Source organism: Stegodyphus dumicola, chromosome 3 (assembly GCF_044657685.1).
Source record: "Stegodyphus dumicola isolate Sdum_Otavi_A_Nest chromosome 3, ASM4465768v1".
Taxonomy (NCBI): Eukaryota; Metazoa; Arthropoda; class Arachnida; order Araneae; family Eresidae; genus Stegodyphus; species Stegodyphus dumicola.
Window position 1 is genome coordinate 58,280,759 of NC_140770.1, and position 72,089 is coordinate 58,352,847.

Sequence of the window (72,089 nt, forward strand, 5' to 3'; positions counted from 1 at the left end):
AAAAACGTTTTCTGCTTGTTTTGTTATCTTTTCAGATCAGCTGTCTACTTTAACTAGCCGCGAACGTCTTGTGCTGTAGCATAGCCGTGTGGCGATATACTGCTTTTTAGCTATAAGAATGGCAACGCGATTACCATCGAGAAAAATTCAAGATCACGTGACTACTCGCAGAGACGTGAGACATAAGACACGATGAAGTCTGATAAAGAAAATCACACGGAAGGATTATGATTGATATTCCGTTTTTCATGATGCCATGCGCAAAGTCGCTCTTTTTATTCCATTTTAGTTCTTTGTAATGCTCAAACAAACACGGTTTTTCAATTGACATACGATTAGCAAGTGGAGAGTTTTGGAGGTCTTTTCAGAAACTAAATTTAGGCTAGATATAAAACCCTGTTAACGTTTCATTGACGAATTCATTTAAAGCTGAACACTAAACGCAATGATTTAATCAAGCCTGTTTAATAACGGTAGAGATTATTATTTATTTTTTCAGTTATAAATTGGGGTTTCTAATGGAAATGGGTTCTATATTCACAGACAAATTTCGGCATTTCACCTGAAAATGCCAATCGTTATTTCTATACCGATTGGCATTATTTAAAGGAATAATAGCATAATATAAATAGATACAAGAAAGAATAATAGCATAATACAAAGAACCTTCGATAGTATTCAAATTCTTGAGACTAACTTGCAAATAATGTTAGAAGCTTCCATAAATAATTACGCAAAATTTATCTTTATACATTAAGTATTATCCAAACCTTTATCCAATGGAGGTAGTGGCCAAAAATAATATATAGATCTATGCATAATTAAAACTGATCTTTATTTGGGCATGCAAGAATGTTAAATATTTGGTGTCGAAGCTTTAGAGCTTGTTCACTGTAGAGAAATAAGTAGTTTTATATCGCGGTGGCAGACAATTCCAAACTGCGCAAATTTATATTATCAAATCAAGTATTAGTTTAGATTATAGCCCCTCATATTGCAGGTTAGTCTGATCATGGACCAAATCAGCAGAGTTTCCTTTATAATTGTAACGACAAAAAATCGATTATTACTTCTAGGAAAAGAGACTCCTGACGATTTATCTCCTAATTTACACTCTCTGAACAAACACTGAGTAAATGCAGAAGACAATATTCGATGTACTCTTTCTATAAATCTTTAGAATCTCTCATTTTACAAACATTCTATTTTTAAAAATTCTTGAATTTAGGCAAAAACTAAATTTCCACGTTTTTTGTTTTGAAAAGAGATTAAAAGGTCAAATTATTGCTCCATCAGCTCTTATTTCTAAGCCCAACTTATAACTAAGAGAAATTAAAATTAGCATAATTATGCGGCTTATAAATTAACAAAATTATGTCAAGCGCCGCCTCTTGTCTTCTAAAGTTTTGAGGTCTTATAACACCCAGAGTCTTCTAGATTTTTGAGGTCTTCGTCAAAGGAACTCGTGCTTGTGGCCAGCGCCACCTAAAGAGAATTTTGAGAGTGTTCTGGCGACACTGTTATTCATTACTGGGAATAAACAGCATTATCTGGCGACATCAGCAAAAACGGTCTAATTAAATAGAATTTAAGAAATGTTGAAAAGTGATAATAAGTTAAGAGTTTTCTTGTTAAGTTAAGAGTTGTCACTGCATACATCCGGCGTATGCAGTGACAAAATCCCAGTCATTATTCTGATATTGTTTTATATTTATTAATCTTCATTCATTAGCCATTAGATGGTAAGGTCACAGATGGACCACATCCATCTGTCCAAGAATTGTCAATATTTCTGTCCCAGCTCGCGCCCGTTCAGACACGAGGCGGGTTCTTTTCGTGCATTCACCATAACAGAAAAATAATCTTCATCAGCTTTAAAACTTTATCCACTAATTTATTACACATAACGGTACACAATATTCCACAAAACGAAATCACTGTTATCCATAAGAAAAAAATACTATATAAAGAGCGCAAAAACATGTTTTATTTATCTCCTTTCAAACGGCATGCTTGCCGGTAGATTCCAAAAGTTCTCAAGTGTCCTCGTCACCCCAGCAGTCTGAATCGACCGGTTTTTCCAGTTAGCTACGTCACTTCCTTTAATTGTCTTTCAGCCTTGAGGAGAAAAAGTTTCGGAAAAGTCTTCCGCTAGGGGAAAGAACTTCACACCTTCCCTCTGGTTTATAAATATTTCCGACTTAGTCGAAAAATTTAAAACCGTCATTACTTGGAACCTTACCAGGTAATCCCTCTTTCCCTAGGCACAGCACAAGTAAACACAGTAGAACCAGAGAGAAAAAACAGTCATGCTACAGTTATAAACACCAACCAAAAAAAAAAAAAAAAAAAAAAAAAAAAAAAAACATAACACATATAAACATAAAAACTGCACATGTCCAAATTTCTATAGCAATACAAACAAAACACTGCAATATCAATATAACTCTCTGACACTTCTGTAATGAATAATTCTTTTACTAGAGCTACCATAATAACACAATAAAACAATAATGACATATTAGTAGTGATATTACCTGTTCTAGAGTAACCACAATAATACCAAAAAAAAAAAAAAAAAAAAAAAAAAAAATAAATGAACGGTACAATATCCATTTACTCTTTGACATATTAGCATTGAACATTATCTTTTCTGGTGTTACAATAACAAACACACACACAAAAAAAACTATATGATACCAAACATTAGCTTCCGTTTTTTTTTTCCAATTTTAGTTCCCCTTTTTTGGTCACTTATACATTCATGAGGGATCCTAGACAATGCGTCTGCATCGGAGTTTTTAGCTCCTGGTTTATGCAATACAGTAACTTATAATCTAGATAAAGCTATTGCCCATCTCTGTAATCTAGCATTCCGGGGTATCCCTTTAGTCAAATACATTAATGGGTTATGGTCTGTATGCAATAAAATTTTGTTTCCATATCTCCGAGTTTCGAATTTGTTTAATGCCGAAATAATTACATACGCTTCTCTTTCTATAGTACTCCATTTGGACTGAGCACTAGTTAATTTTTGGCTAGCAAACGCTATAGGTCTAGCTTTCCCATATCCATCTCGTTGCAGTAAACACGCTTCAATACCTATTAGTGAGGCGTCTGTACTAATTTCAAAAGGTTTCCTTATATCCGGCGTATATAAAGACGATGCCGCACACAATGCATCCTTTAGTTCTTTGAATGCCTTCTCGGCTTCAGACCCCCAAGGTATCAAAAGGTTTCCTTATATCTGGCGTATATAAAGACGATGCCGCACACAATGCAACCTTTAATTCTTTGAATGCCTTCTCGGCTTCAGACCCCCGATGTATATCATTAGGTATAGATTTTTTCGTAAGATCACTTAATGGCCTAGCTATTTCTGCATAATTCGGAATATACTCCCTATAGTAATTATATAATCCCAACACTGATCTTAATGCCTTTTTGGTTCTAGGTGGCTTCAAATTTTAATGACCTGCAATTTTTCCGGATCTGGGCCATGTCTGTCCGACCCTACATGTGACCTAGATAACCTTACCTCCGACTTGCCGAAAGAGCATATCTCTAAATTCGCCGTAACGTTCAATGTCTGTAAAGTACTGAGTACACCTTTTAATTGTTTAAGAAATGGGATTATCTGACTTTCCGCATTAAGACCTCGATAATCACAACATAAACGTACGCTTCCATCCCGTTTCGCTACACACAGTAGGGTAAGCGATCTCTGCTGTGGAAGTTTCAATTAAACCTCTTTGTAACATATCAGCAATTTGTTTTTCCATCTGTGGTTTCAACGCCTCTGGTACCTTATAAACATGAGGTTGCTTTCTTTCAACTCCCGCTTTTAACCTGATACTGTGGGATCCTAGCTTAGCACATTTAATCTCCTCGTCAAATACTACATGGAAATATTTGATCAATTTGCTCAACTGACCCCTTTGTGACCTATCTAAATGTTTCCATTCATCTGTAACACAAATCCTATTTAAAGTTTTTCTACTTCCGGGTTTCTTTGAATAGGGCCCACCAGCGGCAGAGCGGTAAAGTCGCTGAACACTGGTAGTTCGGTCCGAGGTTCGAATCCCGCGAACGGGCTGGCTGCATGGGCGTTTTCGTGGTTTTCCCCATGTGTAACGTGTATACGAGCCAGTTTCCCTTAGAAAGTCCTCCACGAAAGGCATCCCTCCCCTTAGGCAGATAGCCCTAGTGTGCTTTGCCATAATTAAATACACCACACCACTACACCACACCTTTGAATAGGCGCATGCTGCACCTCTCCAAATTCTGTGTCAGTCTCATAGATCATCCCGACTCCATTTATGGGTTGTATGTATTTCCGCAACTTATTTTGGGTGTGTGTTTTAAATTTTGACAATTGATTCTTATGTTTTTTAACCATGAGCTCGAAAATTACTTTCATTCTTTATCATCACATCCAGAATTTTTGCAAAACGTAAATTTTGAAATTATTAAAATGTCGAGAACCTGCGAAAATACAACATTAAATTTTTATAAAAAATAAAAATATATGAACGACGCAAATATTATTTCAATTTAACGCAACTTTCATTTAGTAAATTTCTTCGTCGTCACTGGGCAGTATAAACAAGAGAGAACCATTTTTCGGTGGAATGCTATCGATTTTACTTCCACATCGATTTACTTACTTCTTCATTTAAATTTCTTGCATCTTATTCCCTGTTCAAAAAATTTGTAATTTTACTTTGCTTTCTGTCTCTTACTAGATCATTAAATTTCTCGGTATGAAGTTAGACAGTTTTGTGTTCCCTTTTGGAATTTTCGGCTTTTTTAGTGGATGCGCCTGCATTTAAAAAAAAAATGAGTCGAGATTTTCAGCTAAGCTTCGACCTTTCTTTATTTTTTTAATAGTGAATTATTAACTGCGAAATTTTTATCAGTCCTCAGAATCGATCTGATTTAAAGCTTCGGATGTCACTTCCGTCCAATCCGCTTACTCAAACTCTTCTTCCACTAATAAATCTTGAACGTACTCAATAGCCATATTCACAAAACCTTCGCCTCTGTATGATTTAGCAAATGCCACTAAGTTCTTTTTCTGACGAAAAGCTAAAATTTTTCTGCGTTAAATAGCGTTCAACGTTTGGCGAATAACAATTTAAAAACTAACCTTTAAACAAATTTCCAGTTAACCAAGCTCTTGGATTTTTTTTCCAATATACCGGTAAGGCGATTTTTTATTTGCGAATATAAGTGCAAGAAAGCTTAAAGATTTATAAATAGGAATGCACTTCGGTAGAAGCAAGTTACTTCTTTATACGCTTCGTTTTCCATTGTCGCATTATTACATTACATAGCGTGAAAAATTGTTTAGATTACACTTTGCTGTTTTTCTCTTCCATTTGAAGCTGAGCTACGTTTCTAAGGAAACAATTTAAAAATTACTGTTACAAATTATAAGAAAGATGTCATATTTCCAAGTGAAATGACAAAATGAATGGAATTAATTTAGTAATTACAGTAACAGCAGATGATAAGAAAATGCTTATGATTTTAATTGTTTTCATCCGCGTAATTTGATCATGCGCGCGATACATAATCATACGTAACCTGCTGTATTTAAATGTTGTTTTCTCATCCATTAAAAAATTCCAAAATCCCGAAAATATCCTAAGACTATTAAATCCTGTTGCTCGTTGACTGCTTTCGAAATCCTAGGAAAATATAAAGAAGTTTTTATTCTTTTTGCTTTAATATGTGTTTTTCTATTTATTGCTGATATTGTTGACCTATTATTGATTGTTTTTATATTTATTGCTGATTTAGATTACAGAAACAAATAAACTTACACTCGAAGCAAAAATGATAAAAATAATGTGGGAATTTGCTAATTATTTTCTGTTAATTATAATATAGGTTACTCATCTATCCTGTACACATTATTAAAAAGCTGTCCAATTAATTCACATTTTGGTTTAACGGTAGATGCCTTCTTCGAAATTTCGGGAACCTATTTCATATGAATTTTAGTAATTTTAGATTTCCTGAGCAGTCCTTAAATCAATAATGTGGAATTTTGTCATATATGCATACGCAGCTTTCATCCGCGACATAAAAAGCAAAAGCTGAATTTGCAGAAGTATTTTCGTCATAAACGCTTCATAAGTTTCAAAGCGTTCAGGGAAATAATGCTGTTGTAGTCCATAATACATCTAACATACAACATCACGGTCTTGTACTTTGAATAATTGATATCAAAATTATTCTTACTTGCGAGATGTAAGATGTTTATAAGGACACCGATGTAGTAGGTTGTATTAATAGCAGAATGCCTGAAGTGATAAGGATATTTGCAACAGTCAGTAAGAAAAAATACCTAAGGGAAGATTTTAAAAGCAAATGTGTGAGAATCGAAGAAAAAATTTGAAAATTCTTTCCTCAAAAGTCCGAACGGTCGGGAAAAGAATAAATGGTCTGTTCTTGTCACACATATAATAATTCAAAATTACGATTAAACTGCGAAAACATTTTGCGGTGGATAACATGTTAAAACACGGAGCTATAACACTAGAACATACAAATGGGTGAATTGCAATATACAGTAAAGCGACCTCTTTGCCTAAATTTAGCAAAGCAGTTTCTTTAAAAAAGAGACGTGCACACAGAAAAAGTCATGTGTTTGGGAATATGTAATTGAAATTTTTATATGAGTTTTATGCAAGAAGAACCTGGTAGACAAGAATTAGATACTAGTTTTTTTCATAATAAGTAGAAAATTGAATCATTTTGTTTTAACATACATTCCGTCTTCGAATCGATGTCCGTTATGCAAAATCCTATAAACAGCACAACCGAAAGCACAATACTTGATGTAAAGCTGAAAATATACATTCAAAGAATATGTATTGTTAAGAAGGGAATCTCCGCAACAACAGAACTGGCTCCCTCCGAACGAAAAGGAAAACAGTTACGCATGCGTAAAATATCTGTCGCCAAAAAAGCGTCGAAGTTCGACGGTCACTTTTATCAAGAGTTTAAAGCTGTGTGACTCAATGGAGTCACACTTTTCCCCCTCCATATTGACAGAATGTATATGTATGATATAAAATCAGACATCAAACTGAGATATGGATAATGCAAGTTCAACAGCTAGTGAAAGTGAAACTTCCTAATTTTCTTATTCATTTTGACCTGTGCTTCTCAATTTCCTGTACACGTAGCGGAGGAGGAAAATGTCGGCCAGGTCGGGTACATCAAGAAGGGGAAATTCTCGTCAACAGGTTCCGTCGCCAAATCCCTTGGCGAATTTTCCCTCTTTTTTTCTAGCGGCGTAAAAGACAAACTGGTTTACAGTACGACTATGGAGCCTTTCCTTCTTTACATAGACGTTCTTTTATACATGTCCTAGTTGTTGCTGTGTGCAGTACTTGTCAGTTCCCTTCTGATTCTTTTCAAGATTGCTAAAGGTTTTCATAGAGGTATTCGAGAGTTATCAAATCTAAATAATTACTTTAGTAAATGTTAATTATTGTAATATATCTCTCTTCAGATAGAGAAATAAAACGTTTGTTAGATTTCCTATTAAGCAGGCGGATATATTCAGTTTTAATATTTATCATTAATCTTTAAGGATCTCACGTAATTCATACGTCCTGCATGGTACGGGTAACTACTTCTAGTGTGATAAATTGTTCAATATTTTTTTCATTCATTCATGAGAAGCACTGACTTGATTTATGATGTCATTTTGTTATATAATGCAAAATGATATTAAAATTAAATGTAATTTAATGTTTTATTTCCGAAGGTTGAGTAATGTTTTTAATTAACATCAGGGCTTCTATTGCTGTGTCATTTCACGTAGATCTGGGTTTATTAATTGACAAATGTGTTATAAAACTATCTCACTTTCTTTGTCTTTTTATATAAAAAATATCAGATTTTTTATGTCTTATTGGAATGTTTTAATATAAAACTAATTTATTTTCTTGCACATACAGCAAAGTTTAATGCATTCAATAATAGTTTCCATTTTCTTAATTTATGTTCTAGCAATATTCATCATAACATGTAATTTCTTAAGTGCTTGTTCTACAAATATAAATTGACATGCTGATTTCGTAGGTTTATAATATAAAATTTCGTTCAAGTTAGTTACTAACAGTAGGATACGAACTGCGCGACATTTAATTGAAGACCTTCTTATCTAATCCACGAATTGAGTAGAGTTTTCCTGTCCCTTCTTTCTAAACTGAATTCTCAAGAATATGGTTGCTACAAAAAGTCATTTATCGCCATTGGTGGAGCATTTTATAGAGACTACGAGCCTCTACTTTTTTTATCACATACTGTAAAACTGAGCATACAAAACAAATATTAATTTAAAATCTGGCGTGCGTTAAGGTAAAAATGAATATCTTTTACACTCATTTAAAAGTCTTATTTGGCTTAAAATAATAAGGAGCCAGGTATTTTTTATTCTCTATAAGAATTAAAAACTTTCCATGTTGTAGATTTTAGATACTGATATATATATATATATATATATATATATGACATAATAAGAGCCAAGGAAAAGACGGAACACTGTAGATGCGTGATTAGACCCATATTGAAGAAGATTTTGATTGCGTAGTATGCTAGTAATGCTAACTTGGTAATATCTAAAGAACTTGGCAGTCGAGGCAGTTTCAATTCCATTTTTATTGCAACTGATATTTGTGGCCACAGTCACTTGGCACTCTAGTCGTGCCTTTCCACAGAAGATTTACATTTTTGATATTGTTGAGATAGAAAGCAAGCCAGCGAAATTACATCTTAGCACAGTAGAGAGCAAAAGCTGAAGTGCGTAGTTATGAAGGATGGAAGCACGGCGAAGAGAAAAGTTTTGGTTTGCTATTCGGCAGTTCCAGTTTCCACTTATTACGTCATCAGAGCTGCGCAGGCCATAGAGTGATCTAGAAATGACGCAATGCAGAAAAGTTATTACGAGTTTAGAATAGAGAGGAAGAATTAATGTTTTACCGTTAGTTTAAACTATAATTTTGATTCATATATTTTTATCTTACATATATATATATATATATATATATATATATATATATATAGGTATCAGTTTTGAATAATAATATTAATAGATTAATGACATACATAAAACTGATACATAATCAACCTATCAAATGTCGCATTTGTAGCGCACCTTAAATATTTTTTCTTGTCTAGATAAATATTAAGAAATCTTCTTAGATAGTAGAATGGTTTTAACTTTCAAATTTACTAATTTAGGTAAACAGTTCTAATTTAATTTTAAAAAATTCGGCTTATCTTTGGAATATGGTAACAGGTAGTTTGGCAACATTTTGGTAAGGCGATAAAGGTTACTAGCTAGGACTTTAGCAGTGTACATGAATAAAGTCAAGAGTGTGCGCAATGCCATTTTTGTGCAATTCTGGAATTTTTTTTAAAGTGAAAATAGGTCGACGTGTACATGGATACCGTGTATGTGCAGTTCTTGAAAACGCGGCAAGGAGTTTGCGATTCTGCACTTTCTTCCAATTTCGCACCTAATCTTCTTCATGATTCAGCACTTAGCATAAGCGTAATTCGGCTAGCAGATTGTTGGTAAAAAAATGTTGAGTTAAAAAAAAAAAAAAAAATGCCTTTACTTCGTGAAAACAAAATGGCGTCAAAACAAAAATTAGTAGGTTGTTGTAGAGGGTTGGTCGCCAAATTTCTGCCAAAAAATCGCCAAGTTACCATAATACAAATATTAACCAAAAATTCTCTTTATTAAATCTAAAAATTGGATTTCTTAAGTGGTTCTAAATTCACACTAATATTATTGCAATATATGCTTATTAAGCTTTCCATTTTTAATCACTGAAGTTATTTTAAAGTTATTTAAGCTTCTTACAAATTCCATACTTTAATATTAGAAACCTTTAAACATTTATTTTGTTTTCCAGTTCAACCCTTTCATGTACTTTGGCATATATTTAATTTCTAATACAGGTTTAATTAATAAATTAAAAATTATGAGCATCTGCAGAATTTTCTTAATTAACAGAAAAAATTGGAACTCACTTATATCTTGGGATTTTTCAGTTCCATTTTAAATCCATTCGTTTTTCACATAATGTTGCATTGCATCCAAATTTTCATGTATGAAGAATTTATATATTTTTTATTGTATTTTTGCCAATTTATATTTAAATGATAATTTTTATAAGCTCTTGCATCATAACTCTAGTTAACAGAAGATGTTAGAAACATCTTGGTAAAAATTAATCCTCAACATGCAGTTTATTTTCCAGTATAGTTTCAAGCTGCATTATTTGTAAAATTAATTATTTGAAAGTTCATGTGATATATAATAGAATTCATTTATAATTTTTTCAGCAGTATTGAAATTAATAGAAGATATTGAAAATGTGATACGTTTAGATTACAATGATTTAGATTGCTATTGCAATCTTCACTGATGCTTTTATGCTACATTCCTAATGTTTCATAATGGCATACAGATATGTTTAACTCATTAATCAAACATGTAAATATCTATTTCAGCCCACTTTTGTTCTTACGTGTGCTGTATCTTCTATTTTCTTTAGTATATTGTTCAGCCTAATTTCAAAAGGTCGTATGATAAAGCGGAAAAGTCACTAAACATCGGTAGTTCGACCCGAGTTTCTAATCCCAGAGATTAACCAGCTCTTTCTTTTTTTGTACTTATTTACTGTGGTAAAATGTATTGTAAAATTTCAATGCATGAAGTAAAAATACTTTTTAAAATTTATTCTTTAAAAATGCTGCAAAATGTTTCACCTTAACATATCTCTTTACAAATCCCTTTAATAAGGAAAAATAAGTAAAGAAATTAACTCTGTTAATGTGATTGATACCTCGGTGCAAATTATATGCAACTTTCTCTAAACGCATAGAGTTTATATGGATATCAATAAATTGAAGATCATTTCTCCAACTTATTTAATATGCTTATTCCAGAATTTTCTTTTCAAGCTGTAGCACTTAACTTTATAAGTTTACTATAATTATTCAATTTCTCTAGCTATAGCAACTATGCATACCTTCTGACAAGTAGCCATTTTAACCACTGTATTTTAATTCTTGTTGACTATCAGTACATAATTCAATTGTTTCACAAGTGCAACTTTTATTTTTTATACTCCAATCTACCTAAAATAGCAATAAAACTTCAGTTATGCGGAACTCCTGATCGACTATTTATTTTAAATTGAATGAAATTAAGCTTAATGTTGCTGTTAATTAGTTTGTTATTAATTTAAATATACGCTTCTAGTTATTTATATATTCACATATTCTCAAGTATATTACACAAACTTTTGCATCTCAATTTTTAATTTTTGGTTAAAAAAATAAGTTTTTATTTATCGAGAGGCCTCATTGATTATATTTGCAGTACTGTTTATCTAATTCTTTTCTTCTAGATAAATTTTAGAAACATCTTCATTTTACAAACATAATAATTTAAATTTATTTAAAATTTATATGTCAGTGTTTCAAATGCATAGTAATGTTGTTATAATAGATTTCATGCTGTTTTATCTTTTAATTTAACTATTAAATTCTGAAAACATTTGGATGATTACTTTAATTAACAAAAAATATTTCTAGCACATTTTAACACGCTTTGATACGGAATAATCTTTTGCTCGTCAGCGAACTGTATTAAATTTTCCAGTTTTGTTTAGATATCATGATTATTACTGATGTAATTTATAAAAAATATAATTGGTATGCTTTATAATTATTTAATTTATGATGTTATTATAATACTCTTTGCTGTAATATTGTAATTAATATTTGTAATGCTAATATGTATGTTTACTAACACCTTTTATTTTCCTTGTTAGCTCTTGCATTTATTACTGTTGTTCAAGTAATTAGCCTGCTTGTTAGATATTCTTTACTTGTTCTTGTGATTGTGATATGTAATTCTATTTCTTTATTTTCCTCCTATTTTATTTTATTTAATTGGCTTCGAAAAGTAAAATTGTAATCCTGTTGGCAACCATGGGAAGAAATTTTGATTCGCGCATTTGGGAGTATACCCATATATTTTACACTTTATTTGAGGGGAGGGGCATGATTTTCTTAGGAACGTATCTATCGTGTTGAAAAATAAGAGTTGTGTTTATTTTAATTGGCGGACTAAATGAAAGAATAGAAACATGTTTGCCGTCTTTTTTCATTTTTGTTTGCAATTCCATTTTTTGAAAAATATAAATATTGCGTATGCAGCCTTATATGTTCCAATCAATATGTTTTTTTATATAGTTAGATTTAAACAAAAATGGATTTTATTGTTGAATTATTATGATAACAAGTAGGAAGGATTTCAAAATTATTTTAATATTCCTATACATGTATGAGGATGTATATGTCAGAAATGAAAGTAAAATAAAACAAAGTACATTTACTAATATTATTAGTCCAAAGGGGTTTTTGTTCCTGAAAGACTACTGTTTTCGTTTTGCGATTTTGCGTCGATTCGATACAAACGACGAATTACTTTTCAACCTGTTGCCACAATAATTACCGCAATGTGTTACATTTAAAAAAATTAAATAATGAAAAATGTGCATAAATATATGTATGTTTCTCGCATTGTGATAAAACAAAGATACACTGCTCAAAACAAAAAATGGGACAGTTCCATCTCTCCCGTTCTACTGTGCCGATTCACGAAATTCAAATTGCGTTCTTCATGTCTCGAAAGCGCGACTTAGAATATATATTAGATTCATATATAGCATAATATATATTATATATTATATAGATCATATATAGCATATCTAACATAGGTATTTTGATACAAAATAGGACTTTTTCTGAAATAATATACGAATTCTTTTACATATTTCGATTCTACGAACCGAATTATGCTAAATATTAAATTTTGTAAAATTCGGACGAAATTTACGTAGAAATTCAAGAATTTATGTTGGCGCCCAAAAAGTGTTTATTACTATGTTGTATTACTGTGTATCACTATGTATGTAATAAAAATATGTATTATGAAATATAATTGAAATAAAATTCCTTTATAGAAATTGTGCTCTAATACTCATCTATAATTTTAAAAAAGCAGCACAATTTTAAAGAAAATTTTCAAAAATTCGTTTCTAAATATTTTAGTATTTTTTACTTATTTACACCAATAAAAATTGCAAGAGAAAATTGCTTGTTTGAAATTTTCTATTAGTTCAGATTTAAAATATTATTTTCCACAAGAAGTAGTTACAAATTTCTTTACAGCATCGGAAAATCAAAAAAAATATCCAGCCCTGAAAGCATGCAAGACCTTTATAATTATTTGGAATGTTAATTATGCTTGATAAATATAATAAATTTTTAGAAATCAGTCTCAATTTCAAAAATAAAAATATGTAGAAATTCTAATTTGTGAAATGAGGCGCTACAACCAGCTTTTTCTTGACAATCATACACATGCCGCAATGGGCAACCAATGTGAAATTTCTGCAAGTCGTCCCTACTCCTCCGGATGTGATGAAGGTGACAGCCGGCACCGCCTCAGACGAGGGTTTGGTGTATTTAATTATGGCAAAGCATACGAGGGCTATCTGCCTAAGGGGAGGGATGCCTTTCGTGGAGGACTTTCTAAGGGAAACTGGCTCGTATACACGTTACACATGGGGAAAACCACGAAAACGCCCATGCAACCAGCCCGTTCGCGGGATTCGAACCTCGGACCGAACTACCAGTGTTCAGCGACTTTACCGCTCGGCCGCTGGTGGGCCCCTCAGACGAGGGAGAAAACCCGTTTGGGTTAGTCTATTTCTTATAAGGTCCATGATAGCAGTATTCTAAGATAGGGATTTTAACACAAAATCGGACTTTTTCTGAAATAACATACCACTTTTTTTACATATTTCGATTCTACGACTCAGATTATGCCTAAATATTAAAATTTTAGTTGAATTAATTTAATAATTACTAGTCTCTTCCTTGTATGACTTGCCACCTCTACAATTTCGCCTGCGGACGCGGTGCTACGGCACCCCAACTGAACTGTAAACAAAAAGTGAGCGGCCTTCGGCCTTACCTGATTTATACGCAAAAACTCTTTGTAGTTATTACCTAGTGTGTGAAAGGAAGATTTTCATTTTCATTATTAAGTTTTGTAAAATTTGGTGCTAAATTTACGGAGAAATTTAACAATTTACGTTGGCGCTTTTTATTCAGTTTGCGCCAAATTTAGTTCACTTGGCGAACTTCTTAATATGTGGCAACCTATTTTCATTTCCATTTTTACATAGCGCGTGAAAGGAAAAAAGACTCAATTGTTGCTTCTTTCAAATAATGTTCTTTATCTTATATTTTAATAATAATTGTTATTAATTTTAAGCAATTTTTTTTTTCGAATTTCATTTTTATTGTTTACGTTGAATAGTTTCTTTCGAATAACTGTTATAAAAAATTCTATTTACTCATTCGAACTGCGTAGTTTAAATTAAAGGTGTATCGTTTATTTTTTTAAAGAGTTTTCTTTATACTATATTTTTAGTCATAGTTACTATTTTAGGTAATTTTTCAATTTTTAGACTTTTATTTGAATTATTAGTGTTGCATTGTATCTTCAGATAATTATTTTAAAATTTTCTATTTATTCATTCAAACTGAGCATTTTAAATATATTTGTAAATATAAATTTTCCAGAATTTGATTTTATTTTTTTGAATTACGTTTCTTTCGGAAGAATACTTTGTAACTCAGACTACGATGCATTTGAAAACTGCATATATTAAAAGAGAAAATGCAGTAAAGCACACTTAACACTCCTTTCAATGTTCCGTTCAGAAAAGATATATAGGTACTTTTCCGTTTTGCCGGAGCAAGCGATAAAGTCGCCAGTAATGGTCCAACCGATGCCAAACGGAATATTCTTGCTGGTAACCTTTTACGTCTCATTTTCAAAACAAGTCGCAGCTTTTTTTTATCAGATTGATTTTTTCTTTCAATATTGGCATATAATTACATAAAGTTTTTATCAGATAGTTCAGTTTTATGTCTAAGGCCATTTTCGGTAATTAAGTAAATTAGGATGCAATTCCGATAATTGAGAGGGAAAAATTAGGCGAATAATTTAATTTCCGAAGGATACAGTCACAGTAAGAATATAACAAATGAAAAGTAATCATGGATAAACTACTACTATCACAATATTATTTCTTTAAAAGAAACCTATATTTCAAAAATAATACACATAATTGCAACATCTAATAAGTTATCACATTTCTACTTCTCTATAATTTGAATTTCTCTCATTCTCATTGTTGTTCTTGCAACTCCTTAGGCCTCAGATCATAATTTCTGAGTAAGCTATTCGTACGCATTGAAATATTGCTTGCATTTAAACTTGTGTTCCAAATTAAGATTTAACTTGGAATTAATGTAGATAATTACTGAGAGCATTAAATTTTTGTAGAGTAGTTTACGCGAGATGAAATCGCTTGGGGTCACGTGATATGAACCGGCGAATCAGGATGTTGAACCAGGAAAGCAAATTAAATTCTTAAATTAATGTCTTTTTACAAATTTATTGTCTTTATTTATTGGCTTTTTATAAAATTTTAAGCGATACTAAAATGTTTATCCCTTCAAAAAAAGAATTCTTAGAACTAACATTTTTTTAATATTTTTTATTTGTACACTGTATGTTGTCGCTAATAAAGTCTGCTTGGCGAGATTTGCGCCGGCGAAACGGAAAAATACCGATATATATATAAATAAGAGAGATGTATAACCGACATTTTAACTTAGGATGGCTTGCATACACTGCTTTAAACAGTTTTATCATTGTGCCCATTGCTTTACACAATTTTATCCTACATTTGGTTTCTTAAAATGTTATTCATATTTTAGTCAAATATTTTATTTTTGAAATCGCAAGAATCAAATATCATAAGATTAAAAAGTTTTTAATTAAAAAAAAGTACAAATACTAAATTTTACGCAAAAATTTATTTTTTCTTCTCTTTTTCTTCAGGCATTCTGCTTCATTCTTGCTCTTTTTCTTTAGGCATTCTGCAAATATATTTAAAAAGAATCCAGCATAGTACAGCACTGTTTTATGAAAACTGCCAGCTGTAAACACATATTGTTCCTGTTGGAAGAACCTATAACTCATGAAGCCTTAATGGGAAATCAATGATATTGTCAGCTGCTTACAAAGCCATTTATCAATACTTAGTTTTGAAAAGACATGCATAAAGTTGAGGGAACGCTAGATGCATGGATATTTATCGGCTCATAAGTAAGATAGCTTTTAGAAATATTACTGTCAAGTATCATTCATGTGTTATAAACTATGATATAATAAGCACTGTTTAAGTCTATTATTTAAGAATGAAGGAAAGACAAAATTTTTTGTAATTTTTATACTCACTTTGATATAAACAAATCTTGCTTTTTTTCGGGGAGGCTTCGTTCATTTCTCATAGCTTTAGTTGCATTATTTCATTCAAACTGAATATCTTTCAACAACCCTGGAATTTATTCTTGCAGCTTGGAAGCGACTATACTTGAGAATGAGAGGATAGGCCTTATCAATATATTATCGATAAAGAAAGGTTTAAAATGTAGCAGTCAATGCAACCCAGATATCAGATTCAGGTTCTATTGCATCTTAACTGCTGTGTCAAAGTTTGCCTGCGGAAAAATAAATGATAAAAGATATAAAGCCCATGTGCTCTAATTTTTCTTTTAATGGCAAAATGGTGGGAGAATGATGTAATAGCTGCGGTAGGTGGTGTTGTAGCACTATTTTCGATATATTTCAGTGTTTATTTTGCAATATATAAGCAAAGAAGGAAATTTAATCGCTGGAAAGCCGCAGGATTTCTTCGAGATGCAAACTCAATTTCGGCTGAATGTGTAATTCAATTCTCGAAATAATAAATATTAATAATATAACCTCATTCCTAATATGTATACTTCTTTGATTCTCAGACATCTTGAGAATTGGCTGGATTGTCTTCTTTAAGGCGAAAGCGGATAAATGCTGTTAGCCTGTCTGTACTGTCTGTATGTCAGAACTAGACAGCAAAAATATCGAGAAATGAAATTTAACGGAAGCACAAAATGATTTTGTTCGGTGAAATTTCATGTAATGAATGGCATTAAAATTAAACAAATACTGTTACCATAATAATAAAAATGATTTTCGATAACTATAAGCCTCACTTTCAAAATCAGAATGGAAATAATTAAGAAGAAAAAATTAGTATATATTTGCATTTCGGAAAAGAAGTTTCAAATTGTCACCCCAGAGTTTCGAGATGCGAACGCACGCCATTGCATAATTCTTCTCCAATAATAATATAAGTTTCTTCTAAGGTATTCTAAAGTTGAAAAATGGTGAAATATGTCTTTATTTCACAAAACTAATACACAAACAAAAGTTCCTTTCAAAATCTCTTAATTTCTCATGAACGTTGAGTCTAACTAAACTAAATATCTGTTTACAAGAAATTCCTTGTAGACAGATATTTAGTTTAGTTTTGAGAAGAGATCATGAAAACATACCGCTGGACTCAGTCAAATATTATCAGCAAGAAATGAAGTAAAATTGTATTAATTGCCTTTATAAATAACAGGGCATTATTGAAAAATCTAGGACAGAAAGATCATGATAATTGCTACTATTTGTTTACTTCTATTCTGTACTTCTGGTCTTTATTTTATCTGTTAAGCAGCGTCTTATGATACAATTACCTTCGGGTTAGTTTAGAAATTTTCTCATTTCTCATTTTTTTTTTTATTACATGATAACACATTTATTACATGAAGTAAATATTTGCTGCAAACCTCATGTAAAAGCCGGCGCACTAAATAAAAGTATAACTATGTCATCTTGAACAATCGAACTTTTACTAATTAATATATTTTTTAATTATGTATTGTTAATTTAATTTATTTGAGATCTCGAAGTATATCATTGCTTTTAGTACCCTTAACTTACTCTTAAAATTTAGCAAATGATAGAAATTTTAACCAACTTTTAATTTATGAAAAGCTTCATTCATTTTGATAAATGCCAGTTTATCATATTTCGTTTAGTATCAAATCAAATAAGGACAGAAAGGAGCCGCCGGAAAACCCACGCCAAATTCCGTTTCTGCTGTCAACCCAAACCAAAATAACCGAACTCAAAATCAACAGAAAACCACCAGAACAAGAATATAGAGAGACTAATAGTAACTCCTCTTTCTGAAATTAGAAATTATATTGCAGGGTTGCCAAACTTCATCTCAGAAAGAGCCTCACGTCTGAATTCAGGAATGTTCGAGAGCCGCATCTACATTTTTTAAAAGCCACAAGTTCCTATTTCCAGCATTACAATAGTGGAGGAGTTTTTAAATAGAACGAAATCCCTAATAACTTTGTAAAAAGAATTTAACTAATTAATTACTTCTTGTTGGACACTGAATAGTTTCAGTTACCATTTTCATATATATATTTTATACGCATGAGCCGCACAAATTGCCTATGAGAGCCGTATCAGGCTCGCAAGCCGCACTTTGGCCACCCCTGTTATATTACTAAACACAATCCTAGACATGCGCCTTGACCGGACTCTACCTCCAATGTATGATCAAAAACATTCCCTCTAAATTTGTCTTTTTCAATAAGAATGATAACTGCTAAAAAACTTTAGGAACACATTATCAATTAGGATTATTATTTCCATAATAATGTTCATTGCTAATTAACTACATCATTATTTTTCAGAAAAATCAGAAACGTGAATTAATATTGCATAATTGAAACCAGGTGAATGGCATTAAAACCCTCAAAATTACAGGCCTAGCAGACCTGTCTTCGTTACCAAATTATACGAACTTATATTGCTTGAACAATAGGTCATTTAGCTGGAGCACTCATATCAGAATTACCCCATTCAAAGCATATGGACTTATACGAAACCTTTACTTTCTTCTCTCGGACTACTCAGGCCTGGATCTGGCAAGAAAGAAAAGACTCTATACAGCGATTATAACACCTATCCTTATCTATGTTTCACTCGTGGGGGCAAACGATGTCAAGAAACCAAGAACGATGTCAAGAAACTCCAAGTCTTACACATGGACCTTATAAGAAATAGACTAACCCAAATGGGTTTTCCCTCTCGTCTGAGGCGTTGCCGGCTGTCACATTGATCACATCCGGAGGAGTATGGACGACATGCAGAAATTTAACAGTGATTGCCTATTGCAGCCTGTAGAAAAACCTGGTTGTAGCGCCTCATTTTACAAATTAGAATTTCTCCATATTTTTATTTTTGAAACTGAGTTTGATTTTTAAAAAATTAGCATATTTATCAAGCATAATTAGCGTTCCAAATAATTATAAAGCTATTGCATGCTTTCAGGGCTGGATATTTTTTTACTTTCCCTATGCTGTAAATAAATTTGTAACTACTTCTTTTAGAAAATAACATTTTAAATCTGAACTAATAGAAAATTTCAAACAAACAATTTTCTCTTGCAATTTTTATTGGTGTAAATAAGTAAAAAATACTAAAATATTTAAAAACGAATTTTTGAAAGTTTTGTTTAAAATTCTAAATTGTGCTGCTTTTTTAAAATTATAGATGAATATTATAGCACAATTTCTATAAGGGAATTTTATTTCAATTATATTTCATAATACATCATAATGATATACACTTTTGACTCCTTAATAATTTTTATACATTTAATTCTAATATTAACATGGTATTTAACCGTAATAATTAATTTTGCTTGTATTTTATAGTGATTATTTTTTTAATTTATTTTTAGTTTTGCATAATATTTTTTTATTTACTGTTAATTTAATTTATTAGCTCGAAGCAGCATTTTGCGCTGTTTCACTATAAATGTCCGTGTCTGCTTGCAAATTGTTGTTACCAAATATTATCGCCCTGTATTATATTAAAAAAATTAAATAATGAAGAATCTGCATGAATACATGTATGTTTCTCGCACTGTGACAAAAACGATGGTATCTAGAGCTATCAAATTTTGAATAATGTAATCCTCCACCCGAACATGGGCATCTGGACGGCCGAATTTCGAATTTGTTTTGATCTATTTAATATTTTGTAAAACTTTAACGAGTGTTTGATTAACAAACTCAACGAGTTCAAAGCGAGCACTGTACGGAAAATAACAGTTTTATCCTCAGTGCAGAAATTCTAAAGATATGCTGTTTTCAAATGTATGTGGCTTATGGGCGAAGAACATGATATTCAATAAATAAAATTAACCCACAAAACTTTAAAAAAAATGTTTCTTTTGGGCGTAATATTAAATTTGAGTACTTCTAGATTTTATTTTATCTTTTTTCTTTCCCTTCGTTACGCTCAGAAAATTTTATGCTCCGAAATTTATGAATTATTAAAATAACTAATCCACTTTAATGTTAATAATTTAATGATCATATAATGAAATAAATATGATCGTTTTGTAATGTTATTATAGTTTGGAAAATCACTGGCTGGAAATGTTCATTAAATATTTTAAAAAAATTATCAGATCTTGTTTAATTTTACCTTCTTTATCTCAAAGCATCACGTACAATCAATCTTATTTAATTTTAGTTTATTTTTACGCAAAATAAAGTTCATAAATTTTGTGCTTAAAGTTTTACCGTTTTACCAAAGTAAAGATGTTTTTACAAGAATTACGCGTGATAAAAATGCGCGAAATACAGTAAAAAGTGCTTTAATGAGACATATTAATCCTGTTTGGAAAAAACTGTGGCTTTCATAATCTCATCAGTAGATAGAAAATGGGCGTTCTGCGGCAGGAGGAGCTGAGGAGCTGAGGGCGTGGTCAATGACATCACAGAGGGCGGGGCCAAAGGCAACGTCATCACACTAGGAGGCGTGGTTTCGAGTAGAGTTGAGGTGTTGGTAGACTGCTGGTTGAGTTGTAGACTTCCTGCTTTTCATTTAAAGTTAGTTTTTTTATATTGGCAACGGGAAATATTTTCTGCATCTTAATTTTGATGATATAGTGATGCTGCCCTCTCTTGACTAAAAAGTGAATTATATGTTTTAGAAATATATTTTTTAAGTCTGGTGTTAAAATTATTCAATGCGCGACTCTGAAAACAATGTAAAAGAAACAAATATAAAAAAGACTTTCCTTTAATGATAGTTCATCATGTCATGAAAATGAAATTACAAGATAATTTGTTTTTATTACTCAATTTTATTCTGATACTTTTATCCTTTCTAGTTTTAAATGAAACTTTAACTTATTTCTTAGGTTTTCTGTTCATAATAACATATTCATTTACTGTCATATTTTTTAATACTTAACACGTTTCTAATTTGTAATATTTATTTAATTTCCACATACTATTTTTTTTTCATACCTTTCATAAATTTCAGCATACCCTGATTTTTAACTTATATGTTATATTTCACAAACGTTCCCGCACATGCTGTTTATTTGTTACATTACTTAATTTTAGATGCAATTTAACACTTTTTTTAACGTTATAATGTTCAATATATTCTGAATTTTAACTTCATTTACTTTTTTTAAACCACTCTAGTATTCTATACACACTTTAACTTAGTGGTATGAAATTGTATTTAAAAAGAAACGTTTATTTTTCGTCATCTTAGTTCTTTTACTAAATTTTCTACAGAATTTCTAATTTCTTTCACGTGTTTAACAATATCTTCCTTACATTACCGAATATTTTTTAAAAAAACTTAAGTCTATAACTGCTAATTGCTTTTCTTACGTTCATGATTTCCCTTCTGTGTTTATATTTCTTAATTATAGCTTAACTTATTTATTATAATGTTTTTATTTCTGTCTCATCACTCGTAATTCCAACATTTTATCCCTTTTTATTCATTTTAACGATATGGATTGTTTTCATTTACTCCATATTCAAATATTTCCTTACAATTTTTATAATACTTGTTTTATTCCTCGATCATAATAGATCATCTACAGGTTTTACTCAGAAATTTCCATTCACAACTTTACAGTTTAATACCATTTATATCTAAATGTATTTCTTTCTCATATAGTTTTATGGTCTTCAAAGTTTCTAACATCATATTTAGTTTTAAATCCCGATTACCTTTAAGTGTGTTGATAATTTTCATTTCCAATTTTACAACCACGTTCAGTGTTTCATCCACACATACCAAAATATTTCTTACATTTTCTGATATTTAGTCTATGTCATATTTCAGTACTTCAAATGAATTTACACTGCTCACATTATTATTTTTTCATGTTTTAGAGACACTAACTATACTAATTTTACTATTTTTCCTGCACTAATTGCATCTATGTCAGCACTCATGCTAAACTAGCAATTGTTTTGCATCACATGCATAAAGAAATTCTTAAAACCAACTTTTTCAATATCGTACTCAAATTACTGTTTTCCAGATGGGAATTACCAGTATTCTTTGGTTTTACTCTGTTACATCTTTTTAAATTTTAACATCTTACTTTTAATTCTAACATACATCTTTTAAACAGTTTTTTCTTTTAATGATAGCCTTACCTTATTTGTTCAAATTAATTCTTTCATTCACCTTCTTTACTACCTTTCAGTACCTTCATAATTCACTATGCAAACGCGATGTCTTTCACTGACATTCTGTTTAATAATACCACAAGTTTCCTTAATTGACAAAAAGCGAATTATTTCTCATTTCAAAATAGAACTACTATATTTTTGCACAAACATTACCTTTATCCATTCAAGCCACCCCTTAACCTGTAACTGACGTAGCGATAGGAAAGGAGATTCTTATCATATGCTCTTTCGACATTTGAGGTTTCTAGAACTTCTTTGACAAGTATATCAATACCATCAGAAAATATACTTAACACTTTTACCCAGTTTAAAGGCAACATACTGTTATAAGAATGGTTTTAGTTAAATTTATAACTCAAATAAACGCATTTTGTGCTAAATAGGCATAAACATTTAGATTCAGAATATTTCTTTTTAATCCGATGTAAGACTTGAATTTCATTCATGATACGGATTGTCTCTTGATTTTCTTTTTGTTTACCTTACACTAATAGAAAATTTTTATTTTACAAGTTCAGCTTTTAATGAAATAGAAATAAAAACTACGATACACCTGCTGTTTTTAAGAAAAGGAACTTTGATATATTTCTGGAAATGTAAATGCTTTTAGAGTTTTCTTTCAATAACGTTGATTTTCATTACTTTACTAACTTCAATAATTCTCTTATTAGCTAATATGAATGAAAGAAGATTGTCAAAAATGTGACACAGTATAATTCTTACGAACATATGTACCTTTACCAGCATAGGCTGTAGACTTCACGTTATCATGATAACGTGCAGCGCTAATCAAGCGTCTTCCTTCACTTCTGTATGTATTGTCAAACTTGGAATAGCAACAACAACCTTAAGATAATACATTCTTTCGCGTATGATTATCAGAGTTTTAGAAATTTTCCATTACTCTATCATGATAAGTGGATGATGCTTTTAAGATTTTCCTTATGCATATATGTAATATCGAGGTTCAGAATAACAACATTAGGACACTATAACTCTTTCCCACTATCCTATCATGATTATTTTTACACATATGACGCCGGAAAGACTGGCTTCACAAACAAGACATGACAAGAATGTATTACGATAAGTGTTGATGAAATCATTTCGTTAATGTATGTTTTAGATAATTTTTGCTATTTAAGAATGCTACGTATTTCTATATCATTCAGAATTGTCGTTAGATTCAAAAGCGAATATGAGGAATATATGTGATACAGAGTTAAATATGGAATTATACGAAGAATTTTATTCACGAAATGAAGCTGATATTTTGCTAGATGAACTATCAAATTATGATTTTAAAAATATTAGTTTTGAAATTAATGGGACTCAGTATGTTCCACGAAGAAAAGTACTCGGTTTTGGTGATGAAGGACTTAGTTACGAATTCTCTGGAACGAGCATTTGTGCAGAACCATGGACTCAAACTCTTCTAAATGTAAAAGATTATGTTGAAACGATAACTGGCAAAAAATATAATTTTGCTTTATTGAACTATTATCCTGACGGAGTGGCGAAACTTTCAACGCATAAAGACAATGAAACTTGTCTCGAACCTGAAAGTGATATACCTATCATCAGTTTAGGTGCGAAACGTCAAATGGTATTTACCAGGCGAAATTTCACATCTCGAAGCGTGGACTTAACTCATGGAACTCTCCTTGTAATGAAACACCCAACGAATCAATTTTGGATGCACGGAATACCCTCTCAACCTGACGTTAAAGATCCTGGAATTAGTATCACATTCCGAAACATAAAAATTTCGAAAATTAAGAAACGACGCTTGGAAGATAATGAGGATGAACTTCCAGAGGATGACTGGTTTGCCCACTATATGAAGTCTGTTCCTGAAAATATCTTCATGCCGAATAATCGAGAACAGAAAAAAGAAAGTTCGAAGTTGATTGCACAGTGGACTCTTGGTTGGGGATATTTTGTGTCCATAAATCAGTTTGAAAACAGAATGAACATTCATCTACGTGAATGTGTGGAACAAAATAAAATATTATACCCTACTACACGCGGTGTTGTTATAACTCCTGCAACATGGCAAGAATTTTCCTCAAAAATATATAAATTTAATCTTATCTATATGAGTGCCAGCATCACTTGCAATAATGAGTTGGTAGTTTTCAACAAAGAAGGTGAGTGTATTTTTCAATAAGTTTTTAAACAAGATGAAAATTCTTTTAAACTAAAACCTACATACCTAAAAGTAAACTGTGATATTTTAAAAAAATTGAAAGAAATTATTCCTGATGTATCTAATACTTTATATAAAAGTATTTTTGAAATTATTTTACCGTTGCAAATCAAATGTAAAAACAATTGTTCGGATATGGTAAGTGATGATGATGAACTTTTTAAAGAACTCATAAACTCTATCAAAACTGAATTAAGTTCAGTGATAAAAAAGCTATATAAATGCGAAGGTTGCATTGTAAATCATCCTTCACAAACAAGACATGATTGCATTATAATAAGTGTTGAGGACAGAATTAAATATATTGGTGAAGATATATTTTTATGTATTAATTTTAAAAATATAAGAGATTCTTTAAGGCAGAAAAAAATGTTTCATTTATTTTGTAATAGGTTTTTTGAATCGAAATGTTATGAAGATTATAAAAATGCACTAATATAAGTACAGCTATTCTATTTAAATTTCTGTCTTTGGTTGATGTTATGAGTATTTTTTTTTTCATTATGTTTTTTTTAATAGAAATATATTGAAATTTTAGTTTTAATTTTAAAGCAAACATGTATATCAAATATCAGTAAATGGATATTGTTGTTAATTTGATATTAACTAATGAAAGAAAATTCTAAGTATATTTTATGTATAATACAGAAACTTGTTCTTTGGAAATAAATAAATGTATTTAAATAGAAAAGCTTCTTGGTGAAATGAATGTATTTTTATTTTTTATAACAATTTTTTTAAGTATTGTATGTTTACAGTGCAGTATATGCTTCAAGTGATTCACTCGTGTTGAAAATTTAAGAGTTTATGAAGCGATTATTCGCTGAACTTATGTGATATATTTGTAAGGTTTCTTGAATACGAGTAATCTGAAGAGATATTTGAAATCTCATGAAAGAAACATCAGATGTAGTGTATGTCCTAAGAAATTTAAGTTTGTAGTTTGAAAAGTCGCGAAGCTTCTCGTCTTAGAATTTTGTAGTGAATAATCACAAGTTCTTTTCATGTAAAAAGGATATGAAAAGTTATAAAGTTACTTTTAAGAGTAAATCGTGATAAAAAATATTTAGTGAGCATAAGAATTTAAAACAATATGAAACTTTACATCGTATTGAAAGTTCGGACATTTTTTCAAGTAAAACAGAATTTGAAGAATATCTCACGAAACTTTTTTTTTAAATGTTGCCGGTGTCAAAAGAAACAGAAATATGCTGATGATGATGTTTTGAAACAGCATGATACTTCTCTTCTTATAAATTGCATCCATTGTTTACAAGTGTTTAAAAGAAAAAGTGATCTCTTACACCACATTCGAATGCGACATGATTTGATGCGAATCTTACAAAAACGAAGAAACGTTGACATCGTTAATACATGCAAGTCTTCTAAAATCGCAAGTCTTAATAGTATGTTCGCAATTGAATCGATTTGCTAGAACATAGAAAATGATCATGTCTTAGATGTACTTCTTGAACATATAAAATTGTAGTTAGTAGGGAAAAAATGAGTTATGATTTAGTTTTACACTGAGTTATGATATCGGTGTTTGAAATGGTAATCAATAGTTTCATTTAAAATGTGTCGTGAGTGTGAAAATGCAGAAATAAAAGAGCTTTGGCGAATTTAATAAACGCGGTTCAATGTGGTTGATGGGAAAATTTGTTCCATGTGAATTAAATAGTGCAAGAAAGGAACCTCTTTTTCTCAATATTTAATTATTCAGTTGTAAGACAATTAAACTTTAAATACATATGTATATATTACATGTAATGATTAATATTACATTGAAGTATGTAAATAATTTATGATATGTGTATTAACATAGTGAATGTTCGCTTTTATGAAGTTCTAAGCATTACTTTAGATACCATTCATAAAACTTTTATCTCATATATACAAACATAACAATATCTATTGAGTTTTCGTTTATTCTTTGGAATGTATGAAAGTTTAAATATTTTTTTTTTAATTTAATGTAGATTGGAGTAAAATATCTGTATCTTTCTTCATTTCAATCGGTAATATCTGTATGCTGGTAAAGGTACATATGTTCGTAAGAATTATACTGTGTCACATTTTTGACAATCTTCTTTCATTCATATTAGCTAATAAGAGAATTATTGAAGTTAGTAAAGTAATGAAAATCAACGTTATTGAAAGAAAACTCTAAAAGCATTTACATTTCCAGAAATATATCAAAGTTCCTTTTCTTAAAAACAGCAGGTGTATCGTAGTTTTTATTTCTATTTCATTAAAAGCTGAACTTGTAAAATAAAAATTTTCTATTAGTGTAAGGTAAACAAAAAGAAAATCAAGAGACAATCCGTATCATGAATGAAATTCAAGTCTTACATCGGATTAAAAAGAAATATTCTGAATCTAAATGTTTATGCCTATTTAGCGCAAAATGCGTTTATTTGAGTTATAAATTTAACTAAAACCCTTCTTATAACAGTATGTTGCCTTTAAACTGGGTAAAAGTGTTAAGTATATTTTCTGATGGTATTGATATACTTGTCAAAGAAGTTCTAGAAACCTCAAATGTCGAAAGAGCATATGATAAGAATCTCCTTTCCTATCGCTACGTCAGTTACAGGTTAAGGGGTGGCTTGAATGGATAAAGGTAATGTTTGTGCAAAAATATAGTAGTTCTATTTTGAAATGAGAAATAATTCGCTTTTTGTCAATTAAGGAAACTTGTGGTATTATTAAACAGAATGTCAGTGAAAGACATCGCGTTTGCATAGTGAATTATGAAGGTACTGAAAGGTAGTAAAGAAGGTGAATGAAAGAATTAATTTGAACAAATAAGGTAAGGCTATCATTAAAAGAAAAAACTGTTTAAAAGATGTATGTTAGAATTAAAAGTAAGATGTTAAAATTTAAAAAGATGTAACAGAGTAAAACCAAAGAATACTGGTAATTCCCATCTGGAAAACAGTAATTTGAGTACGATATTGAAAAAGTTGGTTTTAAGAATTTCTTTATGCATGTGATGCAAAACAATTGCTAGTTTAGCATGAGTGCTGACATAGATGCAATTAGTGCAGGAAAAATAGTAAAATTAGTATAGTTAGTGTCTCTAAAACATGAAAAAATAATAATGTGAGCAGTGTAAATTCATTTGAAGTACTGAAATATGACATAGACTAAATATCAGAAAATGTAAGAAATATTTTGGTATGTGTGGATGAAACACTGAACGTGGTTGTAAAATTAGAAATGAAAATTATCAACACACTTAAAGGTAATCGGGATTTAAAACTAAATATGATGTTAGAAACTTTGAAGACCATAAAACTATATGAGAAAGAAATACATTTAGATATAAATGGTATTAAACTGTAAAGTTGTGAATGGAAATTTCTGAGTAAAACCTGTAGATGATCTATTATGATCGAGGAATAAAACAAGTATTATAAAAATTGTAAGGAAATATTTGAATATGGAGTAAATGAAAACAATCCATATCGTTAAAATGAATAAAAAGGGATAAAATGTTGGAATTACGAGTGATGAGACAGAAATAAAAACATTATAATAAATAAGTTAAGCTATAATTAAGAAATATAAACACAGAAGGGAAATCATGAACGTAAGAAAAGCAATTAGCAGTTATAGACTTAAGTTTTTTTAAAAAATATTCGGTAATGTAAGGAAGATATTGTTAAACACGTGAAAGAAATTAGAAATTCTGTAGAAAATTTAGTAAAAGAACTAAGATGACGAAAAATAAACGTTTCTTTTTAAATACAATTTCATACCACTAAGTTAAAGTGTGTATAGAATACTAGAGTGGTTTAAAAAAAGTAAATGAAGTTAAAATTCAGAATATATTGAACATTATAACGTTAAAAAAAGTGTTAAATTGCATCTAAAATTAAGTAATGTAACAAATAAACAGCATGTGCGGGAACGTTTGTGAAATATAACATATAAGTTAAAAATCAGGGTATGCTGAAATTTATGAAAGGTATGAAAAAAAAATAGTATGTGGAAATTAAATAAATATTACAAATTAGAAACGTGTTAAGTATTAAAAAATATGACAGTAAATGAATATGTTATTATGAACAGAAAACCTAAGAAATAAGTTAAAGTTTCATTTAAAACTAGAAAGGATAAAAGTATCAGAATAAAATTGAGTAATAAAAACAAATTATCTTGTAATTTCATTTTCATGACATGATGAACTATCATTAAAGGAAAGTCTTTTTTATATTTGTTTCTTTTACATTGTTTTCAGAGTCGCGCATTGAATAATTTTAACACCAGACTTAAAAAATATATTTCTAAAACATATAATTCACTTTTTAGTCAAGAGAGGGCAGCATCACTATATCATCAAAATTAAGATGCAGAAAATATTTCCCGTTGCCAATATAAAAAAACTAACTTTAAATGAAAAGCAGGAAGTCTACAACTCAACCAGCAGTCTACCAACACCTCAACTCTACTCGAAACCACGCCTCCTAGTGTGATGACGTTGCCTTTGGCCCCGCCCTCTGTGATGTCATTGACCACGCCCTCAGCTCCTCAGCTCCTCCTGCCGCAGAACGCCCATTTTCTATCTACTCTCATCACTATACAACGTATCACATTTAATAATTACAAAGAGTTATGCGATGATACAAATGCCATAGTTTTCATTGTTAAAGTAAACCAGATCGTCCCTACTCTTTCTTGCCGACATGTCGGTGACGTGCGCCCCGCCCTCTAAATTTGTTTATCTCTTATAAGGTCCATAAGAACCTCCACCACGACCTGAAAATAGAATACATTCAAGATCATCTCAATAAGTTAAATGAAAGCTTGGGGATGTTTCCATAACCGGCACTTGGCGAAATTGCGGATTTGTTTATATCGGAAGTGAGCGTACGTGCGCCAGAATATGGTAACCCTGATAATTGTTGCAACCCACACAGGGAATTTTCCTGAAGGAGGAAAAGGGAAATTTTCTGTTTACTTTTCGAACATTACGGTAAGAGAAAATAAAGTTTGAAAGTCGCAAATCATTATTATTTCATATTTTCGCAAAACGTTTATGGGGTTTATTTTTCGAACATTACGGTAAAAGAAAATAAAGTTTTTTATATTTTCGCAACGAACATTACGGATTATTACGGTAAAAGAAAATAAAGTTTTTTATATTTTCGCAAAACGTTTATGGGGTTTGGGGAGTTAAAAAATGCAGCAAATTATTATTATTAACATAACAAAATGTTCCTTTTTTAAATATTATATATGTTATAAATATTGCTATTGCCATGAAGACAAACTGGGCAAAGTTAAAATGATACCAACAACAACAGCATTTAATTTATTATAGCTTTTTTCTTACTTTTACTAGAATTCTAATGATAAAATGATTAGTGCATTTAAATACATATTAAATGAAAATATTAAAATAGATATGGAGATGCATTAAATATGATTTGGACTAATTTAATTATGTATTCTTACATATATAGCTATGCACATTTAATTTTTCTCAATAAAAATAATTAAGCTATCCTTATTATTTTTATATGTCTATACATTTTTTAACTCTGCACATAGCTACTTAGAAAGAAAGATATATGGGTAGGATATAAGAAGATAAAAATTATTAATCTTCCCTTCAAAGTCAAATGGATATAGCTGTAGTATATGATTTCAAAAAAAGTAAATCATTAGAATATTAAGCTGAAAATATAAGTCTGAAAGAAAGAGATTTTTCTTAAATTCAAACTGTGCACAAAACATTTCAGATGCATTCAAACTCTGAACTGGAACATGTTAATTTACTGTTGTGGAACTAATATGAAAACAATATTGTTGACAGTATAGTAGTGTACCACCAAAGAATTTATGCTGGGAGAAGAAGCAAAGCTTCGATGACACCACAAAGCCAAATGATAACTGGCTTAATTTTTACTCTTTTTCTGCATAAAATGTCATAGTTGTTAGTATCTCATTAAAATGTATTTTCTAATAATATAATGATTTGCAAATGATGGAAATTTACTTGTCATTAAAACATTTTGTTCTAAACATGCTTCAGCTTATCAAAGAAGTTAAAGCTATTCCAACCTATCCCCCATATTAAAGTTTTTTTTGATTAAATCAGGTTCATGTCTAATGCATCAAAAATATAAATAAACTTTCTTTAGTATTTGTCAAACATCAGTTCTCATGGCCTTAAATTGGATGCAAGATTTATTTCACAAAGTTATGTTTTCACTTATGGGGCAAAACTTTTAAATTTGTTATTTGAATCTGTTACATTAGTCTTTATTTTAAAGAATATATTGTATGTCATATGGCCATGAAGGCAACCTGGTTAAAGTAGAAATGAAATCAAACTTTCTAATTAATGTGATTTGAAGCCATTGTGTTATACTTCGAGGAATATGTTATATGGTAAATATGTGTGCTCATGTTTTTCCTGGAAAGGGCATAACATTTTTTTACAGAAATAAGTTACCAACCTAAATCTATTGTCATGGCAATTAAATTTTTCTGAAAGAGCAGCATTATTTATAAGCCAAGTGCTAAACCTTTGTATTGTTACCCTGATCATGAAATTTTAAATGGTGATTTAATTTCTTTTTTCAGGTTGAACTGCCCTTCAATGTAAGCTTTTGCTCGATGTGTGGCCTGTAATAGCAATAAATGGGACTTTTGTGAACTGAAATCTGTTAGGCTTTCCAAAATCCAGAAAGGTAAAGTTTAACTTTTTATTTAAGCCTAATGTTCTTAAAATATATTAGAATATCCATAGGTGACATTTGATTATTGTTTAATAAAGACACCATAACAAAATAAGCTGATTGAATCACCAAATTTGTAACTTGTAACTTTTAAATATATCCAGACTGTCTGCTTTAATAAGGAAGTAACATACAGTGCATATATAGTAGTGTTTTGAATTTCATTTATCATTTTATTCTGTTTTAAGTATGAGTTCAGCAATGCTCCAACATAAGGTATTCCAATTTATATGAGCTTTAAGTCGTACAGCTCCTTATTTTATTTTGCATATTTATACTTGTTGTTTTGAAATTGTCAATAATTCATAAAATGCTGATGAACAAAACATTACTATGCCTATATATAAGAATTAGCTTTAATGAAATAAGAAGCATCAAAGTATATGCTAATTGCCATAAAACTCCATACCCTTCTTCAAAACAGTACTTCAGTTATAACTGTGTTAACAGACGATGCAGTTGTTCAACATTTTTATACACTGTGCTGTTACTTTCATACTTTGGTTCAGGAAAGTAAATGGGATTTGATATTCTATATTTCTTCTTTTTTCCCCACATTATAATTATGAATCGAGTTATCAGAAAAGAATAATTAATTTTATGAAACCATTAGCATCAGAATAACTCCATTTCTTGCACATGTACTTTTTGTTTCCAATGGTGGATGCTTGCCTATGCCGGCATTGGCCACTCCTAAAATCAGATATGGTGATCTATTATGGAGGTACCTAATAGGCAGGCCACCTTTACCTCCTATGAAGGGACAAATAATTTACATCCATGCCTTGTTCGTTATTCGAACCCGGGTCCCTCAGTATTGTACTCAGGCTTCCCTAATCACTATACCATCCGGGCAGCTACGACTTTATTTTAATATGCTATTTTGTATTGATATGTAATATGAAAAATACATTTTTATTATGTATTTTTTAAAACAAGTGCTTTTTAGTCATTGGTTCTATTTAACTAGAATTCACATGTATTGTTTTATATGCAAAATAAATACGACCCAGACTGATTGGAATCTGACTTCAGAGCTTTCGCTCGTCGCATCTGTCACATAGCTTCAGAGCTATAACTGTGTTATATTTAATTTTTAGTACTTAAATATTAATTTGTTAAAGTTAAAAAGTAATAAAGCTGAAGAATGTCAATGTGATATATTTCTTAACAATAATGTGCAGTAGTCCCTCTTTAAAAATGGTTTTGATTATCTGCAGACAATAAAAATTGAGAAAGTTATGAAAATTAGATTATTTTGTTGAATTCAAATTGGCCAAATGATAAAGATATACAGTCAAAAGTCGTTAATTCGGACACCCATAATCCGGAATGATCTATAATCCGGACCTCAAAGCTACAAACTTTCTGCTCATGCGTTGCGTTCACGCATGCGCACAGGCGTTTAAGAGTGCGCGTAAGACCTTTACGGCTGCGAATATGTTTGTGCACATGCGCGTTTAATGCGTAACGGAGGTATAAGCTAAGCTAAAATTATCTGATTCAGTTAATGTTGCACATTGCGTTGCTCCTTAATCTTTGAATTGGATCCTGCTTATTATTTTTTGCAGACTTTTAGAACAATTTCATAAAAGTAAGCTTGAACTTTCGATTATGTCAAATAGAATTTCCGATATATATTTACTAATATGTAATTTATATCTACAAAGCGAAAGTATGTTCTGAAATTCGAAATCTGTTTATCAATTTCACGCCGCGGATTGGAAGTTGATCTGTCAGCACTATCCTTATCTTCAGGGCAGATGTTTTTATTTTATTTGGCTTATAATTCCTTACTAAGTATAGTATTTCATGTCTATGTACTCCGTCTTTGATATGATTTAAATCAAGTTCCTCGTCATTATAATTCGCTTTCGATAGTGAAGAAAGTGACCCAGAGGTTATTGAAAACGAAAACATTTCCATTGACAAATTAGTCGGTATTCTCAACACAGCAATTATAGGACTTGAACAGCGGAACTTTGTAACTAAACGAGAAATTATGTCTGTTTAATAGAATTAAAGAGAAAGTGTTATCACATGAAACGAAGCAACTTACATTGAAATAAATGTTTAATAAAGTAAACAAATAAATATTAAGCTTTTTTTTTTGTAAATTTTGATACCCTTTAGATCATAATTGTTCTTTATTTCATAAATTAAGGTTTCATATTTTTAATTTTGTAATTTCTGCATGCCATCTTACCAGATTTAAACTGATGATCTATAATCCGGAAAAATCGATAATCCGGAATCGCCGAAGTCCCGACGAGTCCGGATTAACGACTTTTGACTGTACTTGCATATAAATCACTTCTGCATATGATTGAAGCTTTACAATATGTGCTTGTTAACTTCAGTTGTCTATAGTATTATTATTATGACAGTTTAACACTTGATATTTGCAGCACATTACCTCAGATTAGAACTATAGGATAAAATGTAGTTGAAAACTTTGGGAGGTTATAAATGAAATAAACGCAGAAGAAATTAACTCAAGCCATTACTATTGTGAATGAATAACAGAGCAGTTAGAAAATTTATTATAATTCAGAATTAATGTTTAGTACTGGCAAAGAGAAAGTGAATAGTGTATTAAGTTAGATAGTTTTCACAATAGAAATATTAACTTAAATAAAAAGAACAAAACTATAAATTTTCCCTCATTAATTATTAATATTTTTTATTATGTTTCATTATTAAACATGTTTATTACTTGTGTATCCTGCCAAATAGACTGGCTGCATGGAAGTTTTCATAATTTTCTCTATGTGTGACATGAATTTATGCATCCAAAATGCTAACCTTTGTATGCAACACTCACTCATTTCTAATGCTTTAAAGTCCCAATACTCGTTTAATTTAGCATTTGCAGTATCAGCGTTGTTACACTATGAGTATTACTAATATTTTAATTCAGTGCTGCTTTCTAATTCATGTCACAGGCTTATGCAGATGACCTTATTGTGTTATTACAGGGTTTCGATATCGGAACCCTACATAATCAAGTTCAGCAGATCTTAAATAAAGTTTCACACTGGGGTGATACAAATGGCCTTTCTTTCTCTGCTGAAAAATCTGAGGTCATAGTTTTCACGTGGAGAAGGAAATGGAAACTGGCAGATTTATATCTGGGTCACCAGATTATTAAGCGTAAGGAATGCGTTAAATACCTAGGATGTTACCTGGATAGTAAACTTACATGGATCACCCATATAAAAGAAAAGGCACAAACTGCCACAAATGTTCTAGTACTTTGTAGGCGAATCGTCGGTAAACAATGGGGCCTTAACCCAAAATCTACTCTATGGATTTATACTGCCATTGTCCGGCCAATGCTTTCTTACGGATGCGTGGTCTGGATTAATGTTATTAACAAAAGCTCGTATTTAAACATTTTACAAAAGGTGCAAAGACTTGCTTGCCTAAGCATTAGTGGGGCTTTAAATAGTACCCCTACTGCTGCATTAGAATTTTTACTGCAAATTCCACCCTTGAAATTATTCTTGAGCGGAGAAGCAATTAAAGCCATGTATAGATTGAATAAAAATGGCACATGGTGCCAAAGGACAGGTTTTGGTCATAAAAGCCACCTGAAAAGCCACATTGACATATGCCTGGACTTGGGCAATGAGATCCCTATAATCTATATGCCCAAAGATGCAATTACTAAAACAATAGTTCCAGATAAACTATTTTCAACTCATATACCAAAAAGGAATGAGATAGAATCTCTAATTGATCTAATTCCAACAGGCTCAATTGAATGTTACACAGATGGATCAAAATCCAACTTCACTGGAGCTGGAGCTATTATAAGGACCAAGGGATCTGAAGAAGATTAGATTTCATCTATACCTTGGTAAATTTACAACTGTTTTCCAAGCCGAGGTTCTGGCGATCAATATGGTCGCCAAGGAGCTCTTAGCTAAAAATACAGTTAATAAGTATATATATATTCTCTCTGACAGCCAATCAGCCATCCTTGCCCTGGCTAATCGTGTCAAGTTACAAAACTGTGTTTTGAACTGTACTCAAGATCTCAATTCTCTGGCTCAGGCCCATAATATCATTAGTTTAGTCTGGGTCCCAGGTCATTGTGATTTTGCTGGAAATGAACTAGCTGATAAAGTAGCTAAAGATGCTTCGCAACTCCCCATGTCTGGCCCAGAACCATTTTACCCAGTTTCATATCAAACGGTTAAAAAAGAAGTAAGAAGCTGGATAAAGAACAAACATGATGATATATGGTCTAAACTTCCAGACTGTGCTCATTCTAAATTGGTGCTCAGTACACTTAACTTTTCAGGTAAACTCATACACCTCAGTAGAACTAACTTACGCCAGGTAATTCAAATTGTTACTGGACATGCTTATCTAGCTAAGCATCTCCACAAATGTGGTCTTGTTGAATCTCCTCTCTGCCCAGCTTGTGGAGAAGAAGAGGAAACATCTTTTCACTTTTTGGGACGATGTCCGGTGTTCTCTGTCCCTAGAAACAAATTCCTTGGGTTTCCCTATATTACCTTTGATCAAGCCCTTTTATACAAAGGGCTCTCTGGCATAATAGGGTTTCAGATGTATACTAAACACCTACAGGTAAGGTGAATATGGAACCACAAGAAACAAGCTTTGAGACGCCCTGTGAGTTCTTTTTTTTTTTTTTTTTTTTTTTTGAAAAGAAACTATGCAGGGATTTCCCTCTCATAGCTGTGTTTTGGAATATAATGATATCAAATCTTTATACACTACCTGGCCATTTGGCTTGAGAATGCACCTCTGCCCTCCTTATTTATTTATTTATTTGACTCTCCATCGCACTCTTGTTTGGTCAAGAATTGCGTTTGGTGGTTTGGGAGGGATTGAATCGGTTTTCCATCCAATAGGGAAGTTTTTACGATCCAGCCGACACCTTGAACTTAGAGATGGGATCTTTTGCTGATACTATAGATTTGGTGTCAGTTTGAGATCTTATATATTTATTATTTACCTTTTACGGGAGTTACCATTTAAATCTCTTAACTTAAATGATCAAATGGCGGAAGAGTAATGGGCAATTTTGCCTAAACTCCTTTCCTTCTTTTCATAAGAAGGAAGCGCCCTATTGTTATGTTATGCTTTCTAATTACTTTCACATTTATTTTATTCAATAAATAAATTAACTAAAATATAAAATTTATTGTGAATCGATTTTGTAATTATTTATGTTTATAATTTTTATCCCTTCCAGCTGATTAGGTGTGCAGAAGCAGCAGACTTGTAAATGTGAAGGAGCTATTTGCTTAGTTATGCAGTAGAATTCACCACCCTGCGGCAAGCTTCATTAAAGCTGTGAACAGCCAAGCTAACCATCTTCAGGGCAAGTGGCTGCATCAAGCAAACCCAGTGACATTCCAAAGAGGAATGTCAGTCAAAATAAAAACTTAATACCTAAATCTCGGAAAATCAGACAATTAACCCACAAATCTTTTGACCAATTTTTCAGTTGCTGTGCTTAGTGCGATAAAGTTATATGGCAATAAACTGAAAAGCTATGGCAGGTATTCTATTGTACCCTTTAATGAAATCAATTTAAAGCAAGCTTATCATATGATAAGCAAAATGATTGTATCATTGGATGGTAATGATTGCATTGCTGGGTATGCAGGCTATGGTTCTACAATGAGCCAAATGTAATATCTCAGTATGCTGTGACTATTAAAATTATAAATTATGTATTATTACTTCATATTGGTCATTATGTTCCAAAATAAATGCTCTTTTTATATAGAACTATATAAATGTAGAAAATCTGAGAAGTTAATTTTATATGGAAAGCCTTCGTGCAAAATTAATAGCATCTTGTTAATTTCATATATGTTTTGTGAAAGTAATTGCTGCTGAATCTAGAATTAATGCATTATCTGAGATTTGAGACAAAATTTGTCAAATTAGAAGATAGTGAAATAGATAAATAGGAAATGAAACATGAATATTATATATTTAATATTGAAATAAATATCTCAGTAAAGTGGCTGTATGTAAAGTATAATGATGCAATTTTTATAATTTTTTACTAAAATGCTAAAATTATGTGCTATGAAAATTTTATTTTCATTAATATTTATAATTTTTTCCTCGCAAATTTTATCCAAGGTGTATATGTTTTAGCTATTTTAGATTTTTCTGTTTTAATGTTAAAAATATCTTCTTTATCAGCATTACATTAAAATCCATCTCATAATCATTTGAAAATGAAGGAAATTTCATTCTTTTCAATAGTTTAAGAATATTTTCATAAAACATAATTATAGAAAAAATGAACTGATACATTTTTAGTTATATATATGTAAAGAAAATTTTTTAGAAGGATCCTTTTTTCCATACCAGAAACATTTCATGAGCTGTAATATGTAATATTAGTTGGCCTAATATGTAAAAGGAATGTTTAATCAAATTATTTTTATTATGCTTTTATAAATATCACTATAATTTTAAGAGTTATTGAATTTAAAAGTGAAAGAAAAAGCTACAGTTATTTCAAGACTCTTTAATAAAACAATTCTTTATTCTTGTATTCTCGTATGAAAATTTTCTGTATATTTAACATAAAATTGTATGCATGTAAATAAATTTTTTAATTTATTATTATCATTCTGTTAGCTTCAATTTTTATTCTCAATAAATTTGATACATATATTTAATATTCAGCTAAGTTTTATTAACCATGACTGATAAGCATTTTAAATTTCATCCTGTCAAAAAATTTAAAATTCCCTTTTTTTCTTGTAATTTTTTCATACACCTCTCATTTTCTGTTTAATTGTAAATATTGCATACTTATAATTTTATAAAGCATAACTTCCCTTCCCTGAAAAAGCACACAGATTCATTCTTAATTTAAAATTCAATTACAAGTCCAATGTGAAAATGAATTAGCCAATGGAACAAAATAACACATATGTCTTTAATAGAGGACAATAATTCCCTTAGTTTCATTTATCCCATTAGCTTCTTTACCTATTAAAAAAATTCTGATCCCCCCCCTCATGGGGGAATCAGAATTTCAGTGTAAAGTCATAAATACCACTAATGCACACATTTACATATACACATTTGCTTCCCCTTAATGTAGTATAAGTAATGTTACTGTTCATTGATAATGTTTATTTTTATTTTAACTTTGCCTGTATTATTCACTTTTCAAATAAGCACAAATTTCTATTCTGTTTTTTTGGTTATCAGTATTTATTTCAAGATTCACACATCTGCAATTTCCAGCTTCATTTATTAAAATATATTATGCATTTTACTCATTATTTACATTATTTATACATTATTACTGGTATTAATCTTATTATCTTTTATGGATTGTAAACTGACTCTGGATGAAGGAAATTTCCATTATTAAATATTTTCTATTAGCTTAAATAAAACATAAATACACACACGCAGAATGTTTGAAATAGGTTTTATTCTTAGTATATTGACTGATCTAAGGATGGAAAAGTTGTACAAATAGAACATGTAATTTTGTAAAATCATTACATTTGTCAAAGTAAGAAATAGGGCAAATATGCAAAATTCTATCTGCAGTGCAAGACTTAATTATCGATGCTCAGGATGGAAATCTCACTTGGTCACCCTATATCGGAATGATCACCATACAAAATGTCAACACAAATATAAAATTAACATTTATTTAATTAAAATTAAATATTTGAATTGATTTGAAAAGCAAGTCTTAAGATTAAGGGGAAAAATTACATTTAGAAAACAAATTTATATTTAAAAATGCTTATTAATCAGCTATTTTTGATGATTTAAAAAATATTGTTAACTTTTCTAAAAATAAAAAAAGCTATAACTGTTTTTAGTGAATTTTGACTTACGAAAGTTTGTCTATAGTTTTGTCAAAAATTCATTAACATGTTTAGCTACCGTATGTTCAATGCAAAAAGACTGACAAGCCATTAAATCTTGGCACCTTGTTGATCGAAGATAGTTTTTAATCCACTTCAACTTCAAAAAGCTTCTCTAGCATGGAGCAACTGAAACATACACCGTCCCAAAGATATCTTTAGTGCCAATTATGAGTTAGGGATTGATTCTCCCAATACAGACCACATTTTAGCTTCATTTTTTTTTAATATATACTTAAAAACTTAAGGTTCTTCGGAGGCCTCTCCTCTTAATCAGTGGCCTGGCTGTTCTGCTCCCCCTGGTACTCTTCTGCCTAGCCAGAATATGAAAAAGGTGCAATACCCTAGCCAAATTTTCCATTGCAGTAATAAAGGAGAAAATTCCTTGCATTCTCCCCCACTTCTAGGGCGACAAGGAAGGTAAGGATCAGTTGCTAAATCCTGATAGTGACATATTATAGGCTACCACATTTTACTTCAGGCGCCAATAGGCAGGGAAAATATACGTTGCCCTCGCCGAGTTTCGAACTCCTAACCTCATGATTTCTAGGCGGGCGGGCTTCCGATTATACCATTAAAGACCGCTTTAAAGAGGAAAAAATACCTATAACTCTTCCTATTAATAATGATTAGTTTTCTCAGACTTCGTTTGGCTTATTAAATTACGGCAAAGCACTCGAGGGCTATCTGCATTAAGGGAGGGATGCCTTCGTGGAGGACTTTTTAAGGGAAACTGGCTCGTATACACGTCACACATGGGGAAAACCACGAAAACACCCATGCAGCCAGCCCGTTCGCGGGATTCGAACCTCGGACCGAACTACCAATGTTCAGCGACGTTACCGCTCGGCCGCTGGTGAGCCCCTTGTTTTCCAGTTAATTAATTTAATGTGGCTTCATGTTTTATAGTTTTACTAGCTTTTACCCACGGCTTCGCTCGCGTTAATGTCCTTAAATAAGATAGCAATAATGTAAACTATAAGTAATCCAGTTATAAAGTAACTTAGCAAGTTCGCAATACCATTAGCTTAACGTAGTATACAGTCAGGTTATAACTCTAATAAGTGTAGATTAATGTCATGCATTATGTATGTGTAGTCTAATGTCATGTGAAGTGTAAGTATGTATGTACTAATTCATGCAAGTATTATGTATAAGTTTAATGTCATGTCATATCATGTATGTAATGTTATGTTTCATGTATGCATTATGGCCTATGAACACCCAGGTCAACCATTAACATAAGAATTTGTACAGAACCAATGTCAAACTGGAATAGCCCTTGTATGGCCATGTAAACTTTTTCATGAAAGCTCAGTAACTCCCGGTGCGCCCTTGTGGGACCCCAGGGAGTTCTTGTATCTATATAGGGGAGGGCGTGGGACATATGCCTGTTTACCTCCGTTAAACACCAGGCGTCCCCGTCCTCCGTCACCTGTCACCTGTCACCTGTCCTTAAATAAGTTTCAACTTCGCGTGAATTTTAAAAATACACTCTGCGTAAAATTTCAGTAAATACTGCCCTTCTTCTATACCTATAGACCGCGGATATTTTGTATTTACGTGGAGTGTATCGCCATGAAATCTAGTAAAACTGCTACGTATATTTTCTTAATGACTGAAAAATTTTTGTGAAAGATGACCCGAAACCCGTAAATCCTGAAGGATTTCAAATAATAAAATTAAACAAGGAAAAATTTATAAATGTTACGCTTTCACGCCTTAATTACTTAACGGATCATCATGAAATTTTCAAGAAATATTTTTGATATATTAGCAGTGGCGTAGCTAGGGTGAGGCTATCTGTCTCTGTGCCCAGCATCCAAGGGGCGCCTTATTGATGCTACGAAATTTTTGAATGAAATGTTTTCCAGTTTTGGCACATAGAATGGGGCGCAAATGCTTCAGTTGTCCCCAGGCGCTGGAAACTCTAGCTATGCGCCTGTATATTAGAAAAGGTTATAAATAAAATGTTTATTAAATATTTATTGTCTATAAAATGTTTGCGTGAAGCCACGCAAACATTTTATAGACAAGCCAAGCACCTGTGCGCGCAGACAAACTTTTATATCGTTTAACATTTAATGTTTATACAACGGCAATCATTTTAACTATAAAACTTATTGTATAGTTTAAGTTTCAACTGATAACATTATATAGCCTATAACCTTTTCTCATCTTTCTTGAAAATTTCATGGTGATCGGTTAAGTAATTAAAAAGTGAAAGGGTAATAAACAAACGCACAAACAAACTCGCATTCGCATTTATAATATTAGTTAGGATTATATAATATTAAAAACAATTTTTTTTCGTTATGACATAATTACGAATAACCTTGCTTTGTTAAGTTCCCCCACTTTAAAGATAACCTCTCATATGCATCGCAAAATACAATTCATCTTTCTGTTATACAGGGTGATTATAATTAAAGTTTAAGTTTCAAAACGCTATAAAAAAAGAACCACTGATGAAAATGATGTGAAATTCGAAAGGAATGTTATTGAAGAAGGCGGAACGAGTATGGCAGAAGAAAAAATTTAGTTTCAAAAGTTAGCAACAGATGGCGCTGTAAGCGGCAGAATCACGACGAGAAACGAGAAATGTTTCGTAAAACAACGGCTAAGGTGGAAGTTACACATTAAAACGCATTGACAAATTAGAATTGTTGAATAATTTTATTTGCATGACTGTACATATCACATCGGAAGGGACAAATCGGTTGGTTTCAAGAGTTTTGCGGCGGCATACCGCATAAGAACCATTCATCAAAGAAGTTCGGAACTGTCGCAAAACATGTTCAATATGGTGTCCACCGTTGTGTGCAACAAGTTGAAAGCGACAAACAGCATGTTCCACAACGGATCGCAGTGTTTCCGGGGTGATGTTCAGAATGTTTTGCGAAATGCGTGCCTTTAATTCCGCTAAATTTGCAATTGGAGCATGGAACACAACATCCTTCAGATATCCCCACAGCCAGAAATCACACGGAGTAAGATCAGGCGATCGGGACGGCCAGGCTGTAGGGAAATGACGGCTGATAATTCGAGCATTTCCGAAATGGCGCCTCAGCAGCTGCTTCACGGGATATGCAATGTGCGGAGGAGCGCCATCTTGCATAAAAATGATTTCATTCACACATCCACGCTGTTGCAGAGCTGGAATCACGTGGTTGCGCAAAAGAGACGCATACCTCTGACCAGTGACGATTGCGGTAACAGGACCGGAAGCACCCGTCTGCTCGAAAAAATATGGTTGTAGGATGACTAATGCCGTAAAGCCACACCATACCGTGACCTTTTCAGGATGAAGTGGTACGGGGTGCGTTGCCAGTGGATTTTCTGTTGCCCATATTCGACAATTCTGGGTATTCACGTATCCTGTCATATGGAAATGGGCTTATGGTCATATGGTCATATGGAAAGTGGATAATGAATGGCCGTGGAAAATTTCCAACGTCTCCCTAGCTGTCAGGTCAGAAGGAAGCAACTCCTGCACATGGCCAATTTTGTACGGATAGCATTGCAGGATGTTTCGTACCTGTCGTTTCGAATTTTTGCATCATTTTCTTTAGACCTACGACACTCATTGGACCAACGCCTTCTTTTATACCCTTCAGTGTCCTGAATTTTTGCAGAGCTACTCTTGCACAATCATCATTCTTGTAATACAGCTTTACCAGCAGAGCGCGGTCCTGCAGTGAAACACCCATGGCGAATGCCTGAGTCGCGAAATGAGGAACAGCCTGGTACGTGGCAGCTTTATAACACTGAAATTTAACTAACATTTTAATTTACGTCTTCTTCCGCTTGCAGCGCCATCTGTTGCTAACTTTTGAAACTAAATTTTTTCTTCTGCCATACGCTTTCCGCGTTCTTCAATAACATTCCTTTCAAATTTGACGTCATTTTCATAAGTGGTTCTTTTTTTATAGCGTTTTGAAACTTAAACTTTAATTATAATCACCCTGTATATACAGGCTGACTCATCTTTAATAAAAATCAAAGGAAATAAACCCTATTTATATGGAGCAACAAGGCCAGAAATGGAAAAACAGATAAATCTGTATTTAGTACCAGTGCTCCTGGTAGGCACTTGGAGAGCTTTCTGATTCCAACCACAGAGTATATACCGTTTTACGAATTCAGAGTTTGCAGACATTCACTTCGTGTATCAAACAGCTGACGGCAATGGAGGAGCCACTGTAAGAATGTATGGGAAAAGGTGCCCAACCACATGTGTATCATAATATTAATGTTTGCACATTTGCATCAGAACCTGTTTCAATGAACATGGTCTCTTCAGGGTAAGAATATAGAATGTCAAATGGCAAAGATCAACCGAAACACCTGGTATATAGGAGGATAGATCGCATGTTATGGAAGCTGTGTATATGCTTATACCAAAATTAAAATGCACAAACATATATGCAATTGTGGCTCCAACAGGAGTATCTAGAATCAATGGATATTATGCAGCTCACCTTGCCTTTCTTTAATTTTATCTGCAATGTGCCCAGTTATTGCGATGATAATCTGCGATGTATGGTATTTTTTTGCGGTGGTTCTTAGAGACACCTTCATAATAGCACCCAGATATAATGGTGAATACACCTTTATAAAGATCGATCGCTGTTCGAAAAAATAAAATTCTTTGTAAGGGTGCCTTGGCATAAAGGCATGTGAACCTTACAAATAATCAATCTGTAATTTTGAAAAATGCAACCTCTGTAAGGATACGGACAATTTAAGGCAGGTCTCTTTATGCGAATGGGGTTTTCATTTGCATTGCAGATTAATTAATTAATGATGCAGTGGATGGAATTAATTTTCGGCACTTTTGTGAAAAACAAGATCTTTCTACGGAAACGCTCGTCACACATTTCTCAAAGGGTACATTTATACAAAGTCCAGTGAAGTGAATTTGCATAAAGGTGCCGAAGATTTATTTGATCCTTCGCTTAATTAATTAGTCAGAAGAGGCGTAGCTAGGGTTTTCGGCGCCCGGGGACAACCGAAGATTTTGCGCCCCTTTCTCTGTGTCAAGAACGGAAAACATTTCATTCTAAAATTTCGTAACATCAATTTCGCGCCCCCTGAATTCTGCGCCCGGGGATAGATGTCCTCCCTTGCCCCACCCTAGCTACTCCACTGCTAGTCAGTAATGAAAACAAAAATTGAACTTACATAAGTATGCACTTTTATGAAGAGTGCTTTTCTGAAGTTAGAAAATGATACTCATCAGGGACGCTCGTCTTCAAGGCAGGCGCATTTCTAACAATTTCTTTAGGTAACAAGGATTATCAAACAACAACGATTTGCACAGGTGTGCAAGTATCTTTATGATGCAGGGCCGTTCCTAGTGAAGGTGGAGAGCGTAAAAGTAAGCGGGCTTCTAAAATCAGGGGCGGCCGGACTTCCGCGATACCTAAATATTTCAAATTCATTGTAAATACTTGTCATATTATGTCAGTACTTGTTATACAATGTGTCATATGTAAGTACTTAGTGAGTATGAAATATAAATTTTATTAATCATTGAGCATTTTGTTTTAAATTTGGGGGCGGCAATCTCGAATGTACTCGGGCATCTAATGGCCTAGGAACGGCCCAGTTATGATGTACTCCTTATCAAACCATCTTGATTCAAGGCAAACTAGATATCTAGTTGGCTTGCTTGATTCTTTTAACAGAGCCCTTGTGATCTAGAATTTAGAAGCTGTATTTATAGATGATAAAGTCCAGTAAAGTGAATTTGCATAAAGGTGCCGAAGATTTATTTGATCCTTTGCTTAATTAATTAGTCAGTAATGAAAACAAAAATTGAACTTACATAAGGATGCACTTATGTAAGTTCAGTTTTCCTCCTTTCTTATAAAGAGGTCTTCTAGATCTCAGCGCAGACTGTGGATTCAGATGAACTCACTGCTACTCAGTCCCATGTTGCGTGACACCGCTTCGCCATTTTTAATATGTAAGTGGATGACTGTTTACTGAGCCTATACCTACTACTACCCAAGATGGGAGAGTAAGATTTTTGTAGGCGAGATTTCACATGATTTCTGAAGATAATCCCATGACTCTGAGCCACTGTTTATGATTCCAACCCGAGTGGCTCCAGCCCATTACGTCATTCATGCATGTGAGTATTAAGTGAAATTTTGTAAAGCAATGGGTTGGGGCATGATGAACCTCTGTCGAAGCTCCCATATTCACATGAATTATTTAGCACGAATTCCTTTCTGAGGAAGACACAAAGCTAGATTTAGACTTGATAAGGCTCTAGGCTGTTTGAAATATAGGGCCCTTTATAAGTCTGTTATACTATATTTTAATTTTAGGGGGGCGAAGAAAGTGGGGGCCCTAAGCTATATATAATAGTAGCTTATATGTGTAGCTTATACGTAAATCCTGCACTGGAAAGACATGTGTGCATTAAATGGCTGTTGTTTCTGATCTAGGGCTTGCTGGAATAACTGCAAAAGTAGCTACTATTAAGCTACGAAATTGAAGGTGCCTTTGTAAATATTTGGCAATCCATGTGGAGTTAATGACGGGGATGCATTACAGAAATTAGCTGAAATTTCAAACATCGTTTTTAAAACCCTATTATGCGGCTACAAGTTTTGTTAGCTGGTCTTCTTACGTTTATTCAATCGGGCCAAAGCTCTATTTATACTGTTATTAATGTTTGATAAGCCAGTAATAATATTTGATTCACTGTGATAATACAGATAAGTAAACTGGAATCATTCTAGCTAATAAATGAAGCTTTTAAAAAAGTTACATTTTCCTTAAAAAAAGTTTTTTTAATCTTGAATTTAATTTTTCTTTCCAAAAATGTAATTTAGAATTGTAAATAGGCAGACAGAAGAGCATCATGGATGATTAATAACTGCTCGGCGCTAAATTCTCAAATGTACATAAATAAGTATATTTAGTATAATTGTTTGCAGCGAAATAACCTATACCATTCTGTTTGAAATAATTTACTGTATTTTATTTTAATCAAATTAGAAAGCAGTATTATTAATTATACATTCTGAACTGTAAAAACAAGACCTTAAATATAATCAAATGTAGATTGTGAATAAACATAAGAGTAGGAATATAAGAAAAATTATACTATATAACAATTTTATATTTGTTTATTGGCAATAAATAGCAGTTCTAATTTCAATAATTCTATTTACAAGAACTTGCAGAACTTCTTAATAAATTTTGCCAAAATTATTAACTTAACGATCCGAGTTCATCGTTCACTGCAACCGTAACTAGTAACCGTAACTTTGGGCGCCAAATCGATCGCGCGCGGAAAGGATGTCTCGTGTACAAAGTAAGTGCTAATTTGTTATTAATGCAATTTAATATTATTATTTATATATATTATGATATAAATTAAATTAAATTTCATATATTGTCAGAGGATGCTAACGAGAATAAAGTAAATTCGTAGTTTAAAACGATTACTTAACTTATCCCTTACTTACGATACTGAGAATTTTTTTTTGCTTTTACTGTATGTTTTAAGCGTTTTTAAGTATTTCTAGATTTATAAAAATAGTTTATGTATTTATAAAAGAGTAGGTTTCTTGATTAATTTTATGATAGATATTTCTTTTAGTTTTAAAGCATGAAACTATTTTGTAAAGCTGATTTCTGCAAATCGTATATTTGAAAACATTAAGTAGTTGTATTTAATGTAATTTAAGCAATTTCGTTTATTATTTCTTAAACTTTTGCCCAGGAAAAAAATATTATATATATATTTTTTTTATAATCGCATATTTGAAAATATTAAGCAGTTGTATTTAATGTAATTTAAGCAATTTCGTTTATTATTTCTTAAACTTTTGCCCAGCAAAAAAATATTATATATATATATTTTTTATAATTTGCATTTCTGCTAAGCAGTTGTATTTAATGTAATTTAAACAATTTCATTTAATATTTCTTAAACTTGTGCTCAGCAAAAAAATATTATATTTTGTTTTTCTTATTATTTGCAGGTATCCTGATAGATATCTGAAGGAACAGCGATGAGTAGCCTTCAGGATGGCACCATAAATTCGGTAAGTTCGTTTTTTCTTGTTCTTTCCAGGTTTGGTAGGTCAGAGTTGTTTTCCCTGTCCGATTTCCCTCGGACAGGGAAAACAATTTTGGCCGCCATCTTGGATTTCAAAAACGCGCCTCTTGGCGCGTTTTTGAAATCCAAGATGGCGGCCAAAAAATAGCCAAGGGCCGGTTACGGAAAATTTCCCGAAAGCTTTAACAGAAAAGCAGAGCAAAACATAACTGCAGACTTCGCGGATTTACTGAATTACGAGAAAATACAAGATGCCTATTTTAGAAGGGCGTATGTGGCCCACTTATTGAATATTCATAATCAGCTACCTTAATAATAATAATAATAATAATAATAATAATAAAGAGGTTAATATAGCAACTTATTCTAACTCCGCCCTCCTACTCCTAATTGGTTTCCGCTGTATTCTAACTTCCTTGGCTTCCTCTCGCTTCTGGCTCCGCCTCGAAGTGATTTCTTGCTGGAAATACAGTTCAACAGCTACTGCAAGATACCCTGACCGGCAGATGGGCCACACCTGCGGTTTACTTCATGATTTCTCTGGACATTGAATTCTTACTGAGACAAAGTGTTTCAAATTTTTCACATACACGTTCGCGTTTCGAGCGCTTCACTAAGGAATATTTATCACAAGGCCCATTGTGGACAAACACGATAGAACAGGAAAGTAGTGTCTAATGCAGTAGAATGCCTGTATAAAACACATAAGTATCCAAGTATCCAAGAACATTTGAATGTTTTCCATCACCAACAAAATACCAGTACTGATAAAAAGTTTGGATTCGAAGGGAAAAATATTGTACGATTCTACCAACATTCCAGCATATTCATGAAGGCTGCAACAATAAAATGCCTTAAATTTTAATTTTGTATATATATATATATAAAATACATAGTATGTAAGAAATGTAATTAATTTGTTAATATATAACGAAAGAAAAGCAAGCTTACACTGTTTGGCGTCTGAAAAACCGGATAAAATTATTCTTAAGTTATGCGTTTTTATTTTGGATAAAAAATGAAGTTTAATTATTTGACAAAGGTATCGATTCGAAAAAGCAAATTTTATAATAAAATACAATCCAAGAAATTGCTGATCACCAGTTTTGTCGTAAGCTCTTGTGGTATTTAAAAAGAAAAGTTAAATCACTTCTAAAAAAGCTGTAGTACAACACAAACATTTCACGCGGACCTCACTGCTCCTGCTCTGCGATTTTCTTATTGTGCGCGCCTTTACGGCCTTCCGACGCATGGTCGCCCCCCTGTAAACACCTTTGACCTCTCTAAACTTGTCAAGAAACTGCAACGTCATGTGCCCTTCGGTCTTATTTTTCAAGGGCCGGACAAGTTGCGCAGACGCGCGACATTTCGGCTATAGTTGCACAAACCAGACTAGACACTTACAGTTGAATTCGCTACTCGAAGAGACGAATCAATTTAAATTAAATTACTTTGTTTCTTTGAAGCAAAGTGGTGGATTTTGGAACATAGATTAGCTAGTTATTTCCTTTGTATCTAACAAATTGTCTTTAATTAGTTGTCTTTATAATACGTTTGGCTGCCAAACCTTTTCGCGTTACGTTTCGAAGCCTTAATTTGCAACATGAGTGACGACTATTCAATTAGTTTAAAACTGACGGAAAGTGTAACCAAAGAATGTCTATGTAAAGAAGGAAAGGCTTCATAGATGTAGTGTAAACCAGTTTGTCATTTACGCCGCTAGTAATAAGAGGGTGGTGTGGTGTATTTAATTATGGCAAAGCACTAGGGCTATCTGCCTAAGGGGAGGGATGCCTTTCGTGGAGGACTTTCTAAGGGAAACTGGCTCGTATACACGTTACACATGGGGAAAACCACGAAAACGCCCATGCAGCCAGCTCGTTCGCGGTATTCGAACCTCGGACCGAAATACCAGTGTTCAGCGTCTTTACTGCTCGGCCGCTGGTGGGCTAGTAATAAGAGGGAAAATTCGCCCAGGGTTTTGGCGACGTAACCTGTTAACGAGAATTCCCCCCTTTGTGATGTAGGGAACTTGGCCGAGATTTTCCTCCTCCGCCACGCATAAAGGAAATTTATCCTTTTCGTTCGAAGGGAGCTACTCCTGCTGCTGCAAAGTTTTCCTTCTTATAGTTCAACCGTCTGAAGCGCAACCCTGTTTGGCATTCTGTCAAAACACATAGACTCGTCCAAAAGGGGCGGTATTACTTGCTGCGACATGAAATGTCTCTTCTCCGGAAAGAGCTATGCTGGAAGGAAAGAAAGTCCCCATCCTTCCACCTTATTTTGAGAATAATTCTGTCCGAATGGCGCATGCGTGTTTGCGCTTATGGTCGCGGAAGAGGCGGTCGAGCTATAACAATTCATATTCTTTGGAACATTTCTCGAACTAAATATGCTTGAAGCAGCACGGTTTCCTAATTGACAAACAATAAGCAATTTGAGAGTTTGGAAGCTTTTATTGTTGTACTCCTTAAGCGACCTGCAGGATGTTTTATATTTTTCCCCAGACTAGCATGGTCAGTATTTACAGTAAAATGATTACCATGTAAATAATAATAAAATATATCACTTGCATCGATAATAATGAACAGTCCAGCTCAGTAATTGCATACTTTTGTTCATAAGATCTTGATTTTCTAGAATGAAAAGCAATTGGATGTAAATTACCATCAGGATGTTCTTGTTTTAAAACAGCACAAACAGCTTCTTTAGAGGCATCAACAAATACATGGCAAGGATATTTAGGATTAAACAAAGTTAAAATATCTAAGAAATTAACGCATCTTTTAATTTTTGTAAAGCTATTTGACTTTCATCAGTCCATTTATAGGGGGTATCTTTCTTAAGTAAATTTGTTAGAGGAACTTTAATTTTAGCATAATTTTGAATAAATTTATAATATACATTAATACTTCCTAAAAATCTTTGCAACTCTTTGACATTTTTAGGGGGTTTCAATTTCTTAATAATCTCTATATTTGCATTACTGGGCTGGTATTTACCTGCTTCAATTTCATATCCTAGAAAATTTATTTTTTCTTTAGCAAAATTACATTTAGTTGGTTTTAATTTTATATTTTCTTTTTCACATATATCAAATATTATTTTAAGATGGTTTAAATGTTCATCAAAATTTGGAGAAATACTATAATATCATCAAAATAATTTAAAGCAAATTGAATGTGATATTTGTTTAAAATTTGTCTAAGGCTCTTTAAAAAATAGCTGGAGAATTCTTCCAACCTAAAGGTAGTCTAGTAAACTCATAAAGTCCAACATTTGTAGTAAATGTTAATTTTTTACTATCTTTTTCATTTAATTTTATATGCCAATAGCCTGATGCTAAATCGAATGTAGAGAAATTTTTGCATTTGTTAATTGATCTAATACAGCATCAATTCTAGGAATGGGCTCGGAATCAGTTTTTGTAATTTGATTAGGCTTTCTGTAGTCAATACACAATCTAGTTTTCCCCTGTTCATCATGCTTATTAGCTAAAGTTACAGGAGCAGCATAAGGACTTTAAGAATGTTTAATTATACCAGCATTTAACACCTCATCTATTTGCTTCTTAATTTAACTATTATCTTTAGGAGAGGTTCGATATGGTCTATAGGCTATTGGTAATTCAGAAGTTAATACAACTCTGGGGAGGGTTCAATCCTTATACAACTAATATCATATTTACTTTTAGCAAACATATGATTATAACTGTTCAACAATTTTTGTAATTTACTGTCAGAACTTTCAATATTTTCAAAATAATTACCAGACTCTTTAGTACTAATATCACTTTTACATACAAAAGTTTCACTATTTTAAAAATATTTTCTAGGTTGTTTAGCATTGATATCATTTTTACATACAAAATTATTTTGAAAAGACTTATCGAATTTAACATTTTTACTCACCTGTTTTCTAAATAGATAAACTTCATTATTATAAAAATTCAATTGTAATTTGAACATGTCGACTGACATCATGCTTTTTTGGTTTGGATCTGCCTCGAGCTGGTTGTCTTTCACGCATCCGGATTCTTGGTAAGCATTTTCAAGCTTTGTTCTTAGAGATTGGTTTATTTTGATGAACAATGCCTTGCTTCGAGTTACGTTAAGGATCTCGTAAAGTTTAGGTTTTTGTTATGGATTTAGATTTTCTTACGAATAGGGATTTAATTCATGATATTATTGATAATGGCACTCCGGAGGATAAGTATAAGTTATGGATTGACTTAAATACGCATCGTAATCAAATTCTAAATGGAAAGGTTACTGTTGCTCCTGATATTCTTGATGAAATTTGTAAACTCACTGAAGTCCTTAACTTAGGCATGAAAATGTTCAAAAATGTTGATGAACTTGATGAAAATTTTCCCATTGATAATGAATCTTCTATTAGTAAGCCTAGTACTAGTAAACCAACTGATTCTCAAAATATGCAAAGCATAATAATACCTCCCGATAGTATTCAGAAGGCTACTGCTGATAAACAGAAAGAGGAATGGATCTATCCCAAAAAAACCACAAACGCAATCTTAGCGAAGATAGCAATCATTCAACCACATCTGTTAAAAATAAATATTCCGCTCTCCCTAACGAAGATTATATGGATGTTCAAGTCATCAGTTCTCAGAACTCTCAAGATAGCGAAGGATTCGTTAAACCCAGAAAAACCGCTAATAGAATACCTTCTATAATCATTTCGGACGTAAACGATTGGAAAAAACTCCGCGTGAAATTAAAAAACTAACTTCCCAAATGGAATGCAACTTTAAAGGCACTGATATACACATCAAAGTTAAAAGTTCAGATGATTACAGATTAATCACTAAATTCTTAGATGATAAAACTATTCCGTATCACACATTTCCTCTGCCAACTGAAAAACCCATACGCGCTGTGGTTAAAAAACTCCCAGCACACACTAAAACAGAAGACATCTTTGAAGAATTAACTGAAAAAGGACTCCCAGTTAAAGCTGTTAAGCAGTTCACCAAGAAAATTAATGGCAAAATTGTCAAAATGCCCACCTTTTTAGTGAAAGTAAAAATAAGCATTGAATGGAAAAATATTTATAAAATTACACATATCCTTGATTTAGGAATTAAAGTTGTTAGCTTCAAAACTACGCCAGGTCCGACACAGTGTCACAACTGTCAAAGGTACGGTCATAGTAAAACGCACTGCAAGCTTAAAACGCGCTGCCTAAAATGCGGCCAAAATCATGCTACGTATACTTGTACTAAAGACAAAAATCTACCAGGTACCTGTGCCCTTTGCGGAGGTCCGCATATAAGTTCTTATCGTGGGTGTGAAATGCACCCTGATAATATAAAAGAGAAGATAGCCCAGCAGAAATCAAGAGAAGAAAATCGTAATACCAGAAGAAATAACCCACCCCCACCTCCAAGGGACTTAGAAAATTTTCCGCCGCTTCCTACTCAAAATCAAACCCAAAATGTTGAAAATAATAACAACGAAAATAATACAAGTCAAAACAATCGGAAAACAGAAAGTTCAGGAGAAGCACAAAACTCCGCCCCCGGATTCATATTATGGCTAAAAAACTTATTCAACCAAGGCAAATTACTTTTCCAGAAATTTATGACAGCAAAATCACTAATTGACAAAATCCAAATCGGATTTGAAGCATTTGAACTCTTAAGCAATATGAACTATGAATTCTAATCCTTATATTAATGTTACTAGTTATCATATCACTGCCTCGAGTAGTTTAAATGTCGCATATTTTAACGCAAATGGTATAAAAAATAAAAATACCGAGATACTTAATTACATTAATCGTCATGATATTGATATTTTTCTCGCTAACGAAACTCATCTCAGAGCATGTGACAAATTTAAAATACAAGGATTTAGAACTTATCGTTCTGACCGCTCTCATAATAGAGGAGGCCGGACTTTGATTCTTGTTAAAAATTATCTTCAGTCCACTCCATTTAGCCTCAGCGGCAATACCAGCATCGAACACACATCTATCATCGCGCACTCTCGTACCAACGAACCAGTGGTTTTTATCTCTGCCTACAATTCACCAAGGAACACAATCAGTGGTCACTATCTCATCAGCTTTAGCAACATCGCTTTTCCGGTTGTCATAGCCGGCGACATTAATGCCAAACATAATTCATGGAACTCAAGAATCAGGAACACTAATGGTAACATACTCTATAGTTTTGCACTAAATAACGATCTCAGAATTTATGGCCCTACTGACCCTACCCGTTACCACCATACAGGTACAGCTGATGTTCTTGACATTGTCATTACGAAAAATATTCTTCAAATTCCATATCTTAAAGTCAATAATGAACTGAGTTCAGATCACCTTCCAGTCAATTTCACATTTTATGGATATGAAAGGTCACTCCCTCTCAAAAGCATCACTAACTGGACTAAATTTAAGGAAATCCTTGAAACACTACCTGCACATCCGGTTTTAGCTGATATTTCACACATCGAAGAACAAATCACTAAAATCAACAGAAGAATTAACACTGCTATTATCAATTCTGCTACTTTTAAAGAATATTAGAAGCCCAACTAACTACTTAATTGATAAAATTAAAGGCAAAAATAGGACTGCCAAGCAATGGAGAAGAATGGCTGATCCTACTATTAAAAACCAATTAAATAGAAAAATCCGTGAAATTCAAGAAGCTTTTTCTGAATATAGGTAAAATTCTTGGGATGATCTCCTCGATTCCATGGACTTTAACCCAGGAACTGTCTGGAAAATTGCAAAAACACTCCGTAAAAATCAAGACTATAATATTGGTCCTATTAACACTAATTATGGCATCGCCTACTCTGAAAAAGCTATTGCAGAAGCTCTTGCTGCCCATCTGGAAAATACTTTTACTAACAACAATTATTACTATGAGGAAATAGAAGAGGATATTTATAATTTTAATATTCACCTCCCGGACCGCATTGGTAATGAGCATATTAATCCCACCTCACCTAATGAAATTTATGACATCATCAAAAATCTAAAAGTCTTGCTGTTCCGGGTTTCGACGGGATTTCAAATAAAATTCTAAAAATTCTGCCTAAAAGCTACATTGTCCTAACTACTAATATCATAGATGCGTGTCTCAGGTTAAACTATTTTCCACAGCAGTGGAAACATGCAAATATTGTTACTTTCCTTAAACCGGGAAAAAATCCAAGAAAGCTTAACTCATATCGTCCAATTAGTCTGCTTCCTGGGCTGCGCAATGTTTTCGAAAGGGTCATACAAAGAAGACTTACAAAGCACCTTCAAGATAAAAATATAATAAATAGTGAACAATTCGGCTTCAGAACTGGACACAGTACTGTTCATCAACTGCTTAATGTAACAGAGTATATCGCTGATTCATTCGTTAAAAAGAATACAATTGCAAGTTGTTTTTTGGATTTAGAAAAAGCATTTGACAAGGTGTGGCATGATGGTTTAATTTACAAGCTACACCTTGCTCATCTGCCAATTAACTTCATTAAACTTCTAAAAAGTTATCTGAGAAACCGTACCTTTCAAGTAAAAATTAACAACACTTATTCTACGAAGAAATATATCAAAAGCGGAATTCCACAAGGAAGTGTTCTTAGACCCAGTCTTTTTTGCATTTATATAAATGACATGCCCGTCCCACTTAATTCAAAAATAGTTAAGTTTGCTGATGATACAGCGATATTGACCAGATCAATGAAACCACAACTTGCTGTTGATAAGCTTGAAATTGCAGTGAATCACGTTGTGCATTACCTTAAATCATGGAGACTGAGCATTAATCCCTCTAAAAACAACATTCTACTTTTTCGCCGACATCGAAAATTCACCCCAGTTGAAGTGAACATTAAAATTAATAATCAAGAAGTTCCTGTGGTTAACAGCACTAAATATTTAGGTATCTATTTTGATTCACAATTGCTCTTTAAAGAACATTCCGAATATGCACTCAGAAAAGCGACTGTCGCAAAAATTGCTCTTCAACCCTTGATTGGCAGAAAATCCAAGTTAAATGTGAGAATTAAAAAGAAAATATATATTACACTTATTCGCTCTTCAGCGAGCTGCCATATAATTGCTTTATCATCATCAATACCTGCAATCAAGATCTTCTAGCAAAGTTATCAATCTGTTCGCATAGAATCACATCTCCCGCAGATTTTAAAATCTGCCTATGAATATTTTCATCGCGTTCCCTTTTTATTATTTGCACTATCCTACTCAAGCCACATGCCAATGAGCCTATTAATCGTAAACACTTTCCTATCCGCTTTTTGCTTTAGTGTTTGTATTGTGTATAAAAAAAGTATAAAAACCAAAAAAGTATAAAACATAAAATACAAAAAAATTATAAAAACCTAAAAACTTATAAAAAAATATTATGATACTTAAGTTTTTATTTTCTCATTTCTATCCTTAAACTTTCTCGAGCCTGTGACTCCCTCTATTGAGCATCAAGTAAATCACTTATGCCAAATTTTTCCTATTTCTGCTCACTTTTAGTAATTCTGATGTGGAGGTAAATGGTTTTGAACCATAGGCACTCCGAAATTTTCAAATCATTGGCATTGGCTTATTCGCCCGATACTTCTGTACGCTATCCTTGTTTGGGCCACCGTTTATAAAACCTACAGAAGAAGACTACAAATTTTTCAAAATAAAATTCTACGCGATATCATCAATGCGCCGTGGTTTGTCAGAAACTTACAGATTCATAAAGAATTGAAGATCCGGCCCATTCCTCATGAGATACTCACTACAAGCCACAATTTCTTTCAAAAAATAGCTAACTCATGATATGACCATATAAGGGAGCTAATTATGATTCTACCCTGGAATGTGCTGCAAAAAGGCCCAGAAGCATCTTCCATAATGTGAAGTGGTGAATTGTAAATAGTGTATATAAAAAATTATATTACATGAGACTGTATAATATTCCACAGCATCGGACTTTGGATTAAAGCTCACTTAATTCTTTTTATTTTCAACTACCTCAGATGAACATTGCGACATCCTAATGGATAATGGCATTGCTCCTAGGTAGCTTTTTATATTTTTTATGTTCAGTTTGTTTTCTACTACTTATGATTGACTTTACGACACCCAAATGGGTAATGGCTTAGCTCATAGGTATCTGCTTCTGTGTACATATTGTGTATATCAAGGAGGTTAGAATACATGGAGATGCCTTGCGCGCAGTCCAAGTGAAGCCAAAAAGGGAGGGAAAGCATGCCCTTAGTAGTCGTGGCTTTAGAAAGATTGACGAGCTCTTCAGCCAATGAGGCAGAACCTAGCCACACCCAGTTTCGTAAATTAAAGACCGTGGATTCTTCGCGCGCTTTTTCCTTCACTTTTTCCCGCCATTTCATTTTATTTCTACATTTTCTATGATCTTGTAGACGGCTGCAATATTGTTCCGAGAAGCAATTTTTATTCCTGCCAGAATGGTAAATTCCTGCGTTGCTTTCGGCTGTACAAATAGAAGAATAGCAGAATCAGGTATTAGATTTCACAGGTAAATATTCTTTTAACATATATACTATCATTTATTTAATTATACTTTGCTCAAAGTTAGATAAAAATTTGCTATGCATGTTTAAAACATATCCAAGGAAACGGCTGCAAGTGCTGATAATTGTATCAATTCTAATGATTATCAGGATATGAGCAATGCTCTTTAATTACCTTTATACTGTAAAATGAATGTTATGTTTTTCTCTGCAACTATATGCAAACAGTCATATATGGAAGCATTATAACTTCCCGCTAGTAATGATTAAGCATTTATATATGCATTTTTCTGACAAAATTCAAAGCATGTTATTTGGTAATAAATTTATGCTTCTAACTTTTACCTTTTTTTATATATTAGTACTTTTACAGAATCCAGTAATTTAATGCGGGGAAGATATGTGGTTATAGTTGCCTTACATGACCGAAATATAAATATGAGTTATAGTTAATTTGCTCATAATTTCTAAATTATTTATTTTAAAAAAATCCAATTTTTGAAATAAATAACAAAAAAGAATGTAACCTTGTTACATTTCATAATAAATCGGTTTTCCTAGAACTTTAAAATATAGTTTGTATGATTTTATAATATGAAATTATTATTTGAAACCTATAAATAAATCATAGTTAAGTGGAAACAGTACTTTGTCTGCATATGACCAAAATAACTGAGGGTATAGTACAATAATTATAACTGGTTCTTGCACTTGTGTACCATAAATATTTTTATGTACCATATAAAAGAACCACTCTCTTCAGGTTCCCTTTAGTACATCTCCATCCTGACAGAAATGTTAATTAAAAATTGTTGAATAATTAATGCACATACACTGCTATTTGCTTAGGAGACAGATGCGTTTGTAGTTTGTAGGCCTTCTTAGAGTAACTGATTCATATTCATATACTATGTGAGATTATAAGTTTAAATTATGTTTAATTATGTGAGAAGTTAGCATTAAACATTTTGTAAAATTATCAATATTTCAAAAGAATCAATCTTTAAGAATTTGACTATCTTAATTTTCAGAATGTTGAACATTTTTTCACCCTTACAGGTTTTAGATCATGATTAAATTTATGATACTCACTAACATGGTTTGCTTTACTGTATTTAGAATGTTTCACCAAAGATTGCTGTTCGAATGATTTTTTGTCATGGGGCTATATTTCACCCATCCTAAAGCTACTATTGCTCACCATTGGCTCATTGATAATTGTTGTACTTACGCCAAGATTTAAAACTCAATATCTCACATACTGCATGAATATGAATCACGTACCATAAAAAGGGCCTTCCACAAAGGCATCTGTCTCATAAGCAAATAGCTGTGTATGCTTTGCATTAATTAATCAAAAATTTTAATTTATTGATGCACTAAAATTATTTGGTAATTTTATATGCCATTTCTGTATTGCATCATGTACTATACTAATCTATCATGTACTATACTAAAAATTGGATTTTAGATTGTTTTAAAACATTTATTTTTATACTTCTTCAACATATGGATTTTTCTTTTTCAGAATTCCTAAAGATCCAACATTAAGAGAAGCATGGATTCAGGCAATACGGCGTAAAGATTGGAATCCTTCTGCAAATGCATTTCTCTGTTCTGAACATTTTAAAGAAGAGGATTTCAATAAAAGATACGCTAGCCACCTTATAACGCTTAAAAAGGGTGTTGTTCCGAGCATCTTTAAAGAATTTCCATCTTATTTGCAGAAAGTTCAAAAGGTATATAAGGATGTGTTTTATTTTTTAATAATATTAAAGCATAATTAACTTAAACACACCAATCAAGTATTAATTTAGAATTCAAACAAAATCACTGATTTTTGTTATTTAAATTCTAAATTAATATTAAAGAATGTTTGTATATGATTTAGTGATATATTATGAACAGTCCTCTTCTAATTAAATAACTCTCTACCACTGGTAAGGCTAGTGCTACGGTTTCTCACATCTGCTTGCAAATTCAGAAATAAAACCATTGAGGAATTTTTAATTTTTACTTTCTTTGTGCATTGCGAGATTTGGAGGGCAGGGAGGAATTAATAATCTGTTACAAGTTTGTAAAATTTCTTTTAAATACTAAAGTCGACATATAATATTCGTTTGATAGCTATTCAAGATTACAAGCTTATTTATTCTTACATCTGTTGCCCACCCAGGGGCGTAGCTAGAGGGGGGCAAAGGGGGACATCTATCCCCGGGCACAGAATCCAAGGGGCACCAAACTGATGTTACGACATTTTAGAATTAAATGTTTTCCATCCTTGGCAAGCAGTAGGGGGCGCGAAATTTTCAGTTGTCCTTGGGCGCTGAAAACCCTAGCTACGACTCTGTGCCCACCAGCGGCCGAGCGGTAAAGTCGCTGAATAGTGGTGGTTCAGTCCGAGGTTCGAATCCCACAAACGGGCTGGCTGCATGGGCGTTTTCGTGGTTTTCCCCATGTGTAATGTGTGTACGAGCCAGTTTCCCTTAGAAAGTCCTCCACGAAGACATCCCTCTCCTTAGGCAGATAGCCCTCGAGGCTTTGCCATAATCACACACACACAGTTCTTACATCTATAGGTTGCTGTGATTTATTATTTTGTTTGCATTGAAATTGTCATGCCATATCCCAGTTTCTGTACATAAATTTTGATTCTTCATCTGTCATCACCATTACTGTCCCACCCCCCTCAGTTTTAAACACTTTCAATAGTATATGTTTGTTCTCTATTCCAGTAAACTGCTTTTACCTTTCAATTTTTTATAAAATAAGTTTACTCTTCTTTCTTTATCTTAGAAGTGTGCTCTTCAGAGACCTTTTTCGAAAGAATACGAGATTAAATTAGTGGATAAAATATGCATTTAAAATATATTTTATTGCAAAAGGTTTTTCCCTCATGTTTCATTTTAAAATAAAATTATCATAATTCATTAATTTTACAAAAGAAGACTCTTTGATTCATTCCCCGGGGTGTTCTCCTTCAAAATTGAGATGTGTCTTCTCCATTCTCTTGGATGTAAAATCAGTTCCCCGCTCTAACATTGAAAAGCATTTCTGGTGACGAGTCCCTCAATGGCTGATATATATTGGTAATCCAAAACTTCGTATTTAGCAAAATGTTTTAATTTATTGTAGCAACTAATTTTCATTAATATATTTCTCTCTGAATGCATGGATTCAGATTTTTTTAAAATCAGTGTGAAACTCTATGTTATTAAACCTTGCTTTTTAAAAAGATTTTTAAAAATAATTTAATTTTTGAGAGGCCAAAAATTTTTTAAAACTGCATTCAAATAATCAATGTCCTACTGTGTAACTGACAAATGAACATATATATTTTTTAATACTTAATATTTGTAGATTTCCCTCTTTATACTGCAAAAGGAATAATGTATGTTACAAATAAAAAAAATATTAAAATTACAGAAATTGTTAAGGCATTAGCTTTAAGCGCTTTGTCATAGCGATTAGCGCAATCATTACTTCTGCGAATATAAGAACATAAATGTAGAACATCACCTCCACTGTGATTATTAATTATCTCAAGAGAGGATTCACTGTATATATTTAGATCAATAAGATGTTAAATAAGCTGTTCTAATGTACGTAAGTATTTCAGTGCTAATTTTTTTTTTTTTTTTTTTTTTTTTTCACAGACTAAGAAAGTTCCATTTAAGAGACCTGCTCCTGCCAACTCAGAAACTAGAGAATTCATAGCTGATGAAACATGCAGGAATACAGAAGATTCTCCTGTAAAAAAAACGTTGAAAGTAAAACTGACGAAAACTTCTTTGCAACTCAAGAAGGCAAAAATTCAAGTTAAAGGGCTGGAACAAACAAAACGACGCTTAAAAAAGCGATTGCTTTCGTATAAAAATATTCTACTCGAATTGAAAAATAAAAATTTAATTATAGATGAGTACTATGAACTTTTGAATAACATTCCAGAAATTTCCAAAGAAATTAATTTACGTCTTAAGAAAAAACATAACAAATACTCCCCAACTTCGTTCTTTTGCATTAACTTTAAATTTCTTGTCACCCAAAGCATACTGTTACGTCAGAAAGCAATTTGACACTGGGTTACCACATCCACGTACCATTTCTAAATGGTATGAAAGTTTAGATGCATCACCAGGATTCTGCAAAGAAGCTTTAGCAGCTTTGAAAGCAAAAAGTTAAACAAGTCAGTATCCAGTATTCTGTTCATTAATTGTTGACGAAGTGGCAATTCGACAACATGTAGAATGGAATGGTGAACAGTATGTTGGATATATTGATATTGGAACACATTTAGATGGTGACGAAAGGTCTGTTGCAAAAGAAGTTTTTGTACTATTGGTAAATTGTATTAATAGTAACTGGAAGCTTCCAGTAGGCTACGTTTTTACAGCTGGATTAAGTGGAGAGCAGCGTGCATCAGTTATTCTTAATTGCTTAAGATGGTTAAGTGAAGCAAATGTTAATATTGTTAGTCTGACATGTGATGGTGCCGTTTCAAATTTCTCAATGATGAAAAATCTAGGCTGCAGTTTTGAATTGGACGATTTTAAAACTTTCTTCCTCCATCCCACAACACAGCAACCCATATATTTCTTCCTGGATCCTTGCCATGCTTTAAAATTGGTAAGAAATACTTTTGGGGACAAAGGTGTTCTAATTGACTGTGAACATAAAATAATTCAGTGGGAACACATAGTTAATTTAAATAAATTACAAGAAGAAGAGGGCCTTCATTTGGCAAATAAATTGAAACGGCACCATGTATTTTGGAAAAAACAACCAATGAAAGTAAATTTAGCTGCACAACTTTTTAGTGATTCAGTAGGTGATGCTCTGCAGTTTTGTTTAGAAAAAGAAATTCATGGCTTTCAAGATGCATCAGGCACAATACGATTCATCAAATGATTTAATAAGCTATTCGATATTTTAAATTCCAGAAGTATTCACCAGGCTTCCTATAAAAAAGCAATGTACACTGAAAATTATTCCACAATTTTACAATTCTTCAGCGAAGCAAAGTTTTACATTGAAAACCTTTCTGGAAGAGAGAAAACACCTCTAGTACTTAGCAACAGAAAAACAGGTTTTTTAGGATTTTTAATCTGTATTGAAAGTAGCAAGGGAGTGTTCGAAAAATTAGTAAAGAAAAAAGAACTGAAGTATATACCATTGTACAAATTTAATCAAGATAACATAGAGCTTCTGTTTGGGTATATAAGATCAAAATTTGGCTGCAATAATAATCCAACTTGCAGGCAATTCATTTCTGCTTTAAAAAAAATTCTTGTTCATCAAGAACTAGAAATTAATAAAAATGGAAATTGCTCGGCAATAGAAAACTATAAAATCCTTGTATGTTCTTCACACAAAAATCCAACAGAAGGCATAAATAAAAGTAGCCGAAGAAATTTCATATTAGAAAATAAAGAAACAATTCATAATGATAATATATTGGCTGAGCATGATTACTGTCTTTCTTTATATTTCCGGCCTAGTGAATATTTAGAAGAAACTATTGCATATATTGCGGGTTTTATTGTTCGGAAAACAGAACAAACAATTTTCTGCTCTGAATGCATTGAAGCACTTTATTCATCAGAAAAAAATTGGAAATTGATAGATATAAAATCTAGCGGAGGACTTATATTTCCTTCTTGGGATACCATTAAAATATGTAAAGAGACTGAGATACTTTTCAGAAGATATTTGAATATGTATCCTCTGTCAGAAATTAATACTTCTAAAGTCGAAACTATAATTACAGATGTTTTAATTAAATGTCTTGATGTAAACATCTTTGAAAGTTTAAAAAATCATGCTCTGGATACTGAACCCGAGCATAATCATCTATTCTATTTAGTCAAGTGTATTGCTATGCATTACATAAATATACGGCTTCATTATGAAGCAAAACAGAACACCCTTTTTCTACACAAACAGAAAATACGACAGAAATTCACAAAACTGGTATTGTTTAAAGGGCAGTAAGCAAATTACCAACTGCATTGAGATTTTCTTTGAGTAATTTACAGTTTTTATATTCAGATGGAATTTGTCTGCATTCTGTTTCACAAACAGAGCTTGTTATGTCTTGAATGAACTGCTCATTAATTGAAGTTATGATGTAATATACCATACTTTTATTTGTTTTATTTATATATGTAATTTGAAGTTTCTATGCAATTCACTTTATCATTTCTATAAATTATTGTAGCTTCATTAATGACACAGATATTTCTTCCTTGAAAACTTTTGTAGTTATATCCTGTAATTTTTTATAAAATAATATTATGTTATCAGCTAACTAGTAGTTACATATATCTATCATTTGTGCAATGCTTATAGTAAATTAGAATTTTACTATTGAATAAATTACTTTTCATGCACACAAAATTTTCATGAACTGAGATAACCTGATTATTTAGAGCCCACCAGCGGCCGAGCGGTAAAGTCGCTGAACACTGGTAGTTCGGTCCGAGGTTCGAATCCTGCGAACGGGCTGGCTGCATGGGTGTTTTCGTGGTTTTCTCCATGTGTAACGTGTATACGAGCCAGTTTCCCTTAGAAAGTCCTCCTTGAAAGGCATCCCTCCCCTTTGGCAGATAGCCCTAGTGTGCTTTGCCGTAATTAAATACACCAACACCAACCAACACCTGATTATTTAATGATAGAAATATTACATAACTTGTATATTCTATAACTTGCATGTCTTGTATATTTTATAATACAGAATAATGTTTGTATTTGCATATTTTATAGTTTTTATACATGATTTTTTCTTATGGAACTCTACATGTTAAATAATTTTTTTTTGAATAAAATAAAAGTGCTTATGATTAGTTTTTTATTTTTGAACAAATCAGCACCAGTCAATCTTTAACAGTGAAATCTTAATGTAAAAGTAGGCAAAGTGCTATTAAAATTCCTAATACATATGTGAAATAAATATCATTTGACTTAAATATGTATGAAATAAATGTAAAAACTAGACTGAACTTCCTAGCAAAAATTGAAAGATAAAATGAACTAATCATAGTTTACAAATTGAATTACTCTGAAATGCAGAGGAAAAATATATGTACAAAGGGACTGATTCCCTTAAAATGAGTTAAATGAGAAATGCATTATGTAATTACATGCTCTCATTAATGAATGCTAGGTAAAGTAATAATAAAGGTATTGTGAAAATAAATAAATAAATACTCAAACCATTAATTGATTATATTTTAGTTATTCTAAATATATACAAGTATAATTCTCAATTTTCCATGTTAGAAATACTACTTACGTTTTGAAAAATATTAAATTGCATGAACAATGATAAAAAATAATATTTAAATTCTGCATTGTTATTTTTAAAACTCCCACAAATTTCACCCCAAATTAAATCCTGTTATTAAATATTTACTTGAACTAGAAAATAAAATTAAATACATAAAATATGACTTGTAATATAATATGATCACACCTTTAAAATAACGCGTTTTCTTTTCCACGATGAGCTGACCACTCCCCCTTCCCTTGTTTACTTACCGTTTTGCTTTTACAACTCAATTAATTACGAGTATAATACTCAAACCATTAATTGAAGAAAAATCTGAGAATTATAGATGTTTCTTCGCGCACGTCACACCGAGAAAATGCTCAAACTCTTTCCTGACGGCTTTTCAAACGCACATTTCAATTATTCTACTTATTTATGCATGTTAAAAAACATTCTTTTATATGGAAATGAAATCCCAAATGTAGACATTATTTCAATGTAACCATTCAGTACCTTATAACCCTCTCACGTCTTCACATAAGAAATCAGAAAACACACTCAAAACTTCAAACAAGCTGACGTTTAACCTCACTTCACATAGTAAGGGAAGCGTTTTCTTGCCCTCACGAGGCGTGGCTTATTTGCTTCCCCGGCTTCACTCTCCTCGTATTGCGACAGCAGAGACGCCATCTCCATGTATTCTAACCTTGGTGTATATAGAGAAATTCACCACTTCGCGTTTTGAGAATAACAGCTACAGAGTACAAGACTAAAACCACTGTGTTGTTGGTTCATCAAGTGTTCTCTTGCTGTTTCATTGTGTATACATTTAATTTACTATACTTTACAAGTATTGTGTGAATTCTTCATTTTCACTTTATTATTTGACTGTGCTTACCTGCAAGTACTGTTTTCTTTTTCCACCGGTGTGTGAACTGTCAAGAAGCATTGGCCGAGGTCAGTTTACGGGAGGGTGACTCCTGTCGTAACTTCCGCCGACCTACGACGCGACGTTTCAAGCCACACCCACTGGGTAGAACTTATTGCAATTCAGCCTGGCAAGTGCCATTTGATTTAAATTATGAAATTCAAAGTGTTAGTGATTTAATTATAATTTTTCATCACTAGTTTACTACATAACTTAATATATTTTCATATTTTGTTGCCAGCTCTAACAGTTTTCCCAGATGCACTTCTAAATTCTAAATTTAATTGTGTACTCATGTACTATTCTAGCTCCGCCTATAGAGGCGCGGCGGTTACCGCCTTATTCTCATTTTTCCAAGCCTTAGGGCAATACCATGACAGGCAGTTAAAGCAGTGGGCTGCTAAATGCTGTCTAAATCAGATAACTGAACTTGAACTGCCCTGGATATTTCGTCACGAAAATTTAATCTTTACTTCGCTATGATTAGTGCGATATGCCAATGAGCCTATTAATTTATACAATCTTTCCTTTCCGCTCTTTGCTTTTGTGTCGTATTTATGTGTTATAGAACTTAAAAAAAAAACACTAAAAACAATATATAAAATTAAAAAATACAAAAAAGTTTAAAATCATAAAATTTCTAAAAAACTCCTGTCTCTAAACGTTCTCGAGCTAAATGTAGCTGCCTGTAGTGCGAATCATGATAACCAATTATGCAATTTTTCTAATGTGGACGTACATGGTTTTGAACCATAGACACTCCGTAACTTATAATCATTGGTACAACAAGAAAAAACTAAATTTCGCTTCATATGAAAAATTATCTATGTACTAATTTTATTCCATTAGCGGTGATTATTGATATATTATGTGTACATTTGTTTTGAAAGTTGCATGTTAGAGTGCCTTAATAGTGAAAATAGTCTCGCAGATAATAACAGAAAAATGAAAGAGCAAATTCACGACAATATTGTTTATTGACTCTTAATTGATAAAGACAGCGTGAGTTATTATACGGTTTTCATAATAACTCATCCAGCTTGATTCTCTAAAAGCGGCTATTTGCTGCTCCCTGTTCGTATTTTATATCTGCAGCTATAGATTGTTCAGTCGTGAAAATCCAATTCCTTACAATTCCTTACAATTGGCTAATAATGTTACATCTTTTTAGTACATGATCCATTTATATTTAATGTTTCATTTTTCAATTTTGTACTTTTCTATACTCCAGGTCCTGATCTCTCATAAACGACTCTAGCAAAATAAGCAAAATTAAACAATGATAGCGGAAGATCATTTCAAGAGAACTGGACAGAATCATTTGGAATTATTGAACACAATAACGTAGTATTACGCATTTAATGCAGGAAAAGAGTTGTGTGTCGCACGTGTAGTTCCAGACGGCGCTTTAACACCAACTACAAGATTGTTGCCGAACTTAATAAAGCTGAACGGAAGGTGTTTATTGAAGAGAAACTGAGGAATTGTTACCAGAAAATTGGCTTTTGCAATTATCTTTTCAAAACAAAGCATCTAACAACGGATAGCATTCAAATTTCGCTGAGCCTGGCAAAACATAGTAAACCGCTCTCGGATGGGGATTTATTCAAAGAGGTCGTGTTTTCTAAGCGTAATCACCTTTTAAATGACTTTCTAAAGAAAGATAAAATCGCATATCTGCCACTTAGCAGAAATAATGCAATTGCCTGTACAGTGGCTTAAATTAGTTTGGCAGGTAGAAAATACCGGAAACGTCATTCGAGTCACTCGAGCATGGAAAAGCGGTGGTTATTGATATTCACAATCCAAATCACTCTAAGTATTTCAAACTTGCATATCACTACCACTGGCAAACATTTGCCTTTTTAGTTCTGGATTAGCCATCAGTTACCTACCAATTAAAAATGCAGTGGTTCGTGTAGCGACCAATTCTGAAAGGCGACAAGCCTTAAACCTTCAATAACTGAAGTAAGGTAGTATATTACTCCCGTTTATGGGGCTGAATTCCGGGAAAGCAGAAATTACTAAAGATCCAATAAATACTTTCAATTCAAGTTCTTCATTTTCTTCCCTTCTACCTCTACAAAGAGACTTTACTCCTAAGGAAATGGGCTTCATCAATAAATGTCTTCGAAATTCGTACAGACGTCCAATAGAATCTTAGATAATTCGTAGTCTAAAACATCCCATAATAAACTTTTTAATTCTACACAAGAATGTTTCCCTTTAAATTAAATTAAGCTCTATACTTGAGCATGTGCTAAATATATCACTTGAATATTTGTGTTTAGAGATATGCATTGGGCGATTAAAGAGAAACAGAGCACATGAGGCTGAAAGGTCAAGAAAAATTACTCACCGTCCTTCGGTACCTATGTAAAAATAAACAAAAGAATTAGGCGACATAATTGATAAACAGCAGATTTTTGAGTCTACGAGACTTGTAGACTCAAAAATAAATTTTACTGCAAGGAATTTTTAAATTTTATTTTAGTTAAATGTTTAGATGAATTTTATTCCTTAATTCTTTCAAGACAGCTTAAATTCACAGTGTTGTCTAGAATACCTGCGAAAAACAATATTTTTGTCCTCTCGCAAGAAATTCTACAGTTTGCAATATTTGATAGGCATGCTGTCACGTGGAATTTTCTTTCGATATTACAAATACTAAGCATCGTTTTCTCTTATGAGTGTGTGTGTGTGGCGGTGTCATCATTTTTGAAAGTGTATTCATGATTTACATAGAAGAATTCGAATCCAAGGCTCCCAAACACTGGTATATAACATTGTTTCCAAGATTTGAAGTATATGATAAATCTTTCAATTGACGCAGCTTATACGCGCTTCGGTGAGTATTGCTTCTGAGAAATTAGATATTCGAAGAATGAAACAGTATCTAGTAGTACTTAGTTTTACGGCACATACATCTAAACATCTCTAGTGACATCAAAATTTATTTCTAGATTTAGTAAATAAACTTCATTTCATATTTGCCTGAAAATATGGTTCTCTGAAGTCATGTCAGAACTTCTGTAATTATATGACGCATATTACAAGCAAATAGGTATACCTGTCTGTTTCTCTGGCTTCTCCCCTTTCAATTTTATGGTTAAATTCATTTATCTGTTCTAGAATTCAACATCATAAAACTGTGAGAAAAGACAGAAGCGCTTAATCTATGTATACAATTTTTCTGCTCTGTCATCATTCTGTCTCTCTATCTAACTCGCTTAGTTAGACAAGTCATTATACTTTCTCTATGTACTCAGAAATCTTTTTCTAGAAATCAGTTTTCGCTTGTTATACAGAAAAATGGAAATTTCACATTTTCATCATTAAATTTATAATCTAAATGAGTATCCTATGTGTGATATTATGGGACACCATAGTTTCAAGGCTTAGGTTGTCTATTATAAACCATTTTTGAAATAAAACATGTAACATTTTTACAAAACATGGTGTTTTTCCATATTTCCATGCATTTCCAATTATTTCCAATTTTCTCTTTTTAAAAAAAAAAAACTAGGCGAAATTTCATTAATGTTAATATAAATAGACATGAAATACATAAAAAGGAGCAAAAACAATCAAAATAATAAAAAAATTAAGTATTTTTTACATTTTTTTTCAAGTCTAAAATTAAAAAAAAAATCAAATGAGGCAAAAAATATAAAAATTTCAGAAAAAACACTCACTATGTCTTTTAATAAAATTTTTAGATAATTGCTTATATAATTCAGGTTTACACAAATCAACTTTATGTTTATTTAAAAACTTTTCACTCAGACTTTAATATTTCATGATTTCATTCCAACCAACTATATCTTTCAATTCTTCAATAGTATTTTCTGATAGTTTTTGGTATCTAGAAACTAATTTATTATTTAATTTTTCATAATTTTGCAAAATAAAATTATTACTTAATGTCTGATATTCTGATATGTTATCCCAATTTTCTTTATCTTCATTACCTAAAATAAATTTTACAGATAATTTTTGAAACCTAGATATTATATCCTATTTAATTTCATTTTCACACATAATCATAAATGGTTCACCTAATTTCTCATAAGCTGATATATTTTCCGAATCTACTCTATCTTTATATTCGGTAATAAAAGTAATAATTTTTCATATCTATGTATCAATTGCCAATCGACTGCATTTTCAAAATTTCTAATTAAATCTTCACTTAAGACTGTGTTTTTAAAAACTTCACCCCAGTTAACATCCATTTATTATGATGAAAATTCGTTTGGATTTACGAATATATTTATATCCATGTAATTGTAAATAATTTAAATATCATACATCTTTCATCAGTAACAGGCATTTAAAAATGTAACAGGAAAAAAAAAATGTGTATCCGTTACAGATTGTGATCAGAAAGGAAGACGTCCAAATTTTCATAAGGTTTATAGAGATTATTGCCCGCCATGCAAGATCAAGAATTTTTTTGGATTTAACTTTCAGTAAATTTTATAATTGTTTATAACATCGTCTGTATTCTTTTTTTCTATTGTGGAATATTGTTATTTTCTCGAATGATTTGAAGAATTCCTGCACTTATACTTAAAACGGTAAGAGGTATATGCTGATAAACCTGATGCCATTTAAAACAAATATGCCCGATATAATATGTTTATCCTTTTAAATTGTTTATAACATTTTCTAGAAATAGATTAATTTTTCTCTAAATATTTTTCCATAATTTATATAGGATCAAAATTCTTTCGGTATCTTATTTTATGATTTTTTAAGTCGAGCATTAAAAAAGTATCAGGGAATTTTTAATTCTTCTTTTGAGATATAGCCGTCAACATCCCTTATTATTTGCTGAATTTTTTTAGACTGTGTATTAAAAATGTAAGATAATTACAATTTTTCCTAATAGAGAAAGGAGTTAAATAAAAGTTGTGTGATAAGTAAATAATAGACGTATTTTCCTCTAATAAACATATCTTCAATATCTTTTTGATTTTTTTCTGTTACGCAATCATCTTAAACAACAAGATTTTTACTTAAAGGATTAAATCATTAACAGTTGTAAATTTATTTAAACCTGATGAAAATAACACTTCTTCTTTCTTATCATAAAAACTGAAGATTTCTTTTTTCTTTTTTCTTTTTTAATTACAATTTTTCCTAATAGTGAAAGCAGTTAAATAAAAGTTGTGCGATAAGTAAATAATAGACGTATTTTTCTTTCTTCCTCCAATAAACATATCTTCAATATCATTTTGATTTTTTTTTGTTATGCAACCATCTTAAACAACAAGATTTTTACTTGAAGAATTAAGTCATCAACAGTTATAAATTTATTTAAACCTGATGAAAATAATACTTCTTCTTTCTTATCATAAAAACTGAATATTTCTTTTTTATTTTTAAATTTCTTAGTTTTAAGGATAACATCTCTTTCAATATCTTCAAAGAAATCATATGTTTTATAATTTATAATATTTGGGTTCATTTATATGTTTTGCACATATGTATGATGCATCAAAATATAATCCTAAGTTATACAAACATTTCCATACAAGTTACCTAACGTACGCCATAAAAATCGAAATTTATGCAAAATTACTTTCTTATATTAGAAAAATCAGTTTTCATATGTACATATTTTTTAAACGTAAGTGTTTATTATAAAGAGTGGTTTGATAAAGCACTATAGGAATATGAAAAGGCTGCATTCTTACTAGCTTTTTTCCTTAAAACTCAATATAATGCCATGCAATTATTCATATCAAAGAATAGATTCTAAATACGAATATTACAAAATATAAATAACACATAAGTTTTCCGCCCCCCTCCTACCTGAGTTTATTATTCAAATAATCTCGTTTTGAACAATCCTCACATAGTGTGACAACATATTTTTACAAACAATTTCTTAAGGTGAATGTCTGCTACATCTTCTATTCCTGCCAACGTTTTTACTCCAGTTTTGAGTTTTTCGAGAGAGATAGAAATAGAACTGCAGCCTTTTTTAGGACATGTTCTCTAATGCTAAATCTTTGAGAAACGCTCTTCGGTTCATATTCACTTGGTCGTTACTTGATCGATAAATAATAAAAGCATTTATACCTGCAATGTTCATTATTCCGAGAAATACCGTTAGAGACCAGAGGCAGCATTTTCTTGAAACAGACTAAGTTCCACATAACTCATCAACAGTATAAACATCACCTTTTGTAGAGTTGCAAAAAGTTATCACTTCAAGCTTGATCTGCTCTTTAGACAATGAATCGATTTGATTATCCTCATGCATGAATGATAGAACAAGAACCGATTTACTCTTTTTTGGAACATACGAAGTAAGAGTTAATTCTTTACCTCTAAACCCAAAACGCTAAGAGTACAGAAGCCTGTTTTATTCGGCAGAAATTCTTCTGGAATTTTACTTTTATCTTTTCGAAGTGTCCCAAAACATATCAATTTGTGATTTTTCGATAATTCATTGGCCAAAGAAATGTTCATGTACCAATTGTCCATAGTTATATTTCTTTCAGTGCTACTTCTGGGTGCAATAAGTCTTTGTACAACATCCAATGCCACCTTTGATTGTCTATATAGTCCGACAGGCTGCTTAGCTGCATAAATTTCTAGGTTGTATTCGTAAAATGTCTGAGAATCGCACAAAAGTGTTTATTCCATATCTTGGGAGCTTACTTTTATATATTGTCTGAAATGACACCTTTCTCGAAAGGGTTCTAATTTTTCGTCTATAGTATAATATTCAGATAAAGAATATATTTTTTGTATTTTTTTGATAAATATTTCAAAAACGTTTCTAATAATTCTTTCTAATAAAACG

At 32.0% G+C, this 72,089-nt stretch overlaps 1 long non-coding RNA gene across 1 annotated transcript; it reads left to right on the top strand.

Annotated features, from left to right (window-relative positions):
* The first annotated feature begins 29,684 nt into the window (after positions 1 to 29,684).
* LOC146997994 (uncharacterized) lies at positions 29,685 to 38,199 on the top strand. The gene is made up of 2 exons (XR_015040208.1): positions 29,685 to 31,518; positions 36,797 to 38,199. It is a non-coding gene; the product is annotated as an uncharacterized LOC146997994 (long non-coding RNA).
* The last annotated feature ends 33,890 nt before the right edge of the window (positions 38,200 to 72,089 follow it).